The sequence below is a fragment of the Nansenia antarctica genome (genome assembly GCF_963989245.1).
Source record: "Nansenia antarctica genome assembly, chromosome: 7".
NCBI lineage: Eukaryota > Metazoa > Chordata > Actinopteri > Argentiniformes > Microstomatidae > Nansenia > Nansenia antarctica.
In genome coordinates, this window is record NC_137677.1 from 64,466,685 (window position 1) to 64,537,855 (window position 71,171).

The window sequence follows — 71,171 nt, forward strand, 5'->3', positions numbered from 1 at the left end:
GTAATAATAATAATTCATTATATTTGTATAGCGCTTTTCTGAGGTTCAAAGACGCTGACAAATATGAGGATTGTCCCTTGTTGTATGAATAGATCCAAATTATTGAACTGTCATTCTACCGCTGTAGTACACTGGTACTCGGGTGCGGGGAATTTCTGGTTTGGACCCGGAAATTGCTAAACGTCACGATTGACGTCAGACGTAACAACCGAATACGAGTCAAGAGACCCGTTTCCGTTTGTACCTGTGAGTGCTACGGTGTGCTCCCCTCCACAGGACACCTGGGTGACCCGGCCCAGAATGCCTTGCACCCGCTGAGGGACTCTGTGATTGGCCAGCTCCTCTGGGTTGAGACCCAGCCTTCCGTTCCCACTCTCCCCAAACGTGTAGAGATCTCCCTCCACTGAAACACACCAAGAGGGTCAACCCCCTGGGGCGTTACCATGGCAGCAGAGTACCTATAGAACCCTGGGGTTCAGCTGACAGTCCAACAGAGAACCTGTGCTTCATGTCTTGGTGCTAAATCAGGGTATATACAGGAATCTTGAGGTTAATTTGAAAGTGACAGTTGGATCTAAGTGACAGTTGACACTAGAACAGCTGTGTCTATGTTACCTGCCTTCTATTTCACTACAACACTGCGTGTGGGTCTAAATGAGCATTCACAGGACTCGCATTGAGAGGGCAAATGGTAAAATGGTAAATGGACTGCACTTATACAGCGCCTTTTTCAGTTCCAAAGCTGCTCCAAAGCGCTTTTTTGCTGCTCTCATTCACCCATTCACACACACAGTCACACACCAATGGCGGCAGTACGGTGTGCAAGTGTGTGTGTGTGTGTGTGTGTGTGTGTGTGTGAAGTGTGTATTACCTGTGACAAACGCCGAGTGATGACACCCACAAGACACCCAGGCCACTGGCTGTCCCACTGACACCTCTCTGGGCTCTGAGGTGTGGTCCTCGTCCCCCAGACCGATCTGACCCACAGAGTTGTCCCCCCACATGAACAGCCTCCCGTCCTCTACATGCACACACGCACACGCACACGCACACACACACACACGCACACGCACACACACACACGCGCACAGACACACGCACACGCACACGCACACACACACACACACGAAAGAGCGTAAAGACACTCATAGATAAACACACATATTGTAGACACATGCATGCACACACACACATATGTAGCGGAGGCCATTTGGAATCACGCTTCTGTGATGAGGAGGTAGCCCTGCACCCTGCACCCCTGCACGAGTCATGCAACTCACGGTGTCCTCTTGACAGACGCCATGGCAGACCCTTTCTTAGGTCTTCCACTTGGGAGACCGTCACACATAGGCTACACAGTACAGGTATGCATCTTGTACAGACGCTGTTCAACACCAATGCCAGCAGTAGACATCCTCCTGAGACATCCACTACCCCCCCAGCACTGCGTCTCCTGAGACACCCGCTTTCCCCTTTACTGTGTCCCCTATGACTTCTACTGCCCCCCTTGTACTGTCTCTCTATTCTCCAGTGTCTATATAAAAATAAAAATAAAAACTTTTCCTTCTATCACTGAGACTGCCAATGGCCCCGGGCCTGAGCTGGATTACTCTTCCTGCTACGACTGGTGGATTGATGATTCACTTGCTTAGTATTCAAATGTATTGATTGTCGCTTGGAATAAGGCGTCTGCTAAATGCCAAAAATGTAAATGATATGGTCTGTCACCGTACTTGCCTGTTAGGACAGCTGAGGTGTTGCATCCTGCAGAGAGCATTCTGATTGGTGCAGCCTGGTCACAGAAGGGCTGCAGCAGGCGGAAGGACAGTGTGTTTTCACAATGTCCCAGACCAAGCTGCCCCTCCTGATTACTCCCAGCACCATACACACTCCCACGCCCTGAGGACATATAGGACAAAACCTGATATTAATAACACACATGCACACACATACAGACTGTCTCTACTTAAGGCCAATGCACACAGCCCCGATTTTGTCGCACCGCCGAATTCGATTCCATTGTTTTGAATGAGACAATGCACACGGCGTGCGATGCGATATTGTCGCACGACAACATTCGATTCTCAATTCACACCAATGCACTTCGGTGGTGTGAATTGAGAATCGAATGTTGTCGTGCGACAAAATCGCACGCCGTGTGCATTGGCCTTTACACTCATACACATAACATTTTCATGGGAAATGTTCAATGTATCAAAAGTGGTCCTCTTACATGTGCACACTATGGTGTGATCTCTCCCACATGCTGCAAGCTTCACCTTTTCCGATTTCAAAGCTAAAGAGGAGGAAAGAACATTGCTTGTTATTGTTAAGAAAGGTTGCAAAACCTGAGGAGTCAAACATGTCCCAGGTGCATCATGGGGCTGCAGCTGACCTTTCACAGGGGTCGGCTTGCTGATATTGGGCTTCGTCCCCAGACCCAGCTGGCCCCCAACATTACTGCCAAACATGAACAGTCTGCCACGGTCTACGAGTAGAAGAGTCAGTTAATTAATACTTAGTTGTACAGTATATTTATTCATAATATTCACTCATATTGGTACTGTATATTTTGTCGTTTTTGTTGTTGTTTGTCGTCTTGCTGTTGTATGTACTGTAGCTTGTTCAGCATGGCAGAATACCAAGTCATGTTCCTAGTGCACTGCACATGGCAAATAAAGTTGAATTGAATAGGCTAGGTGCACGATCTCACTACTTCCTGAAAGGCTGCTGGCATGAACATATCCTGTCTCACTCTATTGGTTTAATTGATTAATCAGCTGTGCGGTAAACCGTTGGAACACACAGTGCACAGCTGATTAATCAATTAAACCAATAGAGTGAGACAGGATATGTTCATGCAAGGTGCCTTTCAGGAAGTAGTGAGATCGTGCACCTAGCCTATTGAATTGATTGATACAAATGAATACAAATAAAGACATCATTATACATTAAGAGTGATTAAACATAACCTGAGAGTAGCTTGTATGATTTTAATGCATTAAATAGCTCAAGACTGTTAGGGCATGGCATGCACCTGTTATGACAGCAGTGTGTTCAGCCCCACAGGTGATATGCACGGGATGGTCATTCTTCAGCCAGAACCTTCTGGGAACATCATCAGCAAACTGGCTTTTCCCAAAGGTGAAGACTGCACCTGTTTCTGTTGTCCAAAAGAACATCAACAGTCAATAACAGGACTTTAAATGGACTGGTAGTGAGAAGCAGCAACACTGTGCAGCTGAGAGAAGCAGGTAAATCCTGACTACACCCCGGGCTATCAGCTACTTATGGCAGCTTATTTCCCTCGCTGCAAGACAGAAATAGCAATAGGTTAAATAACCACCGATAGCTTTAGGCTTTAGCAATATCAAGTTTTGCTTACAGTCAACATTAAAGTAAACTTGGGGTAAATATATAAGTTATCTTACCAGGTATATCTGCCTCCGTCTGTCCTGTCATCTCATCTCATCTCATCCCAAGGGACAGATGGAGTGTGTGTGTGTGTGTGTGTGTGTGTGTCAGCCTCTAGAATGAATTAATGAAACGTCAGGGGGGCGTAACCGGAAGTAAACACCTTGTGGACAAAACTGTCCACGTGTGTGTGTGTGTGTATTTAGAGCTGAAGCCCCGCCCACCTTGCTGCTCACACACACACACAGTTGTTGCTGGTGTATCATTTACTACTCATGCGACTTGACTTTCTACCATATAGTAATTTCTATAATCGCTAGTTTACTCTCTGTCATGTCAGCCAAAATATTTGCAACAAAGAGTCACATTTTCTTTCGGCTGAAAAGTCTCCAAAGTGTTCATGCGAGGAGGTTTGGGTAAGAGAATCAACCAGAGCAACATTAACACGCGGGACGGCCAAGTGTGGAATGTAATGTATAGCTGCCTTGAGTTATTTTAGATTCAGATTCAGATTCAGATTCAGATAACGTTTATTGCCATTATGCTTGACACATATAGGGATTTGTTTGGGCATTACAGTAGGTGCATTAATGCTATTTATTTTTTATTTTTTACATGTTGTATACATGAACAAAAACAAATGCAAAAACAGGACAACACAGAACAGACAGTACATTCGATAGTGCTATGTATATATATAGAGAGATATATATAAAGTGCAAAGCAGAGTTTTTCAAAGGTCCAGTGCATATTCAGTCCTGGGCAGACTTCGGTAAGTGTCTCTAGTTTCAATGGCAGTGTTTCTTTATTTTTTTTTCCTGTTTGTTTTCCTCGTCATGTCATTGCAGCCTCGCAGCAGCGGCTCTCGGTCCTGTCAACCTCAAGGGTCGGAGTTTTCTGACGCTGAAAGACTTTAGTTCAGATGACATCAAGCATCTCCTCTGGGTGTCAGCAGACCTGAAACAAAGGATCAAACATGACAAACAGGTACAAGTGTCCATGTCAAAACATTCAGTTGAACCTAACCCAAACCATAATAATAGTTGATCTGGGTCAATTGAGGTAACTGTACTGTAATTTCTATTTTCAGTATCTTCCTCTTCTTCAAGGGAAGTCCATTGCCATGATATTTGAGAAGAGGAGCACCCGAACAAGAATGTCCACAGAAACAGGTGCCAGTTTGTGTGTCAGAGTTATGTTGGAGAGAAGCTATGATTTGTTTTCATACCCAACCAATCAATTCTTGTTGCCACATGTTGGATCATGATCTCTGATTTAGGTGTTGGCTCTTTTAGTTGACTGACTACATTGACTGCTGTTGCATCAGTGAAGCTAAAACAGATGAATGGGAGGTGGCAGTTGTTCACCTCACACACGTATCCTGCACTTTTCATGGAGTCACCAAGCTGAATGGCTCAGGGCTTAATGCAGGACACAATAGAACAGCTGACAAGGCAATTTCTCTTTATTTCTGCCTCTTTCTCTCCCTCTCTCAGGATTCCCGCGCTGGTCTTAAAAAGCCTTACAGTCTAAAATCCAGCAATCCAATGTATAAGGCCTAAAAAGGTCCCAAATTCCAGTTATTCGGCCTAAAAATTAGGTGCTGCTAGGTCTTAAAAAAGAGATCCTGCAAGGAAATCAGCCCGACCACATCTATTTACGTGGAAATTAATCAAGCTGGAACCCCCCAAAAAAGCCAATTTGCTTCCTTTTTTGTCTGTATGGCAGTGAAATCCCTAATTTCATCACCTCGAGGATGACAAAATACCATATGGTGTCGCGAATAGGTCTAAAATGATATTCAAAGAGCTCTAAAAAAGGTCTAAAAAGGTCTTAAACTTGACTTGTTGAAACTTGACCCTGCTCCCTTTTTGTATCTTTCTCTCCTCACTATCTTAAGCTAGTTATCCACCAATATTCACAGTCAAAAATCTTGGTAAAATTCAGTTAGGCAAGCTGGAAATCCCATAGAAATGTTGTCTACATATCTGCACACTGAATGTATACGGCTACACAATTGAATCATCCTGTTGGATTGGCCCTTAGGTTTTGCTCTGCTGGGAGGTCACCCCTGCTTCCTGACGTCACAGGACATCCACCTGGGAGTCAACGAGAGCAGCACAGACACAGCCAGGTCAGTCACAACAACTGACACATCATCACTCACAGAACGGGACAACTAACTAGGTCTGTACTGCTGTAGTCTGTTCATTCTAAATGGCAGAATACTATAATTGTGTGTGTGTGTGTGCGTTGAGCAGGGTCCTCTCTGGGCTCTGTGACATAGTCCTGGCAAGGGTGTACAGTCACTCCACACTGGAGGAGCTGGTTAAAGACGCCTCTATCCCCATCATCAACGGTCTTTCGGAACTCTACCACCCCATCCAAATCCTCGCAGACTTTCTCACCTTACAGGTACTGAAGCCTCTAGAGTCTGGAGATAACTTTCCCCCCCCAAATCTGTTTTCCTCAGGTTGTTGATCTAAATGAGAGTGTTTTCTCTCGATGCTTTATCTGGTCAAATATAGTTAAACGATAACGCAAATACCTCATTACAAAAATGTCTACTTCTGCAGGAGCATTATGGGTCACTCAGCGGGCTTACGGTGAGCTGGATAGGGGACGGGAATAATGTCCTCCACTCCTTCATGATGACCGCAGCCAAACTGGGAGTGCATCTAAGAGTTGCCACGCCCAAGGTTTGTCCACACACACACACACACACACACACACACACACACACACACACACACTCTGTACTTTCTTCCTCTCAGTATTTTCTTTCTCTCTCCTCTTTTCTCTCTAACCCATAACACTGCCTCCCCCTCAGGGCTACGGGCCAGACAGCAGCGTCACCCAGGAAGCACAGAGACTCTCTAAACTGGTGAGGACCTCCAGCGCTGTGGAGTCATATTACACAGATGGTTTCTGATCAGCATATTATTACATTGTCGTACACTAATGTCAACACTGATGACTACTGATTCCACTTTTACATCTGTAACATCAACAAATGGTGTTAGTCTGTGTCTATAAGTATAAATATTATATTTCATTTAAATGATCAGAAATACTATCAAGTAGTCTATGCACCGAATAATACAAATGTGCGATACATATCAAAGTACAACTGTGAACTTTATTTAGATAAGATTGTACTTAATAAAGTCAGTTGGCTTTAATTTCGTTTTGGCTTTTCAATGTTTAAATGATTTGCAACTATTTAATTAACTGGTATTTATGTGACACAAAAGGGCAACAGCTTAGTAGTGGACGTAAAAAGGCAGCTTATTTGTGGACGTACTGCAAACAGCTTGTCTGCTCTGTTCTGTGTGTGTGTTCAATAATAAACCAATGTCATTATATTTGTATAACAACTTTCACAAATCAAATGTGTCACATGTGCTGTGCCTAAGCATGGGACCCAGTTGCTCCTGACCTCTGACCCTGTCGAGGCGGCCCGTGGCAGTAACGTCTTGGTGACGGACACCTGGGTCAGCATGGGCCAGGAGGAGGAGAAGAAGAAGAGGATCAAGGACTTCCATGGTTACCAGATCACAATGCAGGTAAATACAACCCCGTTATCAGTGACACCGGTGTGCAGTGCAGTCGTGCGGAGTGGAATGGACACGGGTAGAGACACAGTTACAGCATAACGTGAGCTTAGAATGATAAGGTTCTATCTCCGTTTAGAATGATAAGGTTCTATCTCCGTTTAGGGTCGTTCAGAGATATTGAGCGTCAAAGTTTTTACATTCCATTATGTTTGGTGGGACGGAACCTTTGTATTTTATGAATTACTAACTCAAAAATGTCAACATTTTAAGAATAACACCACACAGTCATTAATAAACACCTAATGGATCAGATTATGTAAAAAACTCAATTTGGACAAAAATTGAGATAGAACCTTATAATTCTAACGTCACGATAAGTCAGTGGTGGTAAACACAAGTGAAATTAAAAAGTATAGACGGGTGTATTGATCATAAATATACGTTTTACATTTTTGACATTTAGCATTTGCCTTTATCCAAAGCGACTTACAGCAAATACATTTGACTAAGTAAGTGAATCTTGTCTATCCACCAGTCATAGCAGGATCAAACCATACAGGCGGAAGGACCAATATACTAATAGATTTAAACAAGTCAATTGAAGGGCTGAATATAATAAGTATTAATTTCTCTACCCTGTGTTGGCGTCTGAGTGACTCTGGTCTGAGTCTCCTGATAGAGGATGATTCCTCTCAGGGGTTTCTTGATGTAAGACAGCTGGTGTTGATCAAAGTGTGTATGATTTGCTTGGGTTGGTGTTGATCACGTTGATTTTGAAACTTAACATGTTCATTCCACTCTCTGACTTTAAACTGTATGTTACAGAGACCTTGAATCATACGTGCAAATGAGCTTAGGTTATCTGCTCACTGTTTCTGTTGTTATTTTATGTTGTATATTGTATGTTTTTATACTGTATGGGGTGTCTTTTTAATTAAGTGCTGCTTTTCCTTGGCCAGGGCTCATTTGAAAAAGAGGCTACTGTCTCAATATGACTACTTTGGTTAAATAAAGGATGAAGATCATCCTCATCCTCACATACAAAGCCCTTCATAGCCTGGCCCCCCCTTACCTGACTGACCTCCTTCTCCCCCACCACCCTACCCGTACCCTCCGATCCTCATCCATTGGTCCCCTCACTGTCCCACCCTCAAAACTCAAAGGCTTCGGTCACCGTGCCTTTTCACGAGCTGCACCCCGCCTCTGGAACTCTCTCCCTCAACCACTCAGAGACTCACCCTCACTCATCACTTTTAAATCCCACCTCAAAACCTACCTGTTCTTCCATGCCTACAGCCTCCCCTACCCCTAGCCATCTCCCCCATCCCGGCCACCCACCATTGAGTTGTTACTATTAACAATTATTATGTCTCTGTCTGTTGGTTCTGTCCACCGCAGACTGGAAGTGTGGCAAATCCAGACTGGACATTCCTACACTGTCTCCCCCGGAAACCGGAGGAAGTGGACGACCAGGTGTTCTACTCGCCCCGCTCGCTGGTCTTTCCAGAGGCTGAGAACAGGAAGTGGACCATCATGGTAAGAAAAGCCAGTGTAGGCGTTGTTATTTAAAAACCAATGTATACTGCTCAAAAAAATGAAGGGAACACTTAATCATCACAGTATAACACCAAGTAAATTAAGCTTCTGGGATATCGATCTGTCCATGTAGGAAGCGTAAACGATTGTTAATCAATTTCACCTGCTTTGGTGAAAATGAAAGAGACAACAGGTGGACAGGAGAGGCAACAGCAAGACAACCCCCCAAAAAGGAAACGGTTTCTCTCTCCTTATCCTTCCTGACAAGATTTTTTTTCTCTAGTGCCCTTGTAGCATGTAGCACTGGTAGCATGAGGCGGTACCTGCAGCCCACTCAGGTTTGCGAAGGGATTTCAGCTCCTCCAGGATGGCACATCCAATATGAAAAATATTGACAAGGTCTTTAAAAAGTCTTAGAAAGGTATTGAAATTAACCTCAAGATTCCTGTATATACCCTGAAGACGAGAGCAGGTTCACACTGAGCACATGTGACAGACGTGAGAGAGTCTGGAGACGAACGTTATGCTGTCTACAACATCATCCAGCATGAGCGGTTTGGTGTGTCAGCGATGGTCTGGGGAGGAGGGATATCCTTGAAGTGTTCCCTTCATTTCCTTGTGCAGTGTAGTTTTTTTATCTTATTTATTAGCACAAGAAAAACTAACAAATATGAGGTGCTTGTAAATCCACTTTACATGCCAATTAACAGTTGTCTTTGTTTTGTAGAGTGCAATCAATGCCTATGCCTTTGTGTCGTTTTTACATCCATGCAGGAGGCTACACATAGTTGCAACTTTGCTCTAACATCTTCCTCTCTTTCTCTCCAGGGTTTGATGGTCTCTCTGCTAACTGACTATATGCCACAGATTCCAATGCCCAAGTTCTGACTCTCGCCCCTTGAGTATAGTCGTTACTCCCATATTAGCTGAAGGTTAACAGTTTCATGCACATTTGCAAGAGGGAGGTTTTTAAAAATGTTTCTTTGTGTTGAGCTTATCAAATGTGAATGCCAAAAAACAGTTTAAATGTTATGATGGAAGTTGTACAGTTGCAGTACAAACAAACAAATAAAGAAAAATGCCTCAGATTAAATCTGTATTTTCTGTATTTTCTTTGCTTTCCCTTTGTGGACCAACGCTTCCCAAAGTGCACGTGCGCCATCAAGTGGCAAGTCTGAGTGACGTTCTTGTCCCTAACCCTTTACTGATTGGCTGGGCATAAACAGTGACGTCGTGTGTGCGCGAAGCTTTCAGTCTACTTAGGTGGTCCTTTAAGTGCTGAGATTGAATTGTTCGTTTTACAACTTTAGTTGTCCATAACATAGGTAACATCTGTGCAGGGCTAACAGGCATTTGATGAAATAAATAATAATGATAACACATCATAACAAAATCAACAATGTGAGGTTTTTATAAAAACAAACATGATTTATGTTACAATTTATCAGTAGATTATGAGTCATTATTAATAAAACCAAGGGTCAGAAATGAATTTGGATTTAACCGACCCATCCCCTGACTCAACCCAGCCACAACCCATTCCGTGAGCTCCCGAGCAGACAGAGCCACCCCACCCCAGACCAGCCCGGACCACCCACAGTGAGAGGGGGGAGACCCGCCGCCAGCCAGGAGGGAGACGAGAGAAGAGAGACGGGGTTGTATGGAAGGGAAGTGAAGTGAAGGGGAGGAGGGGAGGAGGACGCCATTGCACCCTGGAACTGCCCGTCTGGACTGGTTCTTTTTATTTAAATTATCATTATTGGGGGAAAAGGAAAAAGGATTACTGTTCGGTGAAATGGGAATGTATAGTGCTGGATTCGTCAACTACAGTCCCGTTCAACTGATATAGCTACACAGTGCTGCTAAATCAAGGAAGAAACAACTTTGTGTATGTAGGCCTTACTAGTTTCCGAAGAAGATGAAGGACCTAAGCCCTATTCTGGTGAGAAACATTGTTGAAACATTGTTGCCACTGGCGAGGAAATGTAGCTTCTTTTTTTTCTTCCTGGGGGACAATGGAGAAAGTTTCAGCTTAGCTCTGCTCTCTGCAGTTGTTGTCCCTTTCAATAGGAGGTTAACAGTGTTCAGTGTGTTTGACCAGGATATTATTGGTTGAGAAGTGCACGTATCGTTATTTTTGGACAGTTCACGACGGTCTGTGTCAATGAAATTATTTGTGTGTTCTCGGTTATTTAGCTTAACTTTATCTGTAACTTTATCTTTATCCCGCCAGCTACAGGTAGATATAACTAACTATGCGATCTAGCTGACTAACTACATCCAAACAAACGAACAGATTCCAGCTATTTGTCTCGGAAAATACTATACGATCTGTTAAAAAGTAACACATTTTTAGACCAGCAACCATTTTCTTACTTAATTACATTCGGATCCATCTGGAACATGTAGCCAGGGGCGCATACAAAAGTCAGTACGAGCCTGTGAACAATGACAAACATTAACATCTAACATTTAATTTAAGTCTCACAATGTAGGCTTACACAACATATCAGAGCATTTGTATTTGACAATCTATGTAGTTTCCAAAAGTGGAAAAACAAATAAGTAGCACCAAAAAACAAGGTAATGAAAACAAAAACAACATCAGGGGTCATTCAGTGTCATACGTAGACCTGTTCAACACATCGACAATGTTTTAATTCAACATATTTCCATTTAAGTTATTCCCGTGAAATGCACACCAGACATTGGTATTAACTCAAAACTACACAGCTAAAGAAACTACACAGTAAAGAAACTTCTCTCAATACATACAAAGTGATGTGCAATAAAGGGGAATGTCACAGGAAAGAAGTATTGAACACGCTAACTGGAATGTGGTTCATATTTGGTGGAGAAGCCTTTGTTTCTAATGACAGCTTCAAGACACTTCCTGTACAAACAAACTCATCTCTCACAGTGATCAGGTGGGATTCTGGGTCATTCGTCAACACAGGGGGGGGTTGGTGAACCAACTTGCCTGTTGGTGAATATTGATCTTCTATTCCTTCCACAAATGTTCTATTGGATTTAAGTCTGGTGATTGACTAGGCCAGTCCCAACAACTTTATTTTCTTCCCCTTGAACCAATTGAGAGTCTATGTTGGATGGTTGTCCTGTTGGAAGATCCACCCGCCTCTCATCCTCATCATCCTGGTGGATGGCAACAGATTCTTCTCAAGAAGTTACCAGAACAACAAGGCTCCATTCATCTTTCCTTCGATAATTTGGATTCCACCAGTCCACCATGTGAAGAGAAACAGCCCAATACCATGATGCTTCCACCTCCAAGCTTCACTGTTAGTATGGTATTTTTAGGATCATACGCAGAGCCATTTCTCCTCCAAATATGGTAAATGGTAAATGGTAAATGGATTGCACTTATATAGCGCCTTTTTTGCTGCTCCAAAGCTGCTCCAAGGTTCTTTACAACGGCCTCTCATTCACCCATTCACACACACATTCACACACCAATGGCGGTAAGCTGCCATGCAAGGCGCTGGCCCGCTCACTGGGAGCAATTTTGGGGTTCAGTGTCTTGCCCAAGGACACTTCGACATGTGGCCAGCCGGGGCTCGAACCACCGATCTGCCGACCTTGCGATCATTAGACGGCGACTCTACCTCCTGCGCCACAGCCGCCCCCCAAATATGGCATGTTGTATTGTTGCCGAAAAGTAAAATTTTTGTCTGTTCTGACCAGATTCATCCCGGTAATCTACAGGCTTCACCAGCGCTCTGAAGCTGAAACTTTAAACAAGCTTCAACAGCCTTTTCTTCAGTAATGGAGTCTTCCGGGGTGATGGCGAATGGAGGCCGTGGTGGTGGAGGAGGAGTGCATTGCCTATTGTTTTCTTTGTGACAGCTGTGCTCTGCTCGAGTGGTCCTTGGCTTTTGGGCTACTCTTCTGACTAACCTTCTGACTGCGCGGTCAGAAACCTTGTGAGGAGCTCCTGTCTGTGTGTGGCCGGTTGATGTTCCTTCCACTTGCTCATAATGGCCCCAATGGTGCTTATTTAGAGACATTTAGGAGTTGAGAAATGTGTCAGTAACCAGTGCCATTACTATGCTGCTCAATAATCGTGTTGTTTAGGTCTTGGAGGGGAAGGGAGAGCTCTTGGCCTCTACCCATCATGTTTCTTGCAGCAAAGCTTGGTGACATAATTAGTTTACTTGCATTCAGAGGTGGGAAACTCTTCTTCAAAGAGTGGAAGTACTTACCCACCCACATGCACCAACCCAGCTGATTCTAATTAGCACAGGTAGGAGAACTCATTAGTGCCATAAGCTGGTTTAGTGTTTTATTGTACTGTGTTACTGTGCAATACCTTTTTCCTGTGTCATTCCACTTTATTGCACATAGTCTTTTTTGGATTGGAATATTCCAATTTCTTTTAGCTGTGTAATTGTATTGAGTTAATGTCTGGCCTAAATTTCATGTGAATAGCTACAATGGAAATAATGTTGAATTAAATTCTTAGATATACCTATTACCTTCATGCTGGACACTTTATATATTCTCTGCAGGGTTAGCACTCTTACAGCAACATAGGCATAATCAAGCAACTTTACAGGCTCAAACAATGTTCACATTTCTATTACTACAGGACTAGATGGGCCTAGCTATATCATGAGAAAAAACAAAGATCTCCTTGCATGAGACACTTTTACAGAATGTAGCCTAGTACATTATAACTGCACAATCTCTTGAGTGACTCAGAATGTCCACCCTGTTGCGGGGACCGACCCTCCTATCCTGTTGACACCTAATCGGCTAGTTAGTAGTACTGTAAACAGCCTGTTCTAACTAACCCTGTTCTCTCTCTCTCTCCCCGCCAGTCCCCTAGTATGCCCCTTCCTCTCTGGCACCCCAGCCTCTCACCATGAATGCCAGCGTGAATGGCACTACCCCGGGGAATGCCACCGGAGACAGCGGGGGGGGTCCGGTGGTGCTGGAGTCCGTCTTCATCGTGACCATCGCCCTCCTCGCGTGCTTGGGGAACCTCCTGATTGTGGTGACCCTCTACCGCAGGCCCTACCTCCTCACGCCCAGCAACAAGTTCGTGTTCAGCCTGACACTGTCCAACCTGCTGCTGTCGGTCCTGGTGCTACCGTTCGTGGCGGTGAGCTCGGCGAGGAGGGAGTGGGTGTTCGGAGTCGTGTGGTGCAACTTCACGGCCTTGCTCTACCTGCTCATCAGCTCTGCCAGCATGCTCACCCTGGGTGCTATCGCCATCGACAGGTCAGTGGCATACTTGTTTTTAATGCGTTGATGGTTAGGTTATTGGTCAACCGTCCGTTGTCCTGTAGAGATGTGGACCATATATGGGCATTCCCTGATTTCGATGTCTGACACAGATACTTAGATTTAGATGGATTCTCCATTGTGGTGTTGAAAGTGTGATTTAGTTCAGCCAGGACTAGCTTAATGTAAAGTGCTCCGGTACCTAGGCTACACTGGTAAAGGTTGTCTGGTGGATTGGTAGAGGGATGAGGTTGTGGTTGGATGGGAAAGGGATGCTTTAAAAGGCTGCTGCTGTTGGTGTACACGTATAGGGATATGAACATAAGGAGTATGAACACAAGTGGTGTAGGGCTGCAACTAACGATTATTTTGGTAGTCGACTAATCTGTCGATTATTTTTGCGATTAGTCGTGTGGCTTTTCGCTGCGCGTAAATGGCGACGCAGAAGCATAAATCCGGCTTAACTAGCTATCTAACCTAACGTTACGCCAAGCTACAGCTGCTCACAGAGCTAGTTGATTGGCTAGCTAGCATTGCTGGCTAGACTACAGACAGCTCACGTTAGTAGGCTACGCTTGGCGCTGTTTATCTTACAGACAGCTCGCTGGTGGACTCAACATAATTGAAATAGCATTCACTTATCAAGCATCATTCATGATCATCCACCATGACTACCTGGTATTTTAATAGCGACCACCCCTCACTTCATTTCATCTCGCGTTCTCCTGGCTTCAACATGGAAAACCCCTGCTACGTAACGTTACATACAAGCGCCTCTGTCTGTCACACGCGTGCCACAGGGCAAATAAATTAATAGCACAAACGCTCATAGCATGTACAGCCCTGTCCATGAGACGTTGTTTTCCAACATGTAACAGTAAAGCTAACATAAACATTACGACCCTAACAATATAACGTTAGCTAAAACTTACCCAGCTGATTCTTGCATGGCTCCCGTAAAAAAAAAAAAAAAACTTTATTTTTATTTTTTTATATATATATACGATTAGTCGACACTAAAATTCCACGTCGACGAGTTTTTATAATCGACGTCGTCGATTATGTCGACTAATCGTTGCAGCCCTAAAGTGGTGTGACTGACCCTGCTGTGGTGTGGTGTTGTGTGACTCAAGTGCAGGAACATAATGAGATTAGTAAACAGAAGAGGATAAACTGTAAACAGAAGATTATTGCATAAGATTACTACAACGTCCTAAAGCTGATTATGTGGATACTACACTTTTGCTTTTTTCATGAAAATAATATAGCCTACACATACCGTATTTTCCGGACTATAAGTCGCGGTTTTTTTCATACTTTGGCTGGTCCTGCGACTTATAGTCAGGTGCGACTTATATATCAATAATTCATAATCTCTGACTGACATGAACTGACATACGGTAATCTCTGACTGACATGAACCAAGGAGTAAATCCGCTAGCGCCTCATACACGATAGAATAGCCATTATACTTGACAATGTGGACATTAAACACGACAATGTGGACATTAAACATGATGTTATGGACCTTATACACAATGTTATGGACGTTAGAAACGATATTAAAGTCATTTATTCCTTCCAGAGGCTGTTTAACGTTGCAATGTTGTACCCGCGAGTAGCATTTTGCTACTTCCGGTAGCGCTTCATACGCGATAGAATAGCCATTATACTCGACAATGTGGACATTAAACACGACAATGTGGACATTAAACATGATGTTATGGACCTTATACACAATGTTATGGACGTTAGAAACGATATTAAAGTCATTTATTCCTTCCAGAGGCTGTTTAACGTTGCAATGTTGTACCCGCGAGTAGCATTTTGCAACTTCCGGTAGCGCTTCATACGCGATAGAATAGCCATTATACTCGACAATGTGGACATTAAACACGACAATGTGGACATTAAACATGATGTTATGGACCTTATACACAATGTTATGGACGTTAGAAACGATATTAAAGTCATTTATTCCTTCCAGAGGCTGTTTAACGTTGCAATGTTGTACCCGCGAGTAGCATTTTGCTACTTCCGGTAGCGCTTCATACGCGATAGAATAGCCATTATACTCGACAATGTGGACATTAAACACGACAATGTGGACATTAAACATGATGTTATGGACCTTATACACAATGTTATGGACGTTAGAAACGATATTAAAGTCATTTATTACCTTTTAGAGGCTGTTCAAAGTTTCATTTTTCCTCCGCGACGCCATGTTGTTAGCCCCGCGCTAGCTAGCGGACTTTACACTCGATAATACAAGTATTCCTTAACCTTTCAGAAGAAGTTTCAACGTGAATTATGTCCTTCCTGGGCTTACAAATCCTCTCATGTCTCTTCACAGTGCCAGACTAGAGTCAAGCTCAACAGGGTCTTCTTTCCCCGCTGATTCCGCCAAGCCCGTTCCCTTGAACCATGCGACTTATAGTCCAGTGCGACTTATATGTGTTTTTTTCCTCTTCATGGCCCATTTTTGGCCTGCTGCGACTTATACTCGGGTGCGACTTATAGTCCGGAAAATACGGTACATAGAATTGAGACGCTTTCGCTTTCAAGTCCCTCCAATCATCTGACCCTATAGCCTTTGAAGAGAGAACATTCACAGAGCAGCTATGAAATGTTTAGCTGCTTGGAATTAACATTGAAAGCTCCTTTGTCTGGGTAGTGTTGTTGTTGTTCTCCTCGTGAGAGGTCGTAAGGGACTGTGAAAGGTAGGTGATGAGTGCAAACAGGGCCGGTCCTAGGCATAGTCGAACTAGGCGGTCGCCTAGGGCACCAAATGCCTGGGGGTCGCCAAATGGCAAATGCCCCCCCAAAAAACTAATATATAAAATAATGTTGTCTCTATGAATTTCATGACTCTATGAAAATATGTCTCAGCCTGTCTTGAAACCATTCATATTTTTACTGTTGAATGTGTGGGTGGTGATGAGGCAGTACTGGTAGCTTAATGTGGTGGTGGTGGTGGTGGTGGTGGCGCCCCTAAAATTTGGGGGGAGGAGGGGGGCATCAAATCATACTCTCGCCTAAGGCACCTAAATGCCTAGGACCGGCCCTGAGTGCCAACGTCTGCTCTATATCTCTTGAAGTGCTATAAGTGATTCCTCCACTTACCTCTGAGGAATTCAGATGACTTAGATGACTATTAACGCTTGTTTCTGTCTCTGTTGCCGCCCGGCCCTCACTGTAAAAAGCTCTCACTGTAATCCTTTCAGGGTAACAAAGCTAAAGGCTCATTGCGATTCCTCTGCATGCCCAATAGGTACTACGCAGTGCTGTACCCTATGATCTACCCCATGAAGATAACGGGCAACCGGGCCGTGGTGGCCATCACCTACGTGTGGCTGCACTCCCTGGTGGGCTGCCTGCCCCCTCTCTTCGGCTGGTCCTCCTTCGAGTTCGACCGCTACAAGTGGACCTGCGTGGTCGCCTGGCACCGCGAGCCCGGCTACACGGCCTTCTGGGTCACCTGGTGCAGCCTCCCGCCGCTCCTCGCCATGCTGGGCTGCTACGGCGTCATCTTCCGTGTTGCCCGCCTCAAGGCCCGGAAGGTGCACTGCGGGACGGTGGTGGTGTCGTCGGCGCCGGACGCCTCCTCCTCCTCCTCCTCGGGCGGCGCCCAGAAGAACGGCGGAACTCGCAAGAACTCCAGCACCTCCACGTCGTCCAACGGCAGCCGGCGGAGCTTGGTGTACGCGGGGAGCCAGTGCAAGGCCTTCGTCACCATCCTGGTGGTGATCGGCACGTTCCTGGTGACCTGGGGGCCGTACGTGGGGGTGGTGTGCACCGAGGCCATATGGGGCCAGGGCAGCGTGCCCCAGGGGCTGGAGACTCTAGTGGCCTGGCTGTCCTTCTGCAGCGCGGTGTGCCATCCTCTCATCTACGGCCTGTGGAACAAGACGGTCAGGAAAGAGCTGCTGGGGATGTGCTTCGGAGACCGCTACTACAGGGAGTCCTTCGCCACCCGGCACAGGACGTCCCGCCTCTTCAGCATTTCGAACCGAATCACAGGTGAGTGGGGATTGGGGAAGGATCTATTCTATTCCCTATTCTATTGTTTCCTTAATCAAAGGACAGTACTTAGGCTAGACTGTAATAGGATTGGTAGAGGGATGAGGTTGTGGTTGGATGGGTGGGTATGCTTTAAAAGGCTGCTGCTGTTGGTGTACACGTATAGGGATATGAAGATAATGTGCTACATCTACTGGGTAGTTGGTGCTGTGGTGTTGTTATGTGGTGTGGTGTGACTGACTGTGGTGTGGTGTGGTGATGTGTGACTGACCTTGCTGTTCTGTTGTGTGGTGTGACTGACCCTGCTGTTGTGTGACTGACCTTGCTGTTCTGTTGTGTGGTGTGACTGACCCTGCTGTTGTGTGAATGACCTTGCTGTTCTGTTGTGTGGTGTGACTGACCCTGCTCTTGTGTCCCTGCAGACCTGGGCATGTCCCCCCACCTCACTGCCATGCTAGTGGGGGGAGGGCAGCTGCTGGCCCCTGGGAGCAGCACAGGAGACACCGGTTTCAGCTTCACTCAGGACTCATGTAAGTGTTTCACACTTCTGACCAGGTTCAGTTACTCAGTAGGTAGCCTCTTTTGAAGTAATGTATTATCTACAACAGCACAATTTCTAGCTTTCTGAAATCGCTGTTATTACACTCCATCATTTGAGTGTCAAGTCTGGTAGGAAGGAAGGAAGGAAGGAAGGCAGGAAGGAAGGCAGGAAGGAAGGAAGGCAGGAAGGAAGGCAGGAAGGAAGGAAGGCAGGAAGGAAGGAAGGAAGGAAGGAAGGATGGATGGATGGATGGATGGATGGATGGATGGATGGATGGATGGATGGATGGATGGATGGATGGATGTGTTTTCAGAGTATTCAAACAGGGTGTCCTGCTAGTTCTGATTTTAAACATTTTAAACATGTTCAGGCCCCTCAGGGCCTCGACACTGTATTTTCCTACATTGTAATGACATCCCCCAGCTGTGGTCTGATGGTCTGCCCAGATTCCTGCATCACAGCTCATGTCTTGGCAGCGGGGTGATGATGGAGGTGGATGATGTGTGTGTTGTCACAAGTGAAATATGTTTGTTGCTCCCTATTGACCCAGACAGTAGATGATGTCATCATCACAGAGGCTTTCATACTGTGTGTTATGGTTGGTCGGGTCGTCCTTTACCCCACTACCACCACCGCCACCGCCAACTTAATTACGACCGCTTCTTGGTCATGTTTGGAACAGTGCATTTTTGAGGCTATAGTGTAAGTACATTAAGGTTTTGCTGTTGTTGTTGACGCAAACCTCCACGGACGGTGTTTGTTTTTTTCCATGAGTGTGGTGATGATGATTATGTTGCGCAAACAGAATAACCCCTTATTTGTTATGCCCTGTCTGCCCCCCATGCAGGTACAGACGTGATGGTGCTAGATAACTTCTCCACCGACGGCTCCTCCCTCCACGGGAACCTGTCTGGGAACAAGAGGCGGAGCTCGGTCACTTTTGAAGACCAGGTGGAGCAGCATTCCAAAGGTACCTATCCGTTCTCACCTGGGGCGAGGGAGGGGGGGGGCTTCAGCTATTACAAAGGGATCCTGGGAGTCACATTAATGTGAGAAGGGGGTTCATGCACGGTCACCTTCATCACTTCCTCTTTCTGACAGACTTGTGAGAGTGTCCCTGATTGCAAGAAGAAGGCAATTAGCAGAAGACTTCCTCCTCCCATTCACTTTGGGAGATGTATGTTGTTAAAGAAATAAAACCGACTACTATAATCCCAGGATGATCACTGTTGTTTTTAAGAGGTATTCTGCCATCTCTTCATGAATATTCATGGTGATTTTATTAGTGCTTCTTCTGTTCCTTTTCCTTTCTTCTCAGCTGAAAGCACCATCCCAGCTACTGTCCATGTCCAGGCAGAGATCCACAAGTCTCTGGACAGCTTTGCCTCTTGCTTGGCGAAGGCCATCGAGAGCGACGCCAAGCTCATGCTGTTCGGGGAGGGGGACACACCTTTAGCGGGGGTGCTGTTCCTGGCCCGGGCGGCACCAAGGGCGCCACGATACCAGGATGGACAACGACTGAGGCTGCAGAGCATCGACGAGGGGATAGTGAACGATGACAGAGACAACGAACAGAGGGATGAGGAGGAGGAGGAGGAGAAGGAGTTGATGGCCTGAACAGAGGGATGAGGAGGAGGAGGAGAAGGAGTTGATAGCCTGAACACTTCACGTCATTCTCTTGTTTTTGTAGCAACAAATCTATTTAAACCTCCTCTGGTTTTGTTTACTACCCAAATATTTTGACATGGATCTCGGGCGAGCTAGAGTACAACACAATGAGTTCACCTTCTCACCTGTGAAGTACTCAAGAGGGACATCATGCCAGTGTATTTGGTGTGTGTCATGAATTATATTATGTGTACACACCTCTGATCAAATAAGAAGCCTTAACTACTGTATCTTAATTATTGAATCTTTACATTTCCACAGAAAAAAGTGTGCTTACTCATACGATCATCATAAGAAATGTTTTTTTTTTGTAATCCTCTTGTTAATTTTATTTACTATGAAAGACATGTGTCTCTTTAGTGTGTTGTGTAGTACGTGTCAGGTGCTCACAGGAAGCAGAGTCCCTGGTTGTCAGTGTCTCCAAAAGCCGTTGGAGCGTAAGGACCAACGTGATACTTCCCAACATTTCACACTGCATGTGATAACATGCCCTAGATGGACATATGAATGCACTTGAATATGCAGTAGTACCCAGAGTATGAATCCGTCCTTTGAAGCTTGGTTGGATAGAGTTGAGTGATGTATGTTTATGTCAGTATTACTCTACATGGGTCCAGGAAGAGGGTGATCAGCAGGCTCTTTAGGACTATGGTATGGTCTAGGATTAACATGTAAAGTCAAGCACATAACGGTACACAAAGCCACTAGCGGATTGGAGAAATCCTGGTACGTGGTTACTCCCAAGTCCCTGCCGTAGAAGACACCACACCATATTCACAAACTTCCTGATCATTGTATTGTACAACACACATGTTAATTTAGTAGTCACTTTAGTAGATCAGCAGTCTCATCCTGAGAACTGCTGTGGGACGGATACTGCCTGCTAATGTGGGTGGTTGTTGTTGGTATGTTTTACCTCAGAGTGTTGTGTGTCAGAACTGTCTTCAGTTTGGTACGACATCGTAAGACCAAACAATACCCCAGGAACTAGGGTAAACGTTTGATTTCCACTATGACATTTTGTATTAAACAGTTTTTTTTTTACATACCAGAAGCTTACTGTTTTAATTTGCTAAAAAGAAATGTTTGTATTATAAAATGGTGGCTGTGAAATGAGTCAGTGAACCATGAACTCTCCATGGTAAGAGGCTTACTGTACCATAGCACAGACTACACTACGGCACCGTTGAAGAGTTCAATCACTTAAATGTCAATATGAGATTGTTTAATAATGCCAACTTGTTTTAAAGAATGAGGCCTGCCTTGCAATCCCTACAACCCTGAATAGCAGTGTGTGTAGATAACCCTTAAGGTAGTGTTTGGCATTTTGTGATAATCTGAGGTCATAGCTTTGCCTAGCAGCTACCAAAACAGAGACCACCTGTGTGAAATTCAGGACCCCCTACCGGGTTGTGTAGACATTTTCAAATTTGGGAACTTAGCAGTGAACTCACCTCTCTACATTCTGAGTAAGTAAGATTATTTGGTTAAGCTTGGACTACTGATAAGTGGAAAACTGTCTTGTTTATTAGTGATAGTGTGATAGCAGTCTGTTTTAAAAAAACAAAGGCTTCAGAGTAATTCTAGTGAAACCACTAGTTTCTGGACCCAAGTAGGTGCTAATTTGCAAGTAGGAGGAGACTTCTATCTCCCCTATATATTGGATAGTCCAGGGGGCTTTGTCTCAGGACCAATGTCATTCTGGTGCATTCTGGGATGAAAGTTTGTTTAGTCTGTCCCAGACCCTTCTGCCCAAATGGGTGAAAGTTTTGGAGGACCAACGTGTCAAACTTGGCCTTCATTAAGCCAATAGAAAACAGAAAGAGTGTTGAAAATGGACAGAGGAGGAGGGCCATTGGCTTTACTTCGCATCAACCATCTCCCTCAGCACTTCCCCTGCAGTGCTTTGCACACCACACGTTTCTGATTCAGAGCTCCATCTCGCAGCTGTGTGATTTCGCTGAACTCAAATAATAACAAATACTTCAACTCTGTAAACTCCCACTCCCACTAAGGCCAGGTTTGAGTCATGGTTATTCAAGGCTTGTATAGCCTGGGGAGGAGGTTAGTTTTACAGTAACGTGTCGGTTGAGTTGGAAGGCGATTGTCATAACAGGGCTTCATCGTAGCTACCGTCGCTAGTATCGACCTTTACATCTCAATGACACGCCTTGTAAACTAGAGTGACCACCTGCTAAAAAGTACCTACATTTAATGTTGTGAATAAGCTAATAAAAGAAAAAAAGAGAAACAAGTTTTCAACAACAAAATGGTTTACTTAAAGCATAATTCTTATGTTTACATGCATAACTGCAAGTACGGTATATAAACATTTGAGTTCTTTGCCTTGCGCTACAAATAAGAAATCTCACACCTTAACACTGATCAAAGCTCGTTTCGCTCCTGACAAAAATAATATTGCACTTAACATCCTCACGTACCAGTCATCTAAATAGTTGTCCCACTCTCTTAATATATATCATCTGGCTTGCACTTGCATTCACACACTTTTTTTTCTTTTTTCTCTGATGCAGTTTGTTTTCTCATTCAGAAACCTCAGTAAGAAAGTCATCTTAAAAAAGAAGAGCTAAAAATTTAACTAATGCTCAGGTAAGGAAATATTCTACATTATACTTGTACAAATCTCAGATTTTCAAGTGCTTTTAGAGCAAAAGAAAAAAAAAAGTGTTTTTTTCTTTCTTCAAATAAAATGGCAGCTTGGCTACTGCTCATCCTCGTTCTCCTGTCCGGAACCTTCTGAGCGATCACCTTCCAGGCGGTCTGTGGAAGTAAAAGGGAAAGTCGTGATCTTAGAATGATAAGGTTCTATCTCCGTTTAGGGTAGTTCAGAGATATTGAGCGTCAAAGTTTTTACATTCCATTATGTTTTGTGAGATGGAACCTTTGTATTTTATTAATTACTAACTCAAAAATGTCAACATTTAAAAAAATAACACCACACAGGCATTAATAAACACCTAATGGATCAGATTATGTAAAAAACTAAATTTTGACAAAAATGGAGATAGAACCTTATAATTCTAACCTCACGAAGTGTGAGGAGACTAGATTGTAGACCTGCCACAAGTGCCTGTGAGCTTGCAGCGATTGTATTATAAAATGGTGGCTGTGAATTGAGTCAGTGAACCATGAACTCTCCATGTTAAGAGGCTTACTGTACCATGGCACAGGAGGGCTCAAAAGTCCAAAAACACTCTTACATACACTGTTAACCCGCCACTTACCAACACCACCATTTGATGTAATGCATCAGAAGAATGTTCAATGCTCAATTGAATTTACTGGCCATTGTTTAAATCTCCTGGATTCAAAAACTGGATCAATATACTGTACTGCCATTAAGACATCACATGATACCGAATATCAAGCGGTATGTGTGCATATGTGTGTGTGTGTGTGTGTGTGTGTGTGTGTGTGTGTGTGTGTGTGTGTGTGTGTGTGTACCAGTTCTAATGTGATTGAGGGAGGCCAGCATCCGCAGCATGAAGGAGGCGGGGACTGTGATTGTGTTCCTGGTCTCCTCCAGCATCAACTCATTCCGTGTGATCACCTAGAGAGAGAGAGAGAGAGAGGGAGAGAGAGAGAGGGAGAGAGAGAGAGAGAGAGGGGGGGGGGGGAGAAGGAGAGATGAGCAATTGAGAGAGAACGTGAGTTTGTGAAACTAATAATTGTAATGTTAAACCTTTTACTAGACCTCTTATTTTCGTATTTTATTATTTATCTGAGATAATGTCTTGCAGTACTACTACTACAGTAGCGCTGTAAATCCTGCCTCTCTATCTTCCTCAGAGCGATCTGTAAAACACTGTCCATAAAACCAGCAGAACACGTCTGAAACAGACAACTGTGAAGTCAAGCTCAACTGCTGCCTGCCTGTCAGGCTTTAGATGTCACTCATACCTCGTCAGCCAGGACTCTGTTAAACGACGGCGACGCCTCGAGAGGCGACCATATCTTGATGTCGTAGTCTATCCCTGACGAGGCCAGAACTGCAAAAGAAAAGAAGAAGCTAAATGTCAACAGACAGGACACAACCACACACACACACACACACACACCATTAGAACATGACCTTGGTGCAGGAGTAAGATAAGAAAGGTCAAGTGAGAGCCACTCACTGGGGTCGTAAGGGTGCGGCTGCAGGCAGTTGACCACGTGATTGTCGGCCTCCAGCAGCATCAGGTGCTCGCCCGTGTGTCTGTCCCAGATGAAGATGTGGCCGCAGTCGGAGCCGCTCAGCACAAAGTTGTTACCCCAGAAACACGACTCCTTGATCTATACGACGCAAAAAAATAAAATAAAAGAGAACAAAAGACATCGGAAGACATTAAAAGCTTTTTTTTCCATTTTAGGACACATATATGATCATGTTCACTAAATGAATCAAACCCTTGTTTGCATTTGATTCATGACATCTCACAAAGACCACGTGTTGTTCACTGACACCCATGTTCCTTTCATCGTGGATTACATGGTTCCGTTTCCAGCTGGTCCAGGGCCTGTTGTTGGGTTTCTACAGTAGGGGGCTGAACCAGGGGAAGGTGTTCTAGAATGAGCTAAGTCAAGGAGGACCAGTAGTAAAGAGAGGGTAGTGGAAACATTCCTACTTGTGTTTATTAGAAACTGCATTTCTCAAGTGAATCAACATTCTTTTTTTTATCTCTGCTTTCATTGCACTATAAAAGCCTGGTGTATGAACATCCAAGGGTCAGGTCAGCATGACCCTGATGGGAGTGACTATGTCTCTATATAACACAAATACGTGCGCAAATCACCAGATCATCTTTCCAGACCATCTAGGCAGCTACTTCCCCCAGACTAACCAACAGCTACTTCCCCCAGACTAACCAACAGCTACTTCCCCCAGACTAACCAACAGCTACTTCCCCCAGACTAACCAACAGCTACTTCCCCCAGACTAACCAACAGCTACTTCCCCCAGACTAACCAACAGCTACTTCCCCCAGACTAACCAGCAGCTACTTCCCCCAGACTAACCAGCAGCTACTTCCCCCAGACTAACCAACAGCTACTTCCCCCAGGCTAACCAACAGCTACTTCCCCCAGACTAACCAACAGCTACTTCCCCCAGGCTAACCAACAGCTACTTCCCCCAGACTAACCAACAGCTACTTCCCCCAGACTAACCAGCAGCTACTTCCCCCAGACTAACCAACAGCTACTTCCCCCAGACTAACCAGCAGCTACTTCCCCCAGACTAACCAACAGCTACTTCCCCCAGGCTAACCAACAGCTACTTCCCCCAGACTAACCAACAGATACCTCCCCCAGGTTAACCAACAGCTACTTCCCCAGGCTAACCAACAGCTACTTCCCCCAGGTGACCAGGTCATAAACAAGCCTACTGTAGACAAATGACTATCATCCCCAAGCACACCCCATGTATACAGACTACCTACCCTTAACACACCCCATGTATATGGACTACCTAAACCTTAACACACCCCATGTATACAGACTACCTAAACCTTAACACACCCCATGTATACAGACTACCTAAACCTTAACACACCCCATGTATATGGACTACCTAAACCTTAACACACCCCATGTATATGGACTACCTAATCCTTAACACACCCCATGTATACAGACTACCTAATCCTTAACACACCCCATGTATACAGACTACCTAAACCTTAACACACCCCATGTATACAGACTACCTAAACCTTAACACACCCCATGTATATGGACTACCTAAACCTTAACACACCCCATGTATACAGACTACCTAAACCTTAACACACCCCATGTATACAGACTACCTAATCCTTAACACACCCCATGTATACAGACTACCTAATCCTTAACACACCCCATGTATACAGACTACCTAAACCTTAACACACCCCATGTATACAGAATACCTAAACCTTAACACACCCCATGTATACAGACTACCTACCCTTAAGCACACAGTCACTTTACTGAAAACGACCTCTTACACCCACTGCCACCAAGTGCAATACTCATGACATTTGTACTATTTTATTTTGGACTATGTGTACTACTAAATTGTGTGGTGTCTTATTTGTCTCCCAAAACTTGTCACTTGTCCAGTTGTCTGACTTATGTCTTGGAACTATTGTCACTTTATTTATCATCCTTATCTGTCTTTGTGCTGATGTCAAGGAACCAAAGCCTAAGAGTTGTACTTTCTGACACTTGTGTCATGTCATAATGTGACGTAACCATAAAGGTTGAAACTTGATGTGTACCATAGTCCTGGAGTTGCGGTGGCCTTTGTAGACCATTTTGACCGAAGGTCTCCTGATGTTCTGGGTCTCGCTCTCCTCCATCTCTCTCCTCTCCTTTCTCCGACGGAACAGTTCCTGGATGCGGGCAGCAGCTGAGCGCCTGTGCCACACAGACACACACACACACACACACAGACACGGACATGGAGACACACACAGACACACACACACACACACACACACACACAGACACACACAGACACACACAGACACACACAGACACACACACGGAGACACACGGAGACACACACACACACGGAGACACACACACACACACACACACACACACACACAGACACACACAGACACACACACAGAGACACACGGAGACACACACACACACGGAGACACACACACACACACACACACACACACACACACACAGGTTAGACGTAGCCCCTTAAATGTTCATCGTTCACTCTATTTAAGCAGATGGGAGACAGAGTCAAAGAAGCCATGCTGAAACATCCCTTGAAAATGCTGAAGCTTCTAAAAAAAAAAAAAGTTATAACATGAACACTACAACACTGCACACTAATACAGTAGCATTGTAGTCTTTTCCAATTACCTGGGTGATTGCAGTGTAGCTGTGTTCAATTATACAAATATACAAGTCAGTAAGAGTTCAAGTCTTTAATTCGGCATAGAGATTTGGCAGACACTTGCACATGCTTGCTTCTTCCTATGCCCTCCCAAGCCCCTCACTATCGCATTCCCTACACCCGTAGTCCTATACCCCCCTCTAGTGTTAGCCATGAGTACTACACTGCAGTGACGTCAGTGTATCTGCCTAGGGATGATGTTTCCTCTTGGCAAATGGTGAGAGACAATCATGCGCCTGCATGCCTTTACTATACAACAGAGGAGGCTAGTGGTAGAGGCTAGTGCTAGAGGCTAGCTACACCAGAAGACAGGCTCATTGTAATCCTTGGAATGGAATGAGGAATGGTGTCAAACACATGTTTGGTACCAGGTACCAGTGTTAATTTTGTCAGGCTTTTTAAGTCACTTAGTCTTTGGTGTTTAGATGAAGATGCACACCAGTTCTAGTCACACCAAGTCACCTCCAAACTGAAAACATTCCAGTGCAGTTTCAGTCGAGTTTTCGTCGCTGACTACGGCTAGACTAAAATGTTTTGGGGTTTTTTGTGGACTGAGACTGCACTGGAATGTTTTCAGTTTTCATCAACTGGAACTGGACTGGAACTAAGAACAATGGAGGTGACTTGGTGTGACTAGAACTGGTGTGCATCTTCATCTAAACCTCCAAAGGCTAAGTGACTAAAAAGCCTGACGAAATGAACACTGCCAGGTACCATTCTTCCTGCCATTTCATGCATTACAACGAGCCTGTCCTCTGATTTCTACCTCCACCAGCCTCCTCTGCTATACAATTATCATACATACATATATACTATATATTAGTCTTCTGCAACTGCAACAGTGCCTGTCAAACCCACACACAAGGCTCAATTCTGCCGGTGAAAACTAGAAAACAACACCGTGTGGATACTTTGAGTTTAGGTCTCTTAACTGAGCACAGCACTCCTTGCAGGTTAGAAGCTTTATTAGTCATAAGCACACAGACGTTACCTGATCATCCTATCTCCTACCGCTGATCCTCTGAAATTAAATCTATGTGTATAGTAGAATAATCAACGGCAGCACAAAAACCCCACCCTTTAAACATCATGGGGAGGGTGAATGTCTTAACAGTGGATGTATACAGTGTGTGTGTGTGTGTGTGTGTGTGTGTGTGTGTGTGTGTGCGCGTGTGTGTGTGTGCGTGATGTCCCACATCGATGAGGACGGGGGTAATTGTGTGCATGTGTGTGTCCAATGTGTGAGTGTATGATTGAGTGAAAGCGTTGCATTGTGGGTCCGTACCTTTGTCCCTGAACTCCTCTGTACCTCGCTGAGGGGATAAGAATCGGGTCGTCGTCACTGTCGTCTGAGTCCTGGTTGCTACGGGAGGGTTGACCCTGCCCCCCCTGCCCGCCCCCCTGCCCGCCTTGCCCCCCCTGCCCGCCTTGCCCCTCCTGCCCACCTGGCCCCCCCCCCTCCCCAGTGGGCTCCTCCCTTCTGCACCCTCCGGACGTGTCCTCGGCACCTCCTCCACCCTGGCTCCTCTCCTCCAGGGGAGACGTGGCCACACCGTCCCCCACAGAGGAGGCCCCTTCTGCTGGGGCCTGGGCCTGTGCGCTGCCCCCCTGGGAGGTGGAGGTAGATGCCTTCTCTGTGCTGTGAGCAGCAGCAGCGCTCTCGGCCGCCTCACACGCCGGTTCCGTGTGGGGAGTCGCCGCCTTGCTCCGCCCTGGGGGTCCAGACACACTAGCAGCTGCTCTTACTGATGGGGGGAGAAGACACAGTTAGTAAGAGACAAGGACCAGAGGCTTTTCCAACTACAGATCGTGACGTTAGAATTATAAGGTTCTATCTCCATTTTTGTCAAAATTGAGTTTTTTACATAATCTGATCCATTAGGTGTTTATGAATGCCTGTGTGGTGTTATTTTTAAAATCTTGACATTTTTGAGTTAGTAATTAATAAAATACAAAGGTTCCATCTCACAAAACATAATGGAATGTAAAAACTTTGACACTCAATATCTCTGAACTACCCTAAACGGAGATAGAACCTTATCATTCTAAGCTCACGATGATCTGACCATGAAGAGCAATTAAAAGGAAAATCTCCTGGTCCTCCCAATTAGATTCAAGATTCAAGATTCCAGATTCCAGATAGCTTTATTGTTCTGTCACACAGTGACAGAGATTCTCCTTCGACAGGCAGCTCAAGTGCAGCTCAAGAATACAGTTTCCACATTAAAAAAACACACATAGGGTCACATACATTAATACATACGATAAAAACAGACAGACATAGCAGTGTTTATAAAATGTGCATAGTGTATAGTGTACTCCCCCACTGGGCAGGAGTGCGGAGTCACACCTCACGCCATCGGCCGGCTTCCTCTCACCTTGCCCTGAGGCTGAGCTCTCTCCTCTCTCTCCTCGCTGCCCTCCACTGCCCCTGGAGCTGGACGCTCTGCTGCTCCTGAGGGGAGGGGGGAGAGAGGGGGGGGAGGGGGGGAGAGGGGGGGAGAGACTGGGATAAGTGGGTCACAGAACGAACAACATCTCCAATGGAACACCTCGAAGGAGAGTGAGATTGTGTCTCAGCTGAAACTTAGGAGAGAGTACAGGGTTCCTACAAGTTTCAACGAAAGTCTAATTTAAGACCTTTTTTAGACCTCTTTGAATATAATTTTAGACCTAGTATTCGCGCCACAGCTTTTTGTCATCCTGGAGGTGATGAAATTAGGGATTTCACTGCCATAGACAAAAAAGGAAGCCAATTGGCATTTTTTTGGGTTCCAACTTGATTCGTTTCCGCGTAAATAGATGTGGTCGGACTGATTTCCTTGCAGGATCTCATTTTTAAGACCTAGCACCTCATTTTTTGAGCGAATAACTGAAACTTGAGACCTTTTTAAGCCTTAAAACGCTTTGAACGCTGGATTTTAGACTTTAAGGAACCCTGGATGTTTGGTTTGATTGGGTCTATGAGCTGATGCGATGATGAAATAGGAGTGGGTTTTAGCTGAAGCAGCGTTTGGCCTATAGCTCTTAAATAGGACCTCTCTCTTTTTGGGCCACATGGCACAGTTAACATCACACAGTTAACATCACACAGTTAACATCACATTCTCTATGCGTGTTATCTTTGGTGTGAGGACTTTGGCTGTACTGGATGACGTTTACATTAACATTTTTGGCATTTATCAGACGCCTTATTCCAAAGCGACTTACAATCAATACATTTGAATATTAAGCATGTGAATCATCAGTCCACCAGTCGTAGCAGGAAGAATTTTTTTTTTTTTTACACTGGAGAAACAGAGAAACAGTACAAGGGGGGCAATATAACTTTTTAGGGGACAGTAGACAGGAAAGCGGGTGTCTTTAGGAGACGCAGTGCTGAGGGGCAGAAGATGTCTCAGGAGGAGCAGTTAAGGTGTAACCTGAAGAGATGGAGGTCTTCAGTCATGACGTAGTCCTGTCTCCCCCGTGCTGTGGACTAAGCCTGGCACACACACACTCACCACTCGTCTGTGAAGTTGAGCTTGATGGTGCTGGTGGTGGTTCCCTCTGTGCTGTAATGGAGGCTCAGGACCGGTTCAGCCGTGCCCGCCCGACCACCACCACCAGGGCCGATACTGCTGCTGATGCTACTGCTGCTGCTGGTGCTGGTGGTGCTGGCGGTGCTGGTGCTGGGTAGCCCTGACCCACTGGCGGTTGCCGGTCCTGACCCAGTTTCAACCGTGACTGTTGAAGTTGCACTGGTACTTACATTTGCAGCTTCTAACAGCCCTAGAGAAGAGGAAGAGACAGAAAGAGAGAGAGTCAGTTATGCAGTTGTGATTGACGACATCGGCTCAATATAGGTTGAAATGTGCCTCTGCTGCTCAGCCTCTGAGCAGCTCCTGGTAGTGAAAAAAGGCACTCGCTAAAAACGGTTCTAGATATTTCCCATGTTATTGAATTGAGAGTCTGTCCATTTGAGTCAAAGCGTTTTCATATTCTAGTAGTGTAGTAGTGTAGTAGTGTAGTAGTCTAGTAGTGTAGTAGTGTAGTAGTCTAGTAGTGTAGTAGTGTAGTAGTGTAGTAGTGTAACAACATCGTGGTCTGGAAGACAAACGCATCGTGTGTTTGTAGTATTTTCTGCTCAGACTTGTAGTGGAAAGGACAATATTATTCCACAGCGACATGCGATACTGTTCTCTACGGTGCGTCAATGCAAGAAGCCACACTCCCTCTTTGTTGCATTGTAGATACACTCTGAACAGGCCTGAGACCAGGGGGAGGCTGGCGGAGGTAGAGACCAGGGGGAGGAGGCTGGCGGAGGTAGAGACCAGGGGGAGGCTGGCGGAGGTAGAGACCAGGGGGAGGCTGGCGGAGGTAGAGACCAGGGGGAGGCTGGCGGAGGTAGAGACCAGGGGGGGAGGCTGGCGGAGGTAGAGACCGGAAGACGAGGCTCGTTGTAGTCGGTATCAAACACGCCCGTCCTCCCATTCTCTACCTCCACTGACTGGGACACGTGACAGTAATGGGAGTCATGCAATGGACACCGTCAGGGCCCTGACCAGTGTTTGGAGACACAGAGGACGGGGGTGATATCAATGAGGTGATACCAACGATGGGGGGGGTGATACACAGAAGACAGGTGAGAGGGAAACAACAGGAGACACAGGACTCATGGACAGGCCTCTTAAGTCAGCCGCTATAACACACTATAACACACTACGGCTCGTCATGAACAAACAGCTTGGAACGGTGCGGTCGCATTCCTCTGTATGTTCCATGTTTATATGGGAGGATATAAACACGGTGGATTGTATTGACAGTGATTCGTTTTTGTTTTGTTTTGTTTTTTGAGGGTGAGATGGACAGCGGTACTGGTCTGCATTGCCGCGGGGAGGAGTACAGAAAGAAGAAGGAAGAATGGTAGCGTCAAACATAAACAGATATGAAGGTCGTAAGGTCTGACAAACGAGCAGACATGTTGTTCACGGTCCAAGCTCCAAACAGAGCCTCGGAGGAGACGGCTAACGATAAGCAACAGAGAACAGCGTCCCGTGTTGTTTTCTCTGGGGTTGCCACTGGCCGACAGAGAAACAGAGATGGATATCGACGCAGACGTTTTCACAGTTTGACACAGGGTGGTTTCCATGACAGAGTGTGCAGGGGGAAGTAGCGTAGCCATACTCTATACAGGCTATTCGGCTAGCAAGCTAGAATGCCTCATAGAGTCTGGTTACAATGCGGGTTTGCAGTTGTCGGCACATGGGAGTTAGTAAACAGGGTGTTGACGTCATGCCAATTGGATGACCCTCTTTTATAATTGAGCAATCACGTTGGCTTGTTTTAATCAGCCTCTGCCCCCCTGAAGTCTTGCAGTTTTTTTTTTGCGCATCTGCAGTGATAGGTCGGTCCCCTCTGAATGATTTATGAGTAAACCAATCAGGTGTAGCGATCAAATCTTGAAACCGAATATTGCCGTTGGAAAAGGGATTAAATCGGAGGGGGGGGGGGGGAACCCCTTGTAGCCACACCCATTTGGGTACAGTGGAGCGGAGTGTCACCCTATCACGGTCTGTTGCTAGGGCTACAGGGGGGTAGAGGTGGTGGGGGAGTTTGTTTCCCAAAAGCTCCCTGAGGACAAGATGGATCAGACATGCACCGTCCTGAGACAGAGATGTGGTGCGGGCGGGGCGGAGCGGTGCGTTGCAGTTCCAAAAAGTCACATGCAAATCAAATAGAAAGAAACATCTCACAGAAGTTAAAAAGAGATCAAATGAAACAGGGAGGAGGAGGAGGAGGAGGAGAGAAAGAGAGAGAGAGGAGGCCAGGGAGCGACAGGGAAAGGAGGTGAGGAGGGAGGGGGGGAGGAGGAGGAGGAGGAGGAGGAGGAGGAGGAGGAGGAGGAGGAGGAGGAGGGGGGGAGGAGGGGGAGAGGGGGGGAGAGGAGAAGAGACGCACCCTGCTGCTCATCCAGAGTCATGGATCCCAGCTGTTTGTTAACCACAGACGAGGGGGAATCTGGAACACAAATAACACTGGCTGAACAACGGAGAGGTCACACAGAGAGGTCACACCCGGGGTCACACGCTCAGGGTCACACAGAGGTCAAAGTTCAAACTCAGGTTAAAGAAATGGACCACGGCCAAGCAGAGTAGGAGGAGTCTCACCCAAACACACCTGAGGAGAAGTTTTACTGGGCGGTAAAAATGCTGTGAAAACCAGCAAGGTGCGGCATTGTAACACAGCGTATGAGTGGTGCAGAGTAGCCATGTCACTACACACACAGTATGCCAAGCTGGTGGTGGAAGATGTGAAATACATAAACACACACACACACATACAGTGCAGTGCTAAACACAGAAACCCCAAATGAAGTTATGGCTTTTATACAGTATTAATACGGTTGTTGTTGTTATTATTATTACTGTAAAAACAAGTGAAGGTTTGGGGGTAGTAAGGGTGGTCAGTGTGTTCTACTGTGAGGCTTCAGGCGCCAGGGGTAAAGCCATGACCTCCACTCCTACCGCTACCACTCTAACCCAGACCCAGACCCAGACCCAGACCAGACCCAGACCCAGACCCAGACCCAGACCCAGACCCAGACCCAGACCCAGACCCAGACCCAGACCCAGACCAATCTGGCAGACAGTCCCACTTTATGTGGGCAGTAGCTGGCCGAACTCAAAATATATCACCTTCTACCACAACGCATGGTCGCATGGTTTAATTCCAGCACATTCCATTGTAACCCAGTGATAATATGCAGTACAGCCATACACGACTACGGTCAACGCAGCTAGCCTAGCTCAATCACTCAAATTCAAATGTTTCAGGGCAAATGCACTTTGAATGGAGGACTACAGGCTAGCTACTAGGACGATAGCTAAACCCTGGTCTCTCCGCTGGAACCTATGGTATGTCTTCTTCTCACACTTTCGCTTTGTTTAGAACAGCCAAGGGAAATCTAGGGAAATCAATGGAACCACGACACACGCACATGCAAAAGGCCCCACAAGGGCATAGCGAGTTAGAAGTAAAGTAGAAGCCAGGATGTACAAGAGGGAATGAAGCTCCCCGTGAAGGGCGTAGAACAGTACATCCCCACAGTGTGTATCAATCGACATACCAGCTAACTGGCAGACGGAAGCCTTTACTAGACTACCGTACAACATGGTTAAGACCACTGGCGGACTCGGGGGGGGGGGGGGGGGGGGGGGGCAGGGGGGGCAACCGCCCCTCCTGGTGCCCCCGCGGTTGAAAAACGTCTGTCTTAAGTGCCCTTTTGAGTGGCAAAAATGCCCTTTTGAGTGGCAAAAATGAGAGGACGTGCCCTATTGGTTGCCCTTCCAATGGTCTAAACTTGACCATGTGCCCCCACAGTTGAAAAACATCTCACTAAAGTACCCTTTTGAGTGGCGAAATTAGAGGATGTGCCCTATTGGCTGCCCTTCCAATTGGTCTAAACATGACCATGTGCACTGATGGGGTCCCATGTTGTGCAGTAGGTGCCCTTTTTTTCTTTTCGCCCCCACCTGCCCTTCAAACAGCCTGAGTCCGCCACTGGTTAAGACACCGCATCAGTGCGCCTCACACAGGGCTCGACAACCATACCACGCTCTCGGTGGCATGGGACTCCACAGCCAGGAGGTGCCAACTATCGAGGGTAGCTACAAGGGACTACCCAAGCAGCAACGCGGGGGTGGGGGGGGGGATGGGGATGGGGTACAGGTGTGGAGGGGGGGGGGAAGGAGTAGTAGATGAAAAAGAATGATATATTTGGGTAGTCCAGGGGTTGAGGGAAAGGAGGAGGTATCGGGTGGATTGGGCAGGGCAAGATGATTCCTCGACCCTCCCAAGCTGCAGTGGGAAACGTTCCACAAACCTGTGGATGATTACAGCAGTCAGCTGTCAGTGAGTGACATCACGCACACGAGCACTGCGTTTCATTTCGGGTTTTCAGGGCAGAACCGGAGAACTGTCCTGGCTACGCTGTCTGGCTGGAAAACTGGCTTGCTAAACTAGCCTGATTGGCAGGGTGGGCTGGGAGGAGCGCAGAGAGCTATTGGAGAGCTGGATCTCCTCTCAGAACATTTCACATACTGATAGCTGACTACGTGGAATGACCAACGTTTTTCTTTTGCCTTCTGCAGCTTGAAAGGGAGGTTCCACTCTACTAATATAGGGTTCTAGCACCAGTATTTTTTTTTGTAACTTACATTTTTATTAACTTTTCTGCAAATACAAAAAATCACCACTTCACAACAACAATAACACTCATCGATTCACAGAAAAAACAATAGGATAAAGGACAAACTAAATAATAATAAAATAATTATATTGTGACATGTGGGCTTCCTCTCATTTACTCAGAATTATCATACATGAGTTCCATATTAGTGGTGTCTCTTTAATGTTACACTTGTTCCTCTTTCTTGTACTCAATCCATTTTGCCCATTTCGAGTCTAGCACTAGTATTTGAAGTAGTACACCACACCCCAGACAGTTTCTAAGCACAAAGATCGTACATGTTAGATCATAGAAGAACATCTAGACTCTCAACTCTGAAATACTTTGCCAACAATAATGTAAAATGTGTCTGTTTTAGTTTCCAAATAAGTAATGTTCTGTTCTCTTTGAAACACACTCAATACATCAGACTTATTTCCTGCCAAATGCGCTGTCAAATGTCTTACGCTGTCGACACTAATAAGTCCATTGGGTTGCCTTGGGCACGCAATGGTGTCAAAGAGGAATTTCTTGCAATAAAGTGTGGTTCAAAACTGGCTTTCTAAATAACGTATCGAAAAAGTAAAATGTGACTCAGGAGCCACAGTGGTGTAACATATCCTTGATTTGAGATATCTCTACGGAATGAACGGGCTTCAATGGGCACCGCAAGCTGACCAAAAGCTACATCTAAAATATCCAAAGTAAAGTAATGGAACATCCATTTAAAGGCAACTTTTGCCTAGACTCCATGGCATTGGATGAGGGAGCAGGTGAGGGGGGGGGGAAAGGGGGAAGACATGGGGGGAAAAGGTGTGTGTGTGTGTGTGGATGGGGGAGGGGGAGGGGGGAGCAATGGGAAAAAGGGGTACAAGTGTGTTGGGGGGCAGGTAGGGCAGGTAACCTGTAAGGGGGGCCGTCTCAGCTGCAGCAGCACCCCTCTGTGACTGTCTCTGTCTCTCGGAGGCTGCGGGGGAGGAGCGGGGGCTTCGCTCACCTTGCCCTGGGGGGTCGGCCAGCAGCAGTAACCTCTGTAAACGCCTACACACTAAACTTACCGGCAGCCGGTGAGAACCGTACTCTAACAGAGAAGTACAGGGAGAGAGGGAGAGTGAATGAGGAGGAAGGGGAGGAGGAGGAGGAGGAGAAGGAGGAGGTAGTGGAGGAGGAGGAGGAGGAGGAGAAGAAGGAGGAGGAGGAGGAGGAAGAGGAGAAGGAGGAAGGGGAGGATGAGGAAGACGGAGGACATGAGGAGAGGAAAGGTAAACAGAGATAGGTAAACAGAGATAGGTAAACAGAGATAGGTAAACAGAGATAGGGTAAACAGAGGTAAACGGCAAAAAAAGATAAAAGAAATAGAATGCCAGAGGCGAGATGATGGCAAGGCAGCTGCTTGAGTGGTGGGGCTCCCACACACACACACACACACACGCACACACGCACACACGCATGGAAACAAAACACAGGTGGTGAGTCCCAGTCAGCTCTCTCTCTGTGTGTGTGTGTGTGTGTGTGTGTGTGCGTGTGCGTGTGTGCGCCCCCCACTCCCACTAGGAGACCCATTCGATTCTTACCGGACAACGCAGCCTCTGTGCTAGCGGCGGGTGTGGGCGCGGGCGGCGTCACGGAGACGGCGGCGTCGGCCTGACTCCTCTGCTCAGAGTCTGGGGAAGACGTGAGGGACGAGGAGGAGAGGGCCGAGCCCTCCAGAGACGAAGAGGTCGACGGAGGAGGGGCTGTAACCGTTGACGACGACCCCGAGGAGGACGAGGAGGTGGATTTGGGGAGAGGGACAGAGGAGGAGGCGGCGGAGGCGGTGGCAGCGGCGGCGGGGAACTTTGGAACTCTGGGCTCCTGTGTGGGGGTCACCGGGGGGGGCGCTAGGAGGGCTGGGACACCCTCAGGACGGAGAGAGGTGCCTGGGGAGGCGGGAGGGAGAAAAGCAGCTTCACTCATTCACTCATAACTACTAGGGCAGTCCAAAACAGGTGATGATGGTCCGTATTCGCGTTTCCCTCTCTCTGTGTGTGTGTGTGTGTGTGTGTGTGTGTGTGTGAGAGGTGGTGATCCGGGGAGGGTAAGCTGATCCCGCGGCAGGGTATCGGTCTCACCTCTGGGCCGCGTCTGTGGCCGGGTGCCCGTCCCCGTGTCGGTCGCCGTCCCCCGGCTGCTCTGCGCTTCGCTGGCCTCCTCGAACCAACGGGACAACATGTCTGACATCCGCTGCATCAGAGACACGTTCGGGCTCTGCTCTCCTGTAAAGAGGTCAAAGGCCACGGTGGATGTTTGTTCAAGCGCTCTCGATAAAACCCACGTCTCTACGAGGTCGTCCTATCGGGACGTTGTGGGTTGAGTATAGGACATGACTGGCAGTTTGGCGCATAGCTCATAACTCTATTACTGCGATACATTTGACTACCCAACAGCCTCAGTAGCTGGCAAGAGAATGGGACTGCTGCCTCTGCGAACAAAGGGGGAAATTCACATTTCTCCACTGATAAAAGCAGCAAACCACAGGAGAACAGAAATGCACACAGTCATCGTTTATTTTCCTCGACAATTTCCGTGAGATCTATACAACTGTTACGGTAGAGAGAGGCAGCTGTGTTAGTGTCTCAGCTGGGTCCCCTGGGACAGAGAGAAGCTACCAAGAAGCTAACAAGATCCCCATAGACACACAACATGTTCTTGTTACCATTCATAGACAGGGGCTTTGGAAAAGGGGAGCTTGTTGTGTCCTGTTTTGACAAGATTGCATTTTCTGGCAATTAATTAAATAAATATATCACAAATTGGCATTCTTATCGAGAGGGCTGAAAGGTACATACAGAGAGGTTTGTGTGTGTGTGTGTGTGTCTGTGTCTGTGTCTGTGTGTGTCTGTGTGTGTGTGTGTGTGTGTGTGTGTGTGTCTGTGTGTCTGTGTGTGTGTGTGTGTGTGTGTGTGTGTGTGTGTGTGTGTGTGTGTGTGTGAGTGTGTGTGTGTGTGTGTGTGTGTGTGAGTGTGTTTGGTGGGGGAGGTGTTGGCAGTGAGGAGGTTCTGCAGACTCTTACCGTCCCTCTCTCTCTCACTCTCGGGGCGAGCACGGGGTCCGGTGTCGGACCAGTCGCCGCGGAGACGGAGACGCTTCACAGGGGGCTGCCTCAACTGTGGGAAAGCGCACACACACACACACACACACACACACACACACACAGACACACACACACACACACAGACACACACACAGACACACACACACACACAGACACACACACACACACACACACACACACACACACAGACACACACACACAGACACACACACACACAGACACACACACACGCAGACACACACACACACACACACACGCAGACACACACACACACACACACACACACACACACAGACACGCACACAGACACGTACAGACACAGACACACACACAGACACAGACACAGACACAGACACAGACACACAGACACACAGACACACAGACACAGACACACACACACACACACACACACACACACAGACAGACACACACACACAGACACACACAGACACACGCAGACACACACACGCAGACACACACGCAGACAGACACACACACACACACACACACACACACACACACACACACACAGAGTCAGTGAGTGAGAGTGCAGTTAAAAATAGCCCCACTGTCAAAGCAAAACATCTCTGCACTACAAGGCTGGGGGCGCGTGTGTGTGTGTGTGTGTGTGTGTGTGTGTGTGTGTGTGTGTGTGTGTGTGTGTGTGTGTGTGTGTGTGGGCACGCTTTCCGCTGATGGTCTTCAACCAGGGGACCACCGGCCTAGAGCCAGGCTCAGCCACCACTGGGGGCTCCTAACCTGGGGAGGGACAGAGACCAGAGGCCTGTCCTGCTCTGGAAGAGTGGTGAGGTGGTACGGTGGGCAGCTAAATAAACGAGGGCAGCTCAGAAGAAGAAGGGCGCCTGGCGACGTGACGAGGGTCACATACGGGAGAGAGAGGTTCTGATGAGACGCTTAACAGGTGAGAGTGGGGGGGGAAGGAGAAAACGCCACATATGGGATTGGGAGAACAATAGGGCTGTAGAGAGAGAGAGCGAGAGAGAGAGAGAGAGAGAGCGAGAGAGAGAGAGAGAGAAAGGAAAGGAAAAAGTGGGGGAGGGTCGAAGGGGGTGATAGAGGGGTAGAGAGACTCTTTGGCAGGCCCTAGAGTCCCCGTCCCAGGCTATTTCGGTGGCTGGCGGAACATCGCCTGCGTCGGTCGCTCTATTTGGAAAGGAATGCACGTGGACGCAGCTGAACACACCACACGACAGCTGAGGCCCAGGCAACCATGATCCAGCACATTTCACCCCCCCTGCACCCCCCACGGCTCCACACACACACTAACTAGCTCCTGCTACCTCATCAAACCTGCTTACGGTGTGTGTGTGTGTGTGTGTGTGTGAGATACGTACGTGTGTGTGTGTGTGTGTGTTTGTGTTTGTATGTGTGTGTGTATGTGTGTGTGTGTGTGCGTGTGTGTGTGTTTGTATGTGTGTCTGTCTGTCCCCTCTTCTTGTGTGCTACTGAACCTGTGCCTCTCCCCCTGGCATTCATTGTATCTCCTCTCTTCCTCTCAATTCCTTCCCTCTCTCACATTCCCTCTCACACCCCCCCCCCTGCCTCCCCCTCCTCCTCCCCCCCTCCTCCTCCCCCCCTCCCTCCTCCTCCTCCTCCTCTCAATCCTTCCCCGGCCTTTCAGAGGTTGTTAGTTCCCCTCGCTGCACCACCGACCACCGCACATTTAGAGATGTCCTGAGAGCCACTTCAAAAAGAGGAAGAAGTGGTCAAAACAAAGGCCGCTCTGTTTCCAATAAACATCCCCTCAGCTGGAGAGAGAGGCAGCTTACATGCTTACATTAGAGGCCCAGGCCTGGCCGCGCGGGTCTACGCTCTCCCACCAGACACACACGTATGGAAAATAAACATGGCCGCTGGGATTTAACCTCACACTGACTCATGTAATTGGCTATTCCGGGGTTTTTAATGTTTCTAAGCACATTGTGTGGGAAAAACACAGATAAATGGTACGTCCGCACACACAGGCACACACACACACAGTCCTCACACACACACAGGCACACACACACACAGGCACACACACACACAGTCCTCTCCGCCTCTCAAGTCCCTCACGGCCCGTCCTGAGCATGCTCACTGCAGCACACTGTCCCATGCAGGGACGCAAATTGGCGATGGCCCAAAAAGGTGACAACTTTTGTTTGCCTGAAAACAAAGAACATTTATTCAAATTGTTGACCTATTTTGAGGTAGAAACGACGGCTAAAACGACGGCTAAAAGGTGACAAGTTTGCACCTAATTAATAATAATTTTGCCATTTAGCAGACGCTTTTATCCAAAGCGACTTACAATTACGAATTACAGGGACATTCCCCCTGGAGTAACTGAGGGCTAAGTGCCTTACCCAAGGGCACACTAGTAGTGGTGTGGCTTCAGGCGGGATTTGAACTCACAACCTTCCGAACACAAGTCCAACTCACTATCCACTAGACCACCACTACAGCACCTCTGCCATGGCTCTCACTGCACAGCCCAGTCTGAAGCCAGCCCAACCATGCTGCGTAGGTCGTCGTCGTCCCCCCCCCCCCCCCCCCCCTCGTACCCCACAATGCCGACATGGTTGGGGAACCCGTGACAAGCAATTCATTGGCCACCACAGTTCCAGTGGTGTTCTTCTGTCGCATTCTACTCCACAACCGCTACATTCTACTCCACAACCGCTACATTCTACTCCACAACCACGACATTCTACTCCACGACCGCTACAGTCAGGCGGGCGGCCTCACCTCCTCCCTCCTCTCCTCAGACGGGCCCTTCAGCTCACGGGCCTGGTCGTCCTTGGGGTCGAACAGGTAGATGTAGTCTGACGAGTAGCTGACCAGCACCTCCTGTCCGTCTCCGCTGTAGCACAGGGACGTCACGCGGCACGACTTGTTGGACAGGTGGGCGGGGACGAAGCGCACGCACATGCCCGTGGTCCCCCGGCCCATGTAGTTACCTGAGGGGAGGGGAGGGGAGGGGAGGGGAGTAGGGGAGATTAGTGGCCATAGATGGACGGATCGACAAATAGGCAAAAGATATATACGATACTGCAAGGAGGATGGACAGACAGACAGACAGACAGACAGACGACAGACAGACAACAGACAGACAACAGACAAACGACAGACAGACGACAGACAGACGACAGACAGACAACAGACAAACGACAGACAGACGACAGACAGACAACAGGCAAACGACAGACAGACGACAGACGACAGACAGACGACAGACAGACAGACGACAGACAAACGACAGACAGACAGATGACAGACAAACGACAGACAGACAGACGACAGACAGACAGACGACAGACAAACGACAGACAGACAGATGACAGACAAACGACAGACAGACAGACGACAGACAGACAGACGACAGACAGACAAACGACAGACAGACAGACAGACGACAGACAGACAGACAGACAGACAGAGTGACAGACAGACGACAGACAGACAGACGACAGACAGACGACAGACAGACGACAGACAGACAGACAGACAGACGACAGACAGACAGATAGACAGACAGACACAGACAGACAGACAGACAGACAGACGACAGACAGACAGACGACAGACAGACAGACGACAGACAGACAGACGACAGACAGACGACAGACAGACGACAGACAGACAGACGACAGACAGACAGACAGACAGACAGACAGACGACAGACAGACGACAGACAGACAGACGACAGACAGACAGACAGACAGACAGACAGACGACAGACAGACAGACAGACAGACAGACAGACAGACAGACAGACAGACGACAGACAGACAGACAGACAGACAGACAGACAGACAGACAGACAGACTCACCCGTAGCTCTGGTGCCCAGCATGCGTCTGTCGTAGATGCGTACCGAGCTGTCTGAGCAGCCCACCGCCAGGTAGTAGGGCACCAACGGACAGATGGAGATGGAGGTGGCGGCCCTCCGACAGTTTATCATGATGTCCTGAAATCACAGCGAGACACACAGGGAAAGACAGAGAGAGAGAGAGAGAGAGAGAGAGAGAGAGAGAGAGAGAGAGAACAGTGAGAGGTGAGCGGTGACCAGAGAAAGACAGAGAGACACACACACACACACACACACACACACACACACACACACACACACACACACAAAAGACTAAATACAAGAAAACTGGCAAGGAAAAATAAAGCTATGGAAAAGGCTATATCAAAACCATTTATTTTTTAAATAAACACTTTTCTTTTTCTGAACACACCTGTACTGTAATATCAGTCTAGGTCCCCCCAAAAAAAGAGTATGGTTTGGTGTGTTGCTGTGTGGTCAATGGACTTCATGTGAAACTGCATTAAAGGCCAAGTGAAGCCACAGATTATTGACATGGAATGTTTGTGGAACACAAACTGTCCTTCACCTTACACAGTGTGAAGGGTAGGATGCAGGGCGTGGGCTCAGTACAGGGCATGAATCATGGAGGATGCCTGTTTAGTCCATCTCTGACAGGTTTGATCTCATTGCCTCTGAACTCAAGCATGAAATGAGAGCAGATTGCAGCAACCCATCTCAAGAGAGAAACGCCGCACGCATATACACGTACGCGCACGCACGCATGCACGGACAGACACACACACACACAGACACACACACACACAGACACACACACACACAGACACAGACACAGACACAGACACAGACACACACACACACACACACACACACACACACACACTGCAGTCAGCTACAGTCGACGCAGTCGGGCGCCAGGCCAAGTAAACCATCTCTGTCTCTCTCTCACACTGGGACCCGTTTCAGACAGACAGACAGACAGACACACTGGGACCCGTTTCATTAATGGGCGGCAGATTGGGCAGAGAGTCGCTTTGAGGTATAGAAGAGAAACCTTCTCCAGGAGAGCCTCGGGTGATCGCTCTCCCGATCCACATGAAATGAACAACAAATGAACAACAACTCCCTCCAGTGATGAGCTGTCAAGAAGTACATAAGGCAAATGAAGGCCCATTCAAAAACACATTTCCCCCCCCTGTTTTGGAAAACATACTTTGTGAATTTCAGTGATAGAAATTCTTTTTTTTCCCCCTTACATGAGCTTATTCCACCTCTATGAAATGATTCTGCTCTGCCAACCTAACCAGACGGATAGGACATATCCTGACATGGCATCCGGAGATTAAGGCCCAATCCCATTTCTAATTGTTACCTCTTTTGGGAGTGACACTCGCTTTTCGCGCTTGCCCCTCGGAAAAGAGTCACAAGGGGTAGTGGTTGAAAGTCTTCCCCTATGAAATGGGACAACCCTTCAAGACCCTGATACGTCATCAGTAGTATCCTAGAAAAGCTTTAAGCTTTAAGTTTCACGCTATCAATCGAACAAACAAGTCATGAAATGAAAAAGAACAATGCTTCATTATGAGGGCCAGTTCTTTATCAGGCCAGGTCAAGGTGCTCTGTAGGCTAGCAACGTGCTCCTACCCTGCCTGTCTCTCTGCACTGATGTTAGAAGAGTGGTAATAAGTGCAACAACTTGGAGGCTGAACTTTACTCAAATTTCGGGCGTCATACGCCATCAAATGGGGGAAATGTGGCATGGAAATATGTTAAAATGCGGGACTGTCATGCACAAATTGGCCTTCAAACATATAATGTTAGATAGCTAACGGTAGACACATAGCTAGAAACATCGACATAATAGCGATTTTTTTTGGTTATGCATGTTAGAAAGAAAAGGTTTATAATACTTATAATACATTGAAATGACATTAAACTAAGATCATATGATGCTTATCATAATTTTGAAAAAATCGTTATTAGCGTAGAAAATAATTACATTTGTGGCTTTCTTTTATTGCTAGTGCGATCTCCAGTAATCCTGCCGATGATTCGCAAGGCATTCTGGGAATTCACATAACATTCCGTTTGCAACTCCGTTCAGAGTGTGCATCTGAAAAAGCTCAGTTTGAGGGGGCGATGTAGCCCTTCCACTTGGCCCTACTCCTGCACAATAAGGACATTGGGACACACCTACTCCTACATGTGAACGCGCCAAATAGAGGGGTAGGGCTAAAATTTAGGGCCAAGGGGTGAAATGGGATTGGGCCTAAATGGCCAAAGGAAAACTCCCTCCTGGGGTGGTGTAGCACACTAAGGCGTCCCCGGTTCGATTCCGACTGTCGACATATCCTGCATGTCATCCCTCCTCTCTCACCCATCCTTCCTGTCAATCTCTACTCTGTCTATCCTCCTCTCTCTCTCTCAACCATCCTTCCTGTCAATCTCTACTGTCTCTATCCTCCTCTCTCTCACCCATCCTTCCTGTCAATCTCTACTGTCTCTATCCTCCTCTCTCTCACCCATCCTTCCTGTCAATCTCTGCTGTGTCTATCCCATTGAATGAGAAATGCCCTAAAAACATATTTGAAAAGAAAAAAGCAGCTCCCTCCTTACGTCTTTGCAGTCTTCTTTAGTGCAGCTGGTCTTCATGCGCAGGTCGAACCAGCGCACGGTGCCATCCTCCCCACACGACAGGAACGTGTAAGGATCATTAGGTACCGTCATAATCTGCAAAAACAACAGACGGTGGAGAGAGAGAGAGAACAGTGAGAGGTGACCACAGAGAGAGAGGGAACAGTGAGAGGTGACCAGAGAAAGAGAGAGAGAGAGAGAGAGAGAGAGAGAACAGTGAGAGGTGACCAGAGAAAGACAGAGAGAGAGAGAGAGAGAAAGAGAGAGAGAGAGAGAGAGAGAACAGTGAGCGGTGACCAGAGAAAGACAGAGAGAGACAGAGAGAGAGAGAGAGAGAGAGAGAGAGAGAGAGAGAGAGAGAGAGAGAGAGAGAGAGAGAGAGAGAGAGAGAGAGAGAGGGGGAACAGTGAGCGGTGATTAAATATGTTTATTTAGTACAGTACCTCATAGGCTGTGCCATAGTGGCAGGTGAACTGGCACTGTCTGTTGATGTCAGGGCTCTTCTCTGTGTGGGTGTAGTAGATGATACCGTCCCCAGAGCACGAGATGATCTGCTGGTCGTTGGTCTGAGGCATGAACTTAGCGCTGAAGATGTTAGCGCGATGACCAGACCGTATGGTTGCTTTGACCTGAGGAAGAGCGTGAGGAAGAGGAGGGACTGTGAATACAGGTTGGGGGGCGGAGACGATGACCTTGAACCTAGCTTTCTAGAGTATTCAGTTGTTAAGTCTGACGTCAAACGTGACGTTTAGCAATTTCCGGGTCCAACCCAGAAATTCCCCGCACCAGAGTACCAGTGTACTAAAGCACCAGAGTACCAGTGTACTACAGCGGTAGAATGACAGTTCAATCGTTTTTTAGACTGGGATCTATTCATACAACAAGGGTCACAGCACTTTCCCCGTTTTCCCCATATTGTCAGCGTCTTTGAGCCTCGGAAAAGCGCTATATAAATATAATTTATTATTATTATTACTGAGGCATTTCGAAGAGAGCGCCTCAGCCAATGTTGGACCCGGAAACACGTCACGACTTAACAACCTTAGCTTTGGCAACTAATATCATTTTATTTATTTATTTTTAAAGTCAGGTCGTTGGGCTAAATTTTCCTTGACTAAAAAGCCTGTTGGATGCGGCAGCCAAGCTGCTGCACAGCACGTAGCAACAATCACAGCACTTAGCAACTTAAAATGGCGTACCGCCAAGACAAGGCAAGTACGGCTTTACCTTACTAAAAAACAAAATCCAAGATGGGGAAAATAATTGGTGAAATAGTGAAGAACGCAAATCTAGAAACAGAAACACTTGAGACTTGAATAACGTAATCAGAATGTAAAGCGCTATTTTGCCAAGGTCACTGAGTCCTGTTCCTCCGTCAGCATTAAAGACAGATCTTTTTTGGGTGGCGCATTATTATGATTTCCTTGTTGGCTGGCTTTTCTTCTCTGGTTGATTAGGCTGATAGGAAACCCAGTGTTTATATCCTGTAGCTAGTTAGCAGCAGGGCTCATCTGTATTCAGTCAGTCAGGCGCCTTACCTTTCTGTTGTACGGGTTTGTGATGACCAGATTGGTATCGTCTGACCCTGATAGGAGGTACTCTCCCGTATCATTCCAGGATATTGTGTTGACCTGGGGGGGGGGGGGGGGGGGGGAGAAGGAGGGGGGGTGCAGGATACATGTGTGAATTGATAGTGGATGAGGTCACACACACACAAATTAATTTCACTATGTAACAAACTATTTTCAGGCGGCTACTCCATCATCAGTGCATTCATTCATCTAATCCATCCAGGTCAATCTAATTTAGATCAACATTTCAAAAGAGAAGGCCGCCTGGATCGATCGTTGACTGATCAAACATGTAATACATAATTGTGCACACTCGCATTATACATAATTGTGCAGTTGCGTTTTTTAATCAAACTAGTAGTGAGACTCACAGCGAAGAAAGGAGAGCAGCGAACTAGAAGGACATGTTAAAACTCAGTGTTAGTGGACGGCAGCGCAGAGCACAGTGTGTGCCTCAGCTGTACCTTCAGCCTAAAATCAATATTTCATTAACTGCTCCTGCAGAGGTCGATGGAGTCTCTCTCTCTTCCCTGCGTTATTGGGCCAATGGTCTCTCAGTGTGCAACAAGGTTCATCAAAATCCCTTTTCAATGCCAGAGCCAAGCCCAACCCCTCCCAACCCGCCCCCTCCCCGCCGCCACCTCTCCCCCTTCCCAAATAGCCTCGTCTTTGGTGGATGATTGAATCCGTATTTGATTCCAACTGTCACGTTTTATTTTCCATCTACTTGTTGAGCAGTTTAAAAATGCTCTAAATGCTCCAAAGAGTTGTGCCCTGGACACGACACAGGCACGCTGCTAACAACTAGACTGACTGCTATTAGGGAGGAAACCTTCCGCATATCAATGCTCTGACCGTAGACCACCAAAAAGCAAAGCCATAGTAGCCAAGTCAAAACCGGTCATAGTGTAAACGCGCTGAAAAAATACACTACACAGTCACAGTTACTGATATATTTTTTCAAAGAAGACTTAGCCTAGTACACTTGATTTCTTGAATGAATGAATGAATGAATGAATGGACTTTATTGTCATTGCTACAGTACAGGTACCAAACAACGAAATTTAGGAGGGGTGGCTCCCCTGGTGTTAGGAAAGGGAAAAAAAATAAACTTTTAGAAAAAGAATAAAATCACAAGAAGGTAAGGAGCTGGTTTACATAAATAAAACATAAATTCTTCTTCCAATCAGTAGCTAGGCTACATGTGATGAAGCCACATGTGTGTTGCTACTATGCTACAGTACATGAAACAGTGGAAACAGCCATCATCACCACGGCCATAACCACCACAGTTCTGTGTACGTATGCCAACCTCCCCACCCCTCAGTGTGCCACCTTCTGCCGTCCAGATGCCCCATCATGCCCGGGTCTCCTCTGCCCCTTCAGGCTCGACTCCACCAGACACAACCTGTCCTGGTCAAGGTCACAACAAACCAGGGGAGGCTGGTGGAGGTAGAAATCTGCGTTTAATACCATCCCTCATACCGTTCCATGCATTACAATGAGCCCTCAGCCCCGCCCTACGACTTCTGCCTCCACACGACACACCAGCCTCCCCTTTTTTTTGTGTTTCCTCCGATTTCTATCTCTACCTGGCCACCTCCACTGTCACAAACTCACAAGCCCCATATTCAATGACATTCTAGTGTAACCCAGTAGGCTACTTCCCACTATCAATGTTATTTCGACGCTTCTCATTGTCCCATCGACGTATTTCACATTTCCACGGCTATTTCGAGACAGAGAGGTGACAGCTGCCAGTACTAATGCAACATCGTGTCACTCCCTGTCCCTGATAGGGGCTGAGTCAGAACACCACCAGTGACACACTCTAGAGGACACTTCCTCCTCTACAACTTCCTGTTGACGTGACCATGAGGCAGGGGACGACAGCTTGAGAGGCTTCAGCTCCCACACAGACGACTAGGGGCAGTGGTGACCGACAGGCCTTCAGGGGTAGAGACAGACAGGCTATACTTAAACTAACTTTCTTCTCCTCGCTGCCTTGCTACATCAAGGTGGGAGCGTTGTGGTAGAAACTCCTCTGGATGAAGCTAGGTACAGAGATAAAGGCAATGACAGAACTGATAGAGTTTTCAACAATAGGAAATGAGAACATTTCCAAGAAATATCATCATACAATAGTCCTTCAATTATCAATAATAATAATTCAGTAAAAAAAATCATTTTATTGTGGTCCTCATACTAAGAACATCCAAGTCTTTGAAGACGGCCTGTTCTGTACTCAGACTCTCCTGAGACTGACACTGAGACTGGCAGAGTTGGCCTGGTTGTGCTACGGTGGAGGGACATTTTGGCAGAGAGAGTGACAGTGTGACAGGGCATGTGACCGTGCGTCTGCCTCGGGTTTCTCTGAGGTTAGAACAAGCTGGCCGGTGTTCAAAGCCCACAGCCTCTGCCTGAGCTCTGCTCTCTGTCAAGACTAGGGTTTTCACACACTGACAGATAGAGGGAGAGGGGGGCCGTGGCAGAAACACACCACCAACACGTGTGTGTGTGTGTGTGTGTGTGTGTGTGTGTGCCCGTGTGCGTGTGTGTGTGCGTGTGTGTGAGTGTGTGTGTGTGTGTGTGTGTGTGTGCGTGTGCGTGTGCGTGTGCGTGAGGGATGGATAATCCTTTGGTACTCACACAGCCATCGTGTACATTGAGGGTCGCTTCAAGTTTCAGGCGCTGGACAAATTCTCTCCTTCCTGAGGACACAGAGGAAAGGCATTGTTAAGACAGTCACCGGCATCGCACAGGCCTAGTCAGGAGGAGTAGGCCTACACTTTCTATTCTCATATACGGTACCTTGCATTGAACTATTGGAGTCAGTCAGGCAGTTTTAAGACCATGTTTTAAGCTTAATTCCCATCTGATCAGAACAGCTTTCAAAAAGCAAATCTTAAAAACAATTTAACGTAGTGGGTATGAAAATAGAAATGTCCAGAGGGTAGTGTGTATTTGCACATCCAAATCCTTGTCAAGAGAGGACTTGTTGCTGTGTGTGTGTGTGTGTGTGTGTGTGTGTGTGTGTGTGTGTGTGTGTTTGTAATTTGCTGAAGGGAAAGAAAGTATATCATGATTTGTTATTTTGCTGTTGTTATTGAGACTTTTATGTGGTATTTTTTTGCTGCTGTTTTTCTGCTACAAAGTGTCCCGATGGTGGGAAGGTCTAAAATCATATAGGGCCGGTTTCACAGACAAGGCTTAAGCCTAATCCTAGACTAAAAAACATCTTCAATGGAGATTTTACATTGAAAGTGTGATTTAGTCCAGGACTAGGCTTAAGCCTTGTCTCTGAAACCGGCCCTTTATTACATAAAATCAGGGAAGGTCTAAAATCATAAAATCACATAAAATCAGGGAAGGTCTAAAATCATAAAATCACATAAAATCAGGGAAGGTCTAAAATCATATAATCACAGTGCAATCAGTCTCTCCGTAGCACGTCATGTATTATTCATGTGGAGGAAGCCTCCCTCCCATCTGCTGTCACAGTCGGCGGGAAAGGGGAAACGGAGCCTGAAACGAGTCTGCCTGCCTAGATCTACACTGGTTGTATCGAGTCTGCCTGCCTAGATCTACACTGGCTGTATCCTGACCTGCACACTATCATGATCAGGCTTGGATGAATACTACTTTGAGTAAACTTTCTCCAAAAATTTTCCATAAACAAAATAGCCTATTCAACCTGCAACCCTCAAACAATACAGCATTGGGAGAGAAATCAAGCTGTTTAGTTTATTCGTTTATTATATCGAGGACAATCCAAATACATGAACCATATAAAATACAGTAAAAAAGGCAGCGTTTGTTAGCCTAGTCGGCTAATTTTCAGCTGAAGTCCCCGGCCAGTTGCAACATGGCATCCTGAAAAGTCATTAATTAAAATAAAACATTTCTGTGACCTTGTCCTCCTCACACGCTGCTGGCCGAACAGGAGAAAGCAAAGCCTTTATTCCACTACTCACTACAATGACGGGTTAGCCCTCTGTGCAGCCACAGCACAGGGCCGATGTCAACTGGGTAACCAGAAGGCAATAAAGTAGAGTTACAGCGGACAGCCATTAACACCTGGGGTCTCTCTGAGATGTGCCGTGCCACTTCTGAAATCCAGATGATCTCAGCGTGCCAATTAAACCCACTGACACTACTAAGTATGGACTTCCAGAGCCAACTGAAATTGATATGTCCCTTTCAATAACAGACTGAGGCCATGGTAAACATATTGATTAATTAGTTGATGTCCCTTTCAATAACAGACTGAGGCCATGGTAAACATATTGATTAATTAGTTGATAAATAGTTAGCCTAGATAATAAACAAATCAAACTGGCCACTGCTCTTTAATATGATTGTAGAATACTGTAAGTTCCTGTAAGCACAAAATCAGCTTTTCTCCCTCAACCTGGATTCTGCTGCAGCAGAAATGCTGTTCCAATCAAAACAGGCTGAAGATCAAAACTCCAGTGTTCCCAAACAGATCACCTACGCACATACACAGACTCACACACAATGGGGCGGCTGTGGCGCAGAAGGTAGAGCCGCCGTCTAATGATCGCAAAGTTGGCAGATCGGCGGTTCGAGCCCCGGCTGGCCACATGTCGAAGTGTCCTTGGGCAAGACACTGAACCCCAAATTGCTCCCAGTGAGCGGGCCGGTCGGCGCCTTGCATGGCAGCTTGCTGCCATTGGTGTGTGAATGTGTGTGTGAAATAAAGGCGCTATATAAGTGCAGTCCATTTTCCACAATCAAAATAATACACGTAGGCATATAAACAAAACCCTCTATCTACTATGATGTCATTTTCAAAGCTAATCCATGTTTTAGAGTGTGGAAGATTGAGCTAAATCAATAACAGAAAACAGAAGCCAGAGATCTTTTCCCAGGTCAGTAATGGAACAATGTCCCCAAAGACATCCATAAGCTGAGAGCTTACCATTCCCCTCTCCACCTCCTGGAAACAAGAGCTCCTGTCTGCTACATGATGATATAGGATTAGCCTAGCATGATGATATAGGACTAGCCTAGCAACCTGAACAAAATGGCCATACAGAGACAAAACAGTCTAGATAAAAGAAACTCCCAGCAATGAGAAATGACTCGATTCAATGACAGCTCTGGGAAAGTATTAGTCCTACCCTACATGATGATAACAGATAGGCGTAATATTGCATCTTCAGATGAGTTGTCTGGGTCTTTCCAGTAAAGCATTCAACGTAAAAAAAAATCCAGACAAGTAAAGCATTCAACGTAGAGAAAGTGTAAAATAAATATTGTATGAGTTCCTTTACTATTATCTCCCTTGAATATCTCAGCATTACGATTCCAGAAATGCTACCCCCCCCCCCACCCGCTGCATGCTAATTTTAGTCTCTTACTGGTCTGATTACAGGCAGGTCTCTGTGTATTTCCTGCCGGTCGACAATGACAGCTCTAACAACACGCAGGCCGCGGCATCATCAAGCTAAATACAGCGCGAGCCAAGTACACGCCACCTGACCCCCCCTAGTCCTGCTAATCCTGCCTCAAACGCCACCGTATACAAATCACAGTAAACGGACTGCACTTATATAGCGCCTTTATCCAAAGCGCTTTACAACGGCCTCTCATTCACCCATTCACACACACATTCACACACCAATGGCGAGGTAGGCAAGCTACCATGCAAGGCGCCGGCCGGCCCGCTCACTGGGAGCAATTTGGGGTTCAGTGTCTTGCCCAAGGACACTTCGACATGTGGCCAGCCGGTGCTCGAACCGCCGATCTGCCAACCTTCCGATCATTAGACGCCGACTCTACCTCCTGCGCCACAGCTATGTTGGGAGGGATGGAACCTGTACTATCACAGACTACTGAAAAGGGCTTTGATCCCTGGGTGACATTAGCCTCCACAGAGTCCCAGGCTGTCAAGTAGAAGGTGTTCGGGGCAGTTGAGTTACAACACTGTGGTTTCAAGTGACCACTGTAATGTAATGTGGCTTGGCTAATTCGGGTTGAACACACAACAGGCTGGATGGAAGATAACTGTGATCATCTGGGCTGTTTCCTCAGTCAGGGCTGGGGGCCAGAGAGGGACACCTCCTCCCTTTATTACCAAACCCAGAGAGGTGACAGACGTCTTCTCCCTCTGACCCTGTGCCAAGGGTCTGACGGTGGTTAGGAGTCTCTCGTCTGGTCAGCTAAAGGCATGTTGACACTACTAGTAGGGATGCACCGGTAGCACTTTTTCATTTCTGATACCGATTCTGAGCACTAAACTGAGTAAAGGCCGATAGCGAATAGCCGATTATAGCTGAATCCGATACAAGGATTTAAGATGGGAAATGCTACTCTGTACTCTCACCCCCGAACACTCACTTGCACAAGCAGTTTTACTGGTGGCTGTTTCAAGCATTTTAAAACCCCTTACCATTCCTGTATAATTAGCCTGAAACACCTCTTCAATGTATACCCAAGTGGCACTGGCATTGAGAAATACAAGTTTGAACACACTGAATTAAAAGTATTTTTTTCAACAACAAAAAAAAATATATTTTTTTTTAGCAATGTAAACAAACCGTTGTTGTTGGAATGTTATCAATCGGTGGTCAACTAAAAGGCTTCATTGGTGAGTTTTATAAAATGTGTCAATGTAGTGTGTTTGTTGGTGGTCTGACAGTGACATCGATTGAGCCTGCTGCTGTGATCTTGAGATGGATTATTTGTCTCGAGTAGAGAACCGATGGTTCTCGACTCCTAATGGCCCATAGGGCAGGAGCCTATCTTCTGTTTCCGTAGCGTGAGGCGGCTTAATGTACAAGTTAGTACACCCCTTGGACATGACGCTGGTATGTCGCAGGGTCTTACCCCCGGGGGGTCCATGCCACGGTCCATGCCACCCCCCCAAGGCAGCAAACCTAGGGGAAACACTGCCCTGTGCACAGTGCTTGATTGGAGCCAATTTCCTCCTACAACAGGAACCCAAAGCACACCTCCAAATGATGCAAGAACTATTTAGGGAAGAAGCAGGCTGCTGGTATTCTGTCTGTAATGGAGTGGCCAGCGCAGTCACCAGATCTCAACCCCATTGAGCTGTTGTGGGAGCAGCTTGACCGTATGGTACGCAAGAAGTGCCCATCAAGCCAATCCAACTTGTGGGAGGTGCTTCAGGAAGCGTGGGGTGAAATTTCTTCAGATTACCTCAACAAATTAACAGCTAGAATGCCAAAGGTCTGCAATGCTGTAATTGTAATTATTTCAAATAAAAATTATTATTTCTAACCTTGTCAATGTCTTGACTATATTTTCTATTCATTTTGCAACTCATTTGATAAATAAAAGTGTGAGTTTGTCTGGGTGACCCCAAACGTTTGAACGGTATATATTGTTTTTCTTCTAGCACTACTGCCAATGGCCTGAGCATACAGTAGATTTATTTTTCCTGCTACGACTGGTGGATAGATGATTCACTTACTTAGTCAAATGCATTTGTTGCAAGTCGCTTTGGATAAAGGCGTCTGCTAAATGTAAAAATGTACATGTCAGCTGTGCTGTGACAGTTTACGTCATGGCGTCAGATAGGTGATGCCAGTATCGGATCGGTGCAACTCTAACTACGAGTGTGGATGTGGTGAGCACTAGGTTGATTTTTCCAATCTGTCACTATTTGAAGATAGGCCTACAAATGATTGTGGTGACACAAGATCCACATATTATCTACTGAACCATTGAAATACATTGGGCTTAATAGCCTCAAACATGATTATGTTAACATAACACAATCTGTACACATTATTTATTAGTTAGTCAGTCAGCCTAAAAAAAAGCTGTGAGCAACATAACCCAACACATTCTGCAGCCAGGAAGAAGGCATTGTTGATGGCTCACTTGGTTGGAGCACGGTGTACAAGCATGACAACGGTCCCTACCGCATCACAGTGAAATACGACTGTGATGACGCTCAAAGAAAACTACAGAGAGATCAGACCAGAGTCCTCTGGTTCTCCAGATCACACACCAGCAGGTACCAGCTGTCCAGGTCCCCCCCCCCACTTGGAATGAGTCTAGGGAAGAGTGATGTGTCAGGAAGGTACTGTAGGGGCGCTTAGGTGGCGTAGTGGATTAAGCGCTGACCATGTACCGCAGGGCTCCCGGTTCGATTCCAGCCGCGGACATATCCTGCATGTCATCCCTTCTCTCTCTCTCTCACCCATCCTTCCTGTCATAATCTCTACTATATCTGTCATTAAAAAGAAAAATATGAGTGGGACTGCCCCACTCAGAAAAAATTACTTTAAATGTAAAGATGGAGGACGATCACGATAGAGTGACAGGCAATTCGGGAATCTCACAAGGAAGGGAATGTCCCCCAATGATGAAAAATTCATGGCCAGTACTTTGAACTCCAACCAACTGTAACCTTCTCTGTCACTAATCACTAAGCTCTCAACAGTCTCGCCCCACCCTACATCAAGGACCTCCTGGACCTGTCTTCCACCTCAATGCCCAGACCCAGGCTCAGGTCCGACGCCCAACTCAGCCTGAGGGTCCCACGCACCAACCTCAAGAGGAAGGGTGACCGTGCCTTTGCGGCCATCAAGTTTGCCCCCACTCTGGACAGTGGACACCTTTAGAGCCAAGCTAAAAACCCACCTCTTTGTCAATGATGTTCCCTAAGTCAACTCCCTATTTGTTGTTAAATGTATGCCTTGAGATGTACGTTTAAGTCGTCTGTGTCTGATTGCTTTCTGTGTTCCTTGTCTTTCTCTTTATCTGTTCCTTTACCCGGGCTGCGCCCCGGGCCGATGTAAAAGTTGGATGGGGGGCGCATTATAAATAAAATTAACATAACATAACATAACATAACATAACATAACATAACATAACATAATCATGTTAGGCCTAACGACAGACCTACGTCTCACATCATTGTCCTGTCTGGACCGAGTTCAAAGATGCTTCTGTTGCCAGGGATGGAATATCGTTGTGAGTTTTTCGTGCGATCAAGAATTTTCCCTGGAGTTTGTGGGAAACAAACAGAGCTGACATTCCCTTTGAACACTACTGTGATTGCCAAGCTTCAGCTACAGACTACAGCTACAGACTGTGATTGCCAAGCTTCAGCTACAGACTTGAATGAATCCCCCCTATTTGGGCTCATTTTCTGTCCCAATTAAATGTGTCTCCACGAACCATGCTGAGATGAATGGAGAGAGCTGTGTGGCGGAAGCGATGATGTTTGCGCTGTAGTTCTTAGATGTCCAGCAGGGTGTCAAGGATTATGATCAATTATTCATCTGCTGGCCCCAGCCCACACATCCAGCATTTCTACACAGAGAACTGGTGGTGAGAGGGAGGGAGGGAGGGAGGGGGGGAGGGAGAGGGGGAGAGAGAGAGAGAGAGAGAGAGAGAGAGAGAGAGAGAGAGAGGGGAGAGAGAGAGAGGAGAGAGAGAGAGAGAGAGAGAGAGAGAGGGGAGAGAGAGAGAGAGAGAGAGAGGGAGAGAGAGAGAGGGAGAGAGAGAGAGAGAGAGAGAGAGGGGAGAGAGGAGAGAGAGAGAGAGAGAGAGGAGAGAGAGAGAGGGAGAGAGGAGAGAGAGAGAGAGAGAGAGAGAGAGGGAGAGAGGAGAGAGATAAGAGAGAGAGAGAGAGAGAGAGAGAGAGAGAGAGGGAGAGAGAGAGGGAGAGAGAGAGAGAGGAGAGAGAGAGGGAGAGAGGGAGAGAGGAGAGAGAGAGGGAGAGAGAGAGAGAGAGAGAGAGAGAGAGAGAGAGAGAGAGATCTGCTTATGTTCAGTACTATCCAGGTTTATTCTTAAAACTAAAACTCTCCAGTTTCATCTGCATCTTTTGCCGTTTGGAAAGAGAAATGGGATTCTACTCCAACCCACTACAGACTCTCTCCAGCTGTATGTATGCAGTCTGTCTCTTGCCTCATTAGAGAACAGCGTTATTATGTCAGACTCATTCCGTTTAAACAGACTCATTGAAACATGAATTCTTCAGAAAGCCTATTCTCTCTGACAGACGCTGCCAAATCATCCAATGAAAAAATAAACGTTGGAATGACAGAGGAGTCATACAGTATTTCACAAATCATGCTGTAACAACTGCATAGGCCAGTCTGCACGACTCTTGTTAGTATTTCCACCCCAGGCCCATGACGTCACGTGCGTGTGTTCATGCCCTAACAAAGCCCCCAAGAGTTCAGTCATAATGATGACGTCATAAATCATAAAAAATAAAAATAAAAAGCGTCAAAACACAAAGAGAGGTATTCCATAAAGAGAATGTCACAAACATAAATAACCACGTCGCTCCCTCTACTCCCTGTGACAGAACATCACAACATCAACACGCACCGAGATCATTAACACGCACGTCTGGTTGGTTTGTCTGTCCGAGGACAAAGCCTGGAGAAGGAAGGCTGGTGCGTAGATAGATGTAGAAACAGCTCTGTCATCATCCAGCACTTTGGGATCAATAGATCAATCAAAAAACACACATCAGTAACAGAATAAATCAGTCGAAATGATACTAGGCTATCCTATGATCCTATCCTGCCACGTGAATTCTCTATTTTCCCCCAAGAGGGGAGAGACGCTACTAGACTGACTGCGCATCTCGGGGTTCCTCGCAGCTCCCATTCCCATCTGAACCATCTGAACCATCGAAACGATTGTACAATATAAATTGTGGCGCAGGAGGTAGAATGATCGCAAGGTCGGCAGATCGGCGGTTCGAGCCCCGGCTGGCCACATGTCGAAGTGTCCTTGGGCAAGACACTGAACCCCAAAATTGCTCCCAGTGAGCGGGGCCGGAGCCTTGCATGGCAGCTTGGCCGTATTGTATCGCCTTGCTGGATCCAACACGGAGGAGGATATGGTTACATTGTTGCTAGCTGAGTAGGCAAAGCAATCGAACGCAATGAAACAAAGTATCACTATCAGACGCTAAAACAGAGAAACAATGTCACCATAACCAGTTATAATAATCTTCTATTTCACCTCCCACCAACCAGCCACAGTGTTGTGATGATGATGATGATGATGATGATGATGATGATGATGATCATGCATCTCTGCACGTCAACAAAACCCAACAACGTCCAGGGCTATAGCTAGTGGCTGTTAGCCCTAACCCCAGCCACTGTTACATTGTATGTTACAGACATGATTATTTGGGATTGTTTGGATGGAGACACCCCGAGTTGCTCTTACCTAAGTAGTTGATCCGGACGAAATTCGGTTCGTTAAATCCAATGGAGCGCTTGTTTACATCCCAAACGAGGTTCCCGGAGCAGGACATTGTGCTCGAACCTCCTTCCTTATTTAGATAGCATTGAAATACTGAATATCTCTGTCGCCTTGGACGGGTTCTGCTCTGGTTCAACGTTACAGGGTTCGTCTGGGCCGTTTGCAACACGCAGCTAGTGAGCCAACATGCTTCTAGCTAAGATATCTAAGATAATAACTGGATTTCCTAAATATCTCCCCCCTCCTTCGCTGCCCCCCTTAGCTTTAGTGGTGCATTCTCCTTCCTCTGATGTTGTTGGTTATTTGGCTGCTAGCAGCTCTGTGCTTCTCTGTGCTTCGAGTGTCAAAACCTGTGTGCAACCAATGAAGTCCCGGGCTCAAACATCGCGATAACACAGGCAGGAGGCTTGCCGTTCTAGACGTTGTATATCTATGCTCGAGTCCAAGACCTTCATATCCTATATATTATTATATTTATTATTATATTATTATAATATTATTATTATGATATATTATTATAATTATGGGGCAGGAACACATTGTATATCTATGCTCAAGTCCAAGACCTTCAAGACTGCCACGGAGAGACGCAGCCTCTCCTAAATGTACATATGTTTACAGTATTATTATAGTATTATAACGCCACTGACCTCATGTCTTTTAGCTTGCTTTTATAGTCGTTTTTCTTTTCTTAAGATTGTTGTCTTTATTTGCACTTATGACACCACGGACCTCATTGTCTCTTAGCTTGTTTTATAGCATTTTCGCTTTTTAATTGTCTAGTAGTGTGTAATATTTGTGATATGTGTTATATGTGTATGTTTGTGAATATGTGAATATGTTTTTCTGTTTTTGCACCTTCAGAAGAACCACTACAATTGCATTGTATAGGCAACTGTACAAGGACAATAAAGTCTATTCTATTCTATTCTATTCTATCCTAAATGTCTCTAAAGATTTCCACTCCGATCCATTGCAATTATGGGGTTATTATGATATATTATGATATTTATTATTATATTATTATTATTATTATTATTATGATATATTATTATTATTATGGGGCAGGAACGTAATAGTATTGGATGTAATTATGTGAAAGTACAAGTTAAGTAATACACAGGCTAACTCGGGTCAGAATCCTCCATGTATTTATTGTCAACAAACCCCTCTGTGCGTTTAAACCAATCGTGTCAGGAGGATTGGCCCAACGCACCAATAGCAGAGTGTTATGCTAATCTGGTAGATATGGGGTGCGTTCGTAAACTCGCTCTGCAACTCTTGATCAGCACTCTTGGAATGCCTCTCGTCCAATCAAATGACACGGTCCCTTTATGACGTCGGACCCAGTGTGCGCTCCGGCGCTCTCAGAACGCAGTTTACGAACGCACCCCCATGTTAGGTTGTGGTTTATTCTGTAGCTAGGTTAGGTTGCGCGGTGATGAAAAGTCCTTGCTCCAGTGACAGGCAGGGTCCAGTGATGAGAGATGAGAGCTAGCTAGGTGCTACATGGCTACATAGATTTGCACAGACAGGTTAGAGAAAAATAGAGTTTTAAAACTAAAAACCCGTGACATTTTAATTAAGAATTGTTTTATGATTGCATGAGATCTGCGCGTTTAACAGAAGAGACACCAGGACAGCCAACAGGGTGCTAAGTCCTTGTCCTTAGGTAGCATAGCGAGCATAGGTCATCTGAACAGGTTAAAGCTAACTAGAGACATCAGCCTGTTTGCAGACATGGCAGCTCTGAGAGCCTCGTATCACAGGATCCTGAACAACATCGAGCACATGCTGCCGGCCAAGCTGAGACCTCTGTACAACCACCCTGCAGGTAATGAATATGATCATACTACCGTGGAAGCCAGGAAGTATAAACGGGTTGGTTTTGGGCCGCTACCCACACGTTTAGCTGTGTTACTCATTCCACGAATGCACGATCCTTACAAGTTGTACCTCGTTGTAAAGGTGACTAATCAGGCTTTCCAACGATATAAAATACAATACCAATTGGTATTATTAAAGGGGAGGAATAATCAACAAAAAAAGCGTTTCCAAACTTTTTTTGAGGGGTTTATATACAATTAGGTCCCCAGTAAAAGTGTTAACACCAGGGTTGTATACTTTAGCAGCAGAGTAGCACAGCAACATAAGCCAGACTACAACACAACACCCCACCCTGTACCTCAGGGGTTTGTACTTGAGAAAGACCACAGGGTGGACCACCGCCGTGGAAGTACAGGAGGACAGTAGCCATGGATCAGGCTGTGTGCTGTGTGTCTAGACAGGTGACCGCTGTTATTGTGACAGTGAGGCCTTGAGGAAGAGTGCATAATGTGCAACCAACAAAACATTATCTTATCTCATTGCTTATCGCAGTGTTTTAACCCGAAACCTCTTATTTATGGCGGCTCTACTAAATATGTGGAGATAGCACCTGTTTAGGTTTATAGCCGTGTAGAGATTAGTATTTAGTTAACCCTTAACCCAACAATGCACAGTAATAATTGCATTGTTTGTGTGTATTTTATGTATGCAGCTCGAATAGGGTTGTGTGTGATTTGTTGTGTGGATGGAATATCAAAGAGAGTAAGTCAATTCAACCCATGTTTAATGACCACTAGTGATGTGTAATAAATGTGTAATTGAATGAATGTGTCCATGAACAAGACAAGTGACCTCCACTCACAGTCGAGGAAGGAGACATAACAAGAACTGGAGTGAACCTTCTGTCTGTGTCAGAAAGCTGATATGATGTCTGGAGCTGGTCAGACCGGTGGAGCAGGAACGGTTCCTTTTGCTGAACAGGACATAGTCCTAATTTTTAGTCCTAATTTTTTAGTTTAGGCTCCTAAAAGACTGTTGTTTGCTACGGATTTTCAGTGTTTAAATGACCCTAGTTTTTTTTAAAATATAATGTAGTTGAAATCACATTTAGTGATGGCTCAGCCAGTAATAATGTTCTGATTAAATCTGTCTCGTGTTTTTTGTTTTCACTGTCTGCACTGTCTGCATTGCAATGCACTCGTTATATTTCATGTTGGGTTCAAACTGAGTTTTGGAATCTAGACTATTATTAGAGTAGAACAAAGGTTAATCTAAGTCGACAGTAATAACCAATGAGGGGTGGTGCTTTTAACCCACTCCCTGTTGATGATTGGCTGAGATGGAGTGCTGCCTCATTTCTGTTCCCTCCTTTTCAGTATTCACCCGTTCAAGTGTTCCTCATAGCAAGAGGAAGTCATCTATTCTAGGGGCCAGGGGCAGTCATAATGCTAGAGTCTTCCCTTGTTTTTGGAATATTTCCCCATTCCCCTTCCCCTTCCAACACCTCTAGCTCAGAAATATTATTTTTGGCCTTCTTGCATGCACGGCATGTTTGAGAAGATCTCTCCACAGATTTTCAATAATATTCAAGTCTGGGGGACTGTGATAGCGATTTCAAAACATTCATCCGTCTTTCCTGGAGGTACTTCATCGTTGATTTTGAGATATGCTTCGGGTTCATTGTCTTGCTGGAATATACCCAACCTCTCTTCAACTTACATTTCTGGATTAACCTTCGAACATTGGCTTCTAGAATGGTATTGGCTTCTAGAATGATATTGGCTTCTAGAATGTCTTGATATTTGGTGGAATCCATTAATTGTAACTTCTTGCACCCCACTGCACTCTGCAGTCCTGACAGCAGTAGGACGCTCGTTATACCAGCAGGGGGCCAGGACGGTGAAAAGCTGTGACAGAGTAGTACGACTGCTGCACCCACGCTGAGGCAGTGGTGTCAGTCGGCCAGCAGAGGTGGAAGATGCAGAGAGATGGGGCAGGTGTTTGGGGGGCTGACTATTGCTTGCAGGTAGGCAGGGGCTGTTCCCTTTGCCGCCCAGTAGGCGAGCACCAGGGTCTTGAATCTGATCCGAGCTGCTACCGGGAGCCAGTGAAGGGTGTGAAGGAGGGGGGGTGACATGTGAGAATTTGGGGGCGATTGAACATCAGACAGGCAGCAGCGTTCTGGATGAGCTGCAGAGGTCTGATGGCGGAGGTGGGGAGCCCGGCCAGGAGTGCGTTGCAGTAGTCAAGGCGGGAGATGACAAGTGTCTGGAGCGCTTAGGTGGCGTAGCGGGTTAAGCGTTGACCATGTAACCGCAGGGTCCCCGGTCCTCCGGGGACATATCCTGCATGTCATCCCTCCTCTCTCTCTCACCCATCCTTCCTGTCTAAATATTCACTGTATCTGTCAAATAAAATGAAAAATATGAGTGGGACTGCCCCCCCCCCCCCCAAAAAAAAGAGTTGTGCTACTTCTCTGGTGAGGAATGGTCGTATCCTTTGATGTTGTATGTAGAGGAAGAATCTGCAGGAGCGTAGCTGTCGCTGGGATGTTCGCCGCACAGGATAAGAAGGTTGTCAAGGTTCACTGCAAGGTTTTTGTCCGTCTGGGAGGAGGTCACCGTAGAGTTCTCTCTACTGTGATGGAGAAGTCTTGGAGAGGGCACGCTTTCCCAGGGAGGAAGAGTAGCTCAGTCTTGTTAAGGTTGAGCTTGAGGTGGTGGGGCTGACATCCAAGCAGAAATGTCTGTAAGACATGCTGTTGACACTTGCTGGAAAGAGAGGAAGAGTTGAGTGTTATCTGCATAGCAATATATCTATATATATATCCGGTATATCATACAGGAGGATGTGCTTCTGACAGTCACAGAGCCCCATTTGAACTTGGGATCTAGGATCGGTCACACATTTTCTTTTAGTTTTTCAGCTGCTAACCTAATAATGCGTTGTAACTGTGGTGGCAATGAAGGAGGAATGGTTCGGAGTAAGATTATACTCTATGATATAGGCCTACAGTAACATGGATGTGACGTCTGCATTGTTTGATATCTTGATCTGATTTTCTCATGGATTGTTTTCATTTCTGTCATTCTAGGCCCAAAGACTGTGTTCTTCTGGGCCCCGATGTTCAAATGGGTAAGGCATTTTCTAAAAACTACATTGTTTCAATAAGGCAATGTAGGAATTGACCTGAATGTGAAGGACTGAGTTGCCAAGTGAATGTTAAAACTCATAGTAAAACAAAAGGATTGTTAATGGTTATTTAATGTGAATAATCTCTTCTGTGCACACAGGGACTGGTTGGTGCTGGGCTGGCTGATATGGGCCGACCAGCAGACAAACTCAGCATGTACCAGTCTGGGGTGCTGACAGCAACAGGTACAGTGGAGTTAACCAGCCACTTGAGGGGCTCAAAACATTCTATCATATTACCAATAACATTTACGCCTACTTGTGCTATGTTTTTTCTAAACAATTTCTTCTTCTTTTTTCTAAACGTTTTTTTTAAGTCTGAACAAAATATGTAGTATATTATGTATGTATATACTATTATTGTATTAATATTATTGTGAACAACAGTTTAATTTATGTTTCTTTTCTTTTCTTTAGGTCTGATTTGGTCCAGATACTCTTTGGTCATCATCCCAAAGAATTGGAATCTCTTCTGCGTCAACTTCTTTGTTGGCGGTGCAGGAATCTCCCAGCTGACAAGGATCTGGAAGTGAGTGGACCCCTCTTAGAGCACAGAAATAGAACACAGATTGTGCATCAACATTGTCAATTACCCATATCAGTTCTTTAGAACTAAGCCGTATATTTAGTGACAGTACACAGTAGCCGGTTCTGAAATGTGGATCATTTAGAAACCATGGTTATCGATTAACTTAATGTCTACAATTCAATAGACATTATATATTATATAGACAGATATTGTATCAGTGGTGGTGGTGTGTACATATCACCACAGTGCCTGTCATAGAGGGTTGATGATAGTTCTTGTGTTTTACAAAGAAGGATCATTTACATTATACTCAACATCAGGGCCGGTCCTAGGCATTTAGGTGCCCTAGGCGAGAGTATGATTTGATGCCCCCCCCCCCCTCCCCCCAAAATGTAGGGGCGCCACCACCACCCCCACTACATTAAGCCACCAGTAGTGCCTCATCACCACCCACACATTCAACAGTAAAAATATGGACAACAATGGTTTCAAAACAAAAATAGACAGTAGGCTGAGACATATTTTCATAGACATGAAATTCATAGAGACAAAATTATTTAAATGTCTTTTGGGGGCATTTGGCGCCCTAGGCGACCGCCTAGTTCGCCTATGCCTAGGACCGGCCCTGCTCAACATGCATAATATGTGGTATGTATCTAACGTGTTGTTGCTCTGTAGGCATAAACAGGAACAGAAGGCTCTGGCGAAGGAGGCCGCTCAGTCCTCCTGAGCGTCCAGTCTCACTACTCATCCAACCCCACGGACTGAAAGGGAGCTTCCACGCCGGGGCACAAACCCTCCCCTTCTCCGCTGAGCTCCATCCCTCCTCTGACCTCTCCATGTCCACACCATACCATCCATTTCAGTATAGAAAAGAGCCCGCTTATGCCTGAAATAATGATGTCCTCAGGTTGATGATGGAATTTTTAACCCCTAACCAACCACGCAGAACGGTTGTCATCAACGCACAAGTATTTAAGTATTCTTATTAGTAGTAGTGTTTTGTTTTCAAGTTTTACTTCATGCTTATGATTGTATATTATTAATTTAAGTTGTTCATGATTAATATATACTATATCATATCATTTTGGAAGTGTTCCTTTTTCCATGACCTTAGAGCGTAGTAATTATTATACATCATGAAAAATATTTCCTAATAATTAAGTTCTTGGGGTCTATGTTGAATGTGGTTCAAGGGGTACTGTATCACCGAATAAATTGTAGGAGGGGTCTCACTTTTTCATTTAATGTCTTTCTTCATGAACTAATTTATTTAATAGATGAGGTAACTATCTTTAGATCTTTACATCCGAGGATGATTACGTCATACTTGCACACCATGTACTTAACAACCAATGTATCAGGAAAACCTTATCCTGCTCCATCCTCAGTATGTTAGCCACCTTTTCCTGATCTACAAGAACCCTGATTGTTATAATTATAACATGTCTGCCTGTGTGCAGCAGTGTTGTTGACAACTGTCATGGTACTGACGGAGCCAGTCAGGAAATGTATGATAATGTAGGAGATGACGGCCGCTGTTGGTTTACGAGATCGTATTATGTTCGCAGCAGTCGTCCTCTCATGCTAGATTGTGTAGCAATAACTGATCGTCCTCCTTTGGTCCATATTCTGAACACCTGCTGTACTGTTGGAAACACACAGGCGCATGGAGATGGTTTTTTTCTTAACATATTAAGTGGCTATGTAATGGACATGCCCTTACTTGTACTAACACCTGTTTATTGAATTAAAAACTCAGCATAACAGAAGTAGTTTCCAGCTTCATTTCTGAGTAAAAACATTATCAATGTTATCGATTATCATTATCCTTATCAATTATCGATTAACCTGTATATCCTCAATGGCTGGAGATTTTGAAATAACTTGCATAGTGATATGATAAGAGCGGGGGAAAGGTTTACTACAACATATTTGCCATTGGTAATGTATTGTTAAGATACATAACATGTTGTTAGGTTGCATTCTTATTCCCCTCCTAGTCAGTCCAATGTTCAGGGTGAGAATTGTAGTCTGTCTCCCCCTGCTGGTTCTAATGATTACTGCATGATTAACTCCACTGCCAGATACTCAACCAAGATGTAAAGAAGTAGAGCATTTCATGTATGATCCGATAAGAGTTGTGGTGAGGTTAAGCATAGAATTCATTAGTGCAAGAATTATTAACAGCTAGGTGATTAGTAGTGTATTGACAAGTCATTTATCCAACACAAACCACCCAAACCATACCCATCCAATTCTTATCAGGCTTATAAAATGATGTTCTCCAGATCCTTCTAAAGAGACTACTTTCCTGATGGAAAAACAGTTAGTTCTAATCTGAATTGCATTCTCAATTTAGACATTATGCATAGTATTGCCTTTAGTCAGACTGAAAACCTCAATTAGGAAGTCTGTCAGACCCAACTTAAATCTGAAAAGGCCATTGCCAAGCCAATCATCTGCAACAGACAGAAACATTCAACAGAAACTAATACAACCTTCAAAAAACAGGATCACATACAACAAACATCAGTATTTACCAAGAATTTTATTTATAACCAGCATAAGAAAGTTGAACGCTTTAGCGTTTTCCTCCAACGCGTGGTGCGTTAACCTTCATGGTCTTTGCCACCTTGGGTTTGGGTGCAGTCTTGGAAGGAGCCTAGAGGAGATTAAGTGCAGATTAGAAACATGGAGTTCTCTCTCTCTCCCTCCATCCCTCCTTCTGTCTCTCTCTACCTCCCTTTCCTTCTCTCTCACTCTCCCTCGCTCTCTTTCATTCTCCCCTCCCTCTCCCTGTCCCTTCCTTCCCCCTCCCTCTTCCTCTCCCTCTTCCTCCCTCTCTAGACATGGAGACATGGTCTACTTGTATCCCCTTACTGTCATTTTCTAAACCATGATGTGCTTTTTGCCCAACACACAAGTGGTTATATCACAGGAAAAACAACACGTTTTTAAGTAGGTGAAATTCATTTATCATTTGACACAAGCGAACCAATCAAAATGTTCACTTTTATTTTGAAACACGGAAATACACTTCAAAGTTGTTGAAAATCACGACACAAACTCGCTAGTCATGTCAAAATACTGCAATGCAATGGATTCAGTGAGTAATTCCCCACTGCTACCTAATTAACTATAACACTACTTTACATTGTTAGCAGGCTCTCAAAATGAATGAATGAATGAATGAATGAATGGTGTGTGACAAGCTGTGTTAGTTGACTATCTAATTCTAAAACAGAAGAGAGTATGTGAAGGGTAGTGTACGACCAGGGCTGTTCTTACCTTAGCGCTGGTGGCAGAGGGCTTCTTGGTTGCCTGCTTTGCCTTCTTGGCGTCCTTGGCAGCTCTGATGAAAGACAGGGTATATACAGGAATATTGAGGTTAATTTGAAAGTGACAGTTGGATCTAAGTGACAGTTGGATCTAAGTGACAGTTGACACTAGAACAGCCGTGTCTATGTTACCTACTCAGGGTATATACAGGAATCTTGAGGTTAATTTCAATACCTTTCTAAGACTTTTTAAAGACCTTGTCAATATTTTTCCAGACCTCACCGCCACTTCGAGCTGTAACCGTTTACATCGGTGACACCTTTAACTTAACAGTTTTAGTTTGCAATAGACTAGACCACTATCATACAACAGAATTTCCGGTTCATCTTTGTTTTTTAATAAAACTAATAAATGCACGAACTTTTACTAAACGTTTTTAAACCTGCCTTATAACAATTTGCCTTTAATTAAATGGATTTGTAGGAGAGTATGGAGGCTGACCAGTGGTTAAAGAGTCAGAGACATCACAAAGCCAGTACTATGAATCTCCCAGTGGCTCTATGGCTACAGGTGTGGAGTGAGCACTGCCACACAGGCTGTAAGACACAACCTGGTGACAGCACATAACACAGACAGAGACCGCGCACACCGGCCACCCGCAGCCAAACACACAGCCACATCATGTGTCTAATTCAGAACAATACCTACAAAATTCAAAACCTCATAAAATCGTGATAAGACTTTTTAATACTTATTAAGGGTCTTGATTTTCCCCAAATTGATTGATCAACTTTTTATACTTTTCAAGACACCGCGGATACCCTGGAAGGAGGAACAGAGGCTGAACAGACGGCACTAGCAAAAGCTCTACTAACCAACAAAGTTCACTGGCATTGCAAGCACCACAAGTGACAAAAAAGATGCAAATTAAACATATGTACATCTGACACAGCAAACAAACAGGTGGTAAAAAGAACAAAGCTAAACAAAAAATCAGCTCCATGAAATGAGGCCTCTTAAGCCATGCATGTTGCTGTTCAGTGTTTATGTTACGGTACATGTGGGAAAACTAGGGTTAGTGTTAGGTGCTACGTCGACTTGGTACATGCTGGCATGTCTAACCCTAACCTTAACCGTAGAACCCAACACCAACCATAGTTTTCCCATGTACCGCATTCCCACATGTAGCGCAACATTTACACCATCACCAAATAAGACTGTCCCGCTGCCTTGTGCTGTTCAGTATAAATAGTCATGGATACAGCAAGGTCGGAGGTCGGCAGACTATCCATAATGTCTGACTATCCCCAGAATGGGGGGGTTCTATCCCCAGAACTGTTAACTAGAGGATCGCATCAAAACCTTGTTTCTCATCTCCCCTGACCAGTTACATTCAGAAGCACCACTATTGAAAAACTAAATCTCCGGTAGTTTTCACCTGCTTAAGTGAAAGCCTTATATGGAAAACAACATATCTGGTGATGAATTGATGTTGGAACAGGGAAAGTCCTATAAGGTAGGCAATACCACTAACCGCTCACTGTCAAAGCAATAGATATCTGTCCAAACTTTAGGGAGTCGCCAATGTAGGCTATGTAGTATGCAATGCGATTCTGTATGCGTTGTTTAAGAGCAAGACCATTTTAAATAAGAGCAAAAATTGTCATAATGCAATGGCAAAGTTAGAAGACAATTACTCTTTTCTATTTTTACCTCAACTACATTTTGGTGCGATCAAATCATGTGCTGGTGCCACCAAACAAGTTGGTTGTGCGACTGAGGAAAAGCTCAGTCTGTATCTCTGCTATCCACCATTCTGGCATCAAATTTCACAACAACATTCAGGGGCGGCTGTGGCGCAGGAGGTAGAGCCGCCGTCTAATGATCGCAAGGTTGGCAGATCGGCGGTTCGAGCCCCGGCTGGCCACATGTCTGCAAGACACTGAGCGGGCCGGCACCTTACATGGTAGCTTGCCGCCATTGGTGTGTGAATGTGTGTGTGAGAGGCCTTTGTAAAGCGCTTTGGATAAAGGCGCTATGTAAGTGCAGTCCAAAAGCTCAGTCTGGAACTCTGCTATCCACCATTCTGGCATCAAATTTCAAGACAACATTCAAATGTGTCATCGACATGGCTACATAAACTCTGTTGCATCGATTGGATTCCTTATTGTTAAAAAGCAGCTGCAGAGCACGGTGAAGGTGAAGGACGTTTCTGGCGGGTTTAGCCAGGTAGGTACTAACCTGATGGCCTGCTCACGCTGGGCTTTGCGGACCTCAGGCTTCTGGTTCCTCTTGGCCAGGATCTCGGCCAGAGAGGCGCCGGTGATGGCCCTCTGGAACTTCACAGCACGGCGAGTGCGCTTCTTTGTCACCTCTTCCTGTTAGGAGGAAGGAGGACTTGTTCATGGGAGTGTAACGTACAACTGGTTGCAGATAGAAAACATACAGGGCTGACATTTCCTTATGACACATTGAATGACTAGCTTCAACTTCAAATGTCACTTGGGAGGCAGACATTAACCTCTGTTAATACCACATATTCCTAAAAAAACCCTGCCTTATAACAATTTGTCTTGTAATTAAATGGATTTGTAGGAGAGTATGGAGGCTGACCAGTGGTTAAAGAGTCAGAGACATCACAAAGCCAGTACTATGGATCTCCCAGTGGCTCTATGGCTACAGGTGTGGAGTGAGCACTGCCACACAGGCCGTAAGACACAACCTGGTGACGGCACATAACACAGACAGAGACCGCGCACACCGGCCACCCGCAGCCAAAACACACAGCCACATCATGTGAGTGACTTCAATTCAAGGGTATGGGTCTTAAGAGATCCAGTAACATGGTATAGATTAGATACACTACACACACACACAGCTAGTTAACTCACAGATTGGCCCTTCTTGTGCTTGCGCCTGTACAGCACAGTCCAGTTGATCTGTCTGGGGTTCCTCTTGGCCAGGAAAGCAGACTCACACTTTGCATTCAGGAACTGGAAAACCTGGGAGAGACATTTTGATTGATTGATTGATTGATTATACTTTATTGTCCCCGAGGGGAAATTTGTCTTGGGCATGGTACTTTCATGCTTCAAGTGCAACAGAGACGATACATACAACATACAGTAGACAAAGTAAACTTAAGAGTTAAGACCATATTTAACTATCACATTTTGACAACACTGACATGCATAGAGAACAACTGACAGCTGACGTGTTAGAAAGCCGGCAGAACAGATCTGATACACAAGGCCAAGACAAGGGTGCACACACACTCATACGTCAATTATTAGATTACTAAACAGTCTACCCCTCTCTTACCCCTCTCATAAAGGGCCTGGACAACTAGCACACACTCATACGTCAATTACTAGATTACTAAACAGGTCTACCTCATTTCCACATTGCTAGTAGCAGCAGGGCTTGTTACGGTCAAGCACAAGGGACCCAGAAACACTTTATAATATTTGAGGTACACTTTGACACTTGTAGGGAATCAACGCGCTGTACCTTTCCGTCTATCCTGGCGTAGCGGACGCCATGGCCGGGGTATATTTTGTACCCACTGAAACTGCACAACTCGACCCTATAACGGAGTAAGATTCATCATTATTGGAAGATCAACATGTTATTGTGCTAAATAGTATCGTTTTATCAGAAAACGTAGCATTTTAAGGCAACGATGGCAATAGATAATATCCCGTAAACTCACTTCATGATGGCTGAGGGGGGGCGCAAAATCGGAAAGGACGACAGAGGAAACGGAAACGAAGTTATGGGTACTTTTTCCCCCCAAAATTATATAGCTATATTTTTTCCCGTTAGCAAATAATATTCTATAGGGACCATTTGGTTATTGAAATCAGTAGAATAAATATTTTAGTTGTCAATATGATTTGATCTGATCTATTTCCAAATTGATAATTTGGCCAATCAGAATTCGGATCGGTTGCCTGGCGTTGAAACAAGCGGGAAGTAATGGCGATGACAGAGCGGCGGAACGAACGAAACGAACAAATCAACATTGAACAAAATGATGGTATTTAAAATATGTGTATATATATGTATAACCACAGTAGAATTACTAAATTAGATCATTCTGTGGTTTGCAGGTAGCTACTTACCTCGATTGAAAAAAAAATGTTTAACCCGGAGCCGCTACCGTGGTGCACTGCAGTAAAACAGTATTTGTAGTTTTTCTGAAATTGAGCATAACGCTCCGCTACGACACTTCTGATATTTTAGAACTACACTTCCGGTAAATCGACAGTTTTTAACTACATTTCTTCAGCCGTTTTTCTCTGTTGTGTGAGCTGGGCTGGCGAGGAGGTCCATGACAGTTGTGTTGATTCTCAGTCTCGTCTCTGTACTGCGCCAAGATGGGAGTATCAGGTTTGACATTTGGTAAGTCGTGTATATATAACTATGGTATTCGTGGGTTGACAGACACTAAGCCAACGACGAGACACTGATTGAATACCGATATAAAGCTAGTAGGTCAATGTTGTCAATGTTTTGCTCAACGAGTCCAGTTTAGGATACACAAAACATTGACAACATTGACCTACTAGCTTTATATCTGACTTATCGTATAGAGAGAGAGAGAGAGAGAGAGAGAGAGAGAGAAGGAGAGAGAGAGAGAGAGAGGCAGAGAGAGAGAGGCAGAGAGAGAGAGAGACAGAGAGAGAGAGAGAGAAGGAGAGAGAGCAAAAGAGAGGGAGAGAGACACAGTCATCTGATCTGTATTATGCAGAACATCACACAGAAGAGGTTTGAATAAGGGCTATCATCCCTCTCTCTCTCTCCCTCTCCTTCTCTCTCTCTCTCTCTCTCTCTCCTCTCTCTCTGTGTCTCCCTCTCTCTCCCTCTCTCTCTCTCT

General features: G+C 45.8%; 6 protein-coding genes across 6 annotated transcripts in view; 4 read left to right on the plus strand and 2 right to left on the minus strand.

The window, feature by feature from the left end:
- The first annotated feature begins 3,702 nt into the window (after positions 1-3,702).
- otc (ornithine transcarbamylase) lies at positions 3,703-9,515 on the plus strand. The gene is made up of 10 exons (XM_080535785.1): positions 3,703-3,830; positions 4,263-4,401; positions 4,505-4,586; positions 5,461-5,548; positions 5,676-5,829; positions 5,991-6,113; positions 6,245-6,298; positions 6,831-6,980; positions 8,370-8,507; positions 9,336-9,515. Exons 1-10 carry the CDS (start codon positions 3,748-3,750, stop codon positions 9,393-9,395), a joined length of 1,071 nt encoding a protein of 356 aa, XP_080391911.1. The 5' UTR covers positions 3,703-3,747; the 3' UTR covers positions 9,396-9,515.
- An 853-nt stretch (positions 9,516-10,368) lies between these two features.
- On the plus strand, positions 10,369-19,932 carry gpr161b (G protein-coupled receptor 161b; the record flags this gene model as incomplete). The annotated part of the gene is made up of 6 exons (XM_080537038.1): positions 10,369-10,449; positions 13,346-13,748; positions 17,026-17,774; positions 18,197-18,304; positions 19,163-19,285; positions 19,634-19,932. Exons 2-6 carry the CDS (start codon positions 13,390-13,392, stop codon positions 19,930-19,932), a joined length of 1,638 nt encoding a protein of 545 aa, XP_080393164.1. The 5' UTR covers positions 10,369-10,449; positions 13,346-13,389.
- A 2,424-nt stretch (positions 19,933-22,356) lies between these two features.
- Positions 22,357-45,203, minus strand: dcaf6 (ddb1 and cul4 associated factor 6). The gene is made up of 18 exons (XM_080537206.1): positions 45,100-45,203; positions 44,639-44,752; positions 42,025-42,160; positions 40,939-41,150; positions 38,149-38,242; positions 37,208-37,351; positions 36,671-37,015; positions 36,001-36,177; positions 32,824-32,887; positions 30,391-30,543; positions 29,266-29,342; positions 28,173-28,632; positions 27,879-27,920; positions 26,247-26,385; positions 24,123-24,279; positions 23,905-23,993; positions 23,449-23,554; positions 22,357-22,764 (listed from the first exon to the last, which is right to left on the minus strand). The coding sequence occupies exons 2-18, from the start codon at positions 44,747-44,749 to the stop codon at positions 22,706-22,708; spliced, it is 2,565 nt and encodes an 854-aa protein (XP_080393332.1). The 5' UTR covers positions 44,750-44,752; positions 45,100-45,203; the 3' UTR covers positions 22,357-22,705.
- A 13,708-nt stretch (positions 45,204-58,911) lies between these two features.
- On the plus strand, positions 58,912-64,247 carry LOC308161447 (mitochondrial pyruvate carrier 2-like). The gene is made up of 5 exons (XM_080535469.1): positions 58,912-59,296; positions 62,384-62,424; positions 62,583-62,667; positions 62,899-63,010; positions 63,689-64,247. The coding sequence occupies exons 1-5, from the start codon at positions 59,203-59,205 to the stop codon at positions 63,738-63,740; spliced, it is 384 nt and encodes a 127-aa protein (XP_080391595.1). The 5' UTR covers positions 58,912-59,202; the 3' UTR covers positions 63,741-64,247.
- A 1,295-nt stretch (positions 64,248-65,542) lies between these two features.
- On the minus strand, positions 65,543-70,049 carry rpl24 (ribosomal protein L24). Its single transcript, XM_080537359.1, has 6 exons — positions 70,005-70,049; positions 69,803-69,878; positions 69,184-69,294; positions 68,534-68,670; positions 66,302-66,365; positions 65,543-65,675 (listed from the first exon to the last, which is right to left on the minus strand). Exons 1-6 carry the CDS (start codon positions 70,007-70,009, stop codon positions 65,595-65,597), a joined length of 474 nt encoding a protein of 157 aa, XP_080393485.1. The 5' UTR covers positions 70,010-70,049; the 3' UTR covers positions 65,543-65,594.
- Positions 70,050-70,671: 622 nt separating this feature from the next.
- Positions 70,672-71,171, plus strand: part of cep97 (centrosomal protein 97) — a gene marked incomplete at both ends in the record, with an annotated part of 9,842 nt that continues 9,342 nt past the window's right edge. Inside the window, one exon of the mRNA XM_080537039.1 lies at positions 70,672-70,696. Within this exon, the coding sequence (XP_080393165.1) occupies positions 70,672-70,696 (25 nt within the window). The remainder of the gene's footprint in view (positions 70,697-71,171) is intronic.

Coding starts and splice junctions, on each gene's coding strand:
- otc (XM_080535785.1), top strand. CDS start 3,748: ATGTCAGCCAAAATATTTGCAACAAAGAGTCACATTTTCTTTCGGCTG. Junction 6,299..6,830: donor CACAGAGACTCTCTAAACTG/GTGAGGACCTCC, acceptor GCTGTGCCTAAG/CATGGGACCCAGTTGCTCCT. Junction 6,981..8,369: donor GTTACCAGATCACAATGCAG/GTAAATACAACC, acceptor TGTCCACCGCAG/ACTGGAAGTGTGGCAAATCC.
- dcaf6 (XM_080537206.1), bottom strand. CDS start 44,749: ATGACGGTACCTAATGATCCTTACACGTTCCTGTCGTGTGGGGAGGAT. Junction 36,178..36,670: donor CACAGAGGCTGCGTTGTCCG/GTAAGAATCGAA, acceptor CTTCTCTGTTAG/AGTACGGTTCTCACCGGCTG. Junction 30,544..32,823: donor CTGGATGAGCAGCAGGGTGC/GTCTCTTCTCCT, acceptor CAGCACCGCCAG/CACCACCAGCACCAGCAGCA.
- LOC308161447 (XM_080535469.1), top strand. CDS start 59,203: ATGGCAGCTCTGAGAGCCTCGTATCACAGGATCCTGAACAACATCGAG. Junction 59,297..62,383: donor TCTGTACAACCACCCTGCAG/GTAATGAATATG, acceptor CTGTCATTCTAG/GCCCAAAGACTGTGTTCTTC. Junction 63,011..63,688: donor CAGCTGACAAGGATCTGGAA/GTGAGTGGACCC, acceptor GTTGCTCTGTAG/GCATAAACAGGAACAGAAGG.
- rpl24 (XM_080537359.1), bottom strand. Junction 68,671..69,183: donor AGCACAAGAAGGGCCAATCT/GTGAGTTAACTA, acceptor TCCTCCTAACAG/GAAGAGGTGACAAAGAAGCG. Junction 66,366..68,533: donor CAGCGTGAGCAGGCCATCAG/GTTAGTACCTAC, acceptor GTCTTTCATCAG/AGCTGCCAAGGACGCCAAGA.